Here is a 72,089-nt window from a genome sequence, read left to right as displayed (position 1 = left end):
CCATATTCTATGGTCATAGCATCCTTCCATAGTTAATGCTTGATGACATCTGAGAATGATGAAGGTTCATTTTGTATGATCGTGCTCATGATGGTCAGGTATCCCTGATACCTGTTAAGTTTCTTACTTTGATGGAAGGTTCCTCAGGGTGCAGCATGTCCTTCAGCATCATCAAGTATCCCCCTAAGCCATGAAGGCCTCTTCCTAGAAGAGGAAGGCTCATGTGGATGAGGATCAATCGGATCCATGGGTTCTTCTACATCAGGCATTGATTCATCATCCTTTTCTTTCGGTTCCCTGGTGTCGGCTTCTTGAGAGCTACTCAAAGTCAGCAGATTGTCCACCTTGCTGAGGGCCATATCTTTGTCAAAGGTGACATCATGACTAATCATGACTTCCCTTTGACAGATGGTGAACATTTCTTCAGGAGTTTAGAAACCCAATGCTTGATGAGGGCATCAATTTTGTACATATACAACGGTGATTGTAGTTTCAGCCCATAGAAACTTCGAAAGTCTTTGATCATGTAGCATGGCCCGGACAGCTTCCATCATCGTGCGGTTCTTCCTTCTCACCAGACCATTCTGCTCAGGAGTATGTGGTGTAGTAGTCTCCCTCTTAATGCCAACCTCAGGTATGCCCGAGTGAACCAATTGTAATATATCGGAGGTCTTGTTTTGGCTTGAGGGGAATGGTCCCCTTTTGAGCTTTCCTTCGGCACATCCTGGACATACACCTTCTTTCTCTACTTGGAATTCGGGCATCCCTGTTACCATCTGTCTTACATCGGGTAGAGCTTTGTAATGAAGGTGGGAAAACCTCCGATGCCAAAGTTCGGACTAAAGAGTTGTGTCACAAGACATGACACCTAGCGGACTTCCATCGACCTGATATAATGAATCAACACTAAACCCAAGAGTAAAGGCATCTTTAACATTATATACATACCTTGCCATTGCTGAAGGTTACCTTGTAGCCTTTGTCTTCCATTGCCAAGATGGACACCAGGTTCCTTTTGAGGTCAGGTGCATTTAATACATCCTGGACTTTCTAGCCTTCTTGAATGGTTGTCCTCTTCCTCGATCTCTAGCTCTCCTCTTACCTTTGTTGTTGAATTTGTCATTCCTTTAATTTGCCATCAGAGGGATTTTGATCATCGTCCCGGTGTGAGTCCTTTCTTCTTTTTGCATGAGAAGAAAAGGCAGCAGAAGGACCTTTAGGCATGGGCATTTCTTGCACTTCTTCCCTTGTTTCTTCTTGAATGCATCTAGCCATTAATTCCTCGAAACTAGGAATTACATTATTATTCAGAAGAGTAGTCCTGAACACATACCATTCAGATGGTAATCCTCCGAGAGTTGTGAGTGCCATTTCTCTGTCAGTAATGGTTTCCCCAATAGATAGGAGATCGTTCTTGATCTCGGTGATTCTTAAGAAGTATGCTTGCATACTTTCATCTTTACCCTTCTTGATTTTCCTCAACTTATTTCTAAGAAACAAAACTTGATTTGCATCATTAACTTTAAATAAACTCACCAGTCTGTCGTAGATTTCCTTGGAGGTGTCTAGATCAGAGATGTAGGCCACCAAGCGCTTGTCGATAGAGTCCCGGATGATCTTCTTTGTTTTGACTTCTCCATTTTTCCATTTGTTCCAGGCAGCAGCAGATGCATTTGATGAAGGCTCAACAATATTGCCTCTTACATGGTCCAACATTCCTTGATCTTCAAGGGTTAGATCGATAGACATCTTCCATCCGTGATAGTCAGCTTTCTCACAGAGCTTGTCTTTGGCAGGAAAGAGTGTTGAGGACCCCATAGTTCTTTTAGGATAGCCTTGCCAATCTTCTCTTCAATGATTGCTCTTGCTCTTGCTCGGGCTTTGTCTTCACCTCAGCTCCAATACCATGTTAAGTTATGGTATGTTCTATGCTTATAACAGTTTACTTCTTTTTCTTATTATATTCCACCGATTAGCAATCACATGTACATAAAGTAAAGTACAGATAGAACATTAAACGATCGACAGAAAACAAGCCAAGACAAGAGACACAAGATGTGGCGGCTAGCCAGGGACAAACCCCATAATGTGTGGGGAAACCCTTTGATCAAATCTTCTTTTATCTTCAATAATTCAGCAGAGAGAAATAGTACAATAAATCTGATTCATATCAGCAGTAGCAAACCCTAGATCAGTAGCATCAACATTAGCGGCTTCATTATCAAACTAGGGCAGACCATATCTCACAAACCGACAGTCGGATTGACTTCATTCCACCACCAAAAGTTTCAGCTTCCAGAGGAGGTTCAGATGAACCTACAGTGCAGTTCAGATGAGGAGATCTTCTAGGCCACGCAAGCCAATCTTTACTTCTGCAGTTGCAGCTTCAGTTTCAGCAGTTTCCGGCTTCAAACAAGGGCAGTCGATATCTTGCAAACCGTTCGTCGAATTGACTTCATTCCACCACCAAAAGTTGTGGCTTTCAAAGGAGGTTCAGATGAACCTACAGCGTAGTTCCAAAGAGGAGATCTTCTAGGCCACGCAAGTCAATCTTTACTTCTGCAGTTGCAGCTTCAGTTTCAGCAGTTTCCGGCTTCAAACTAGGGCAGTCGATATCTTGCAAACCATTCGTCGGATTGACTTCATTCCACCACCAAAAGTTGCGGCTTTCAAAGGAGGTTCAGATGAACCTACAGCGCAGTTCCAAAGAGGAGATCTTCTAGGCCACGCAAGTCAATCTTTACTTCTGCAGTTGCAGCTTCAAATTCAACAGCTTCCGGCTTCACATGTGTGAGAGAGAGAGACCCATTTCAGCGCAGTAGAGAAGAGACTCATATCTGCGCAGTAGAGAGAGAGAGATGTGATGAGATGAGTGAGTCCAAATGAGGAAAAGTCCTCTTATATTTATACACAACGTTGGTGGGTGAATAGATGCGACTGTTGGCCTTCTGAGCTTACATGAGTTGTAGGTCGGCTTGATAATAATTCCATAATCAAAATAAATTCATATCTCCATGAATACTTATCGGAATCGGATGATCTTTATATTAATCCTACACCTCTCGACGAGAGGAATCTAATAAAAATATTATCAGCCATGAATAAGATGACCCACATGAAGTTTTGCCCTGGTTTCCAATTTTAACACTCTAGGCATCAACTCAATAGAGAAATCTACTTCTCAATGAGGAGGTAATCCAGGAACATATGTTGGAAAAGCATCTTCATACTACTGCAAAACAAGATATCTTTTCAGCACCTCACTCTCCTCTTTCTCGACATTGTTGTTGGCTTTTTCATTGTTGGAAATTTGCACGGAAAATAGAAGGCATACTTTTCGGTGACTGTGTTTAGCTTGCATGGTTGTAATTAGCCTCACCAAAGTGCCTTCTACTTCCCTTGTAATTTAGTTTCATCCAGGAATTCAATGGCTTTCTCATGACAATCAAATGTTGTCGTATGTGCATAGCCAATCCATGCCTGGAAATAAGTTGGGTGAATACATGAAGATGGGTTACACTTTTGAGCCAAATGTGGTGATGAAATTTCAAGTTTTTCCTCTTTTATCAAATTAAGGCCGTCAAAATTCATATAAGCACTGTGAATTTTGATTCGGAGTAAAAAGACAAATTGTGGAGAATTGTGTTGTTGACCTAATGGTATTTTTTGCAAAAATATTTAGTGTCATGTAATACGTCAAATTTCCATTAAACGAAATGTTTGTCTTTGCAAATTTTCACACATAAGTTGAAAGGTATGTATGTGTTCATGTAGCATAACTTAGTCTAAAATATGTAATTTTTAAAAATATATATATGAGAACATGATCTAAACGCAGAGAGCTAAGATTTTCATATTAAAAAAATATTTTTTATGCAAAATTATATTTTGTATTATTTTTCGAAGTTGGCGAAGTAATATTTCAATTTCATTTTGTAGACACGTTCACGTAAGGTTTTTTTCCGCTATTTAAATAAATTGAAAAACTAAGAGTACCCTTTTGAAGAGGACTCGCAAACGAAGTGGTATTTTTTGAAATTTTTTTGTTGTGTATATTTTATGATATTGATTTTTTATTCAACCTCTTTAAAACTATTCAAAAAAAAAATCAAGAATTATGTTTAAAAGAAATTAGATAAAAAAAAATATCATATGAATTTGAAAATGTCAAACTCATAAGCCATTGGATAGAGGGTTCCTTAAAGACAAATTTTGCTTAAAGTCCACTAGGGTACAAAATGGTGTTGCAGAGAAATCTGCAGGAAAAAAGATCTAAAACTTTGTTTTTTAGGCCCTCAATAGCTCGATCGAGCGCTTAAAATGCTCGATCGAGTGTTTGAAATTCAAATTTCAAATAGCTCAATCGAGGGTTTAAGAAACTCTCGATCGAGCCCTTAACATGGTTAAATAGAAGCTCGATTGAGCCTATAGCCATATCGAGTTATCATAATTATCTTCGGAAAAAAAGACGAAGCCTCTCAATATTTGTCTATAAGCAAATTATAAAATTTATTTATTCCACAAAAATAATTTTTATAAATATTCAAATATATTCCAAACTCTAATTTTCCTTAATTATAAATCCAAATTTTATTTTATTTTACCAAGAAAATAATTATAATAATATATAGATAACTTTCTATAAAAGATTTTAACTTTGTTTTTCAAATTCCAACAACGTCAAATTCACATTTTTGAGTTACACTTATTCATATAAAAAATTATAATATTTATTAAATCAAATTGATAAATTTTCTTATGTTTAATCAATTTATTATTTAAATTATATTTATAATTTAAATTATAACATTGAAAATTTAAATCATATTAAAAACTAATTTTTAAGTTACCAAATTATAAATATAAGAATATTACAATTTCAATTGCAAGTGGGATAGAATCTTTTTTCAAATTTATACACCAAAACACTAGAAATGCAATGAGAAATTAATCCACACCATTGTTAATTACTTATTCAAATGTAATTAGTAATTAAATTTGTTTTTTTTTAACTATCAAATACTTACAATTTTAAAGTTTGCATATCATTATTGATATTTACATAAATTTTAAAATTTCCAGCTTTAAGGCTCAATGGAGCTTTAGGGCTCAATCGAGCCATAAAGCTTGATCGAACTTTAAAGCTCAATCAAGCTCCTAACCTGGGGTTACACAGGAGCTCAATCGAGAGTTAGTTTTAATGCTCGATCAAACTGCTTTTTTAGCGCTCGAGGAGCTCAATTGAGCTCCTAACCTGGGGTTACATAGGAGTTCGATTGAGAGTTAGTTTTAATGCTCGATCAAGTTGTTTTTTTAGCGCTCGAGGAGTTTGATCGAGCACTTAAAAAGGCTCGATCAAGCGCTTGAATGGCTCAATCGAGCCATCATTTTTTCCACCCAAATGCGCCCTCTCTCGCCAAAACATGCAACCCAACTCCATGCTTTCACCCAGTTATATGCACCCAACGTTAGTAAATTCAAGTGTGTTGTTGGAATATTGTTGAGCTCAAATGCACATGATTTCACCCAGTGATTTACTTTTATTTTTGTCCCTATTGCTAATTGGACCAACCATGGTTCTACATGTGATTCTTTGGCTACCTAGCATCTTTCCACAAGCTTGGGATAGATATAGTTGTAATTTGATCTAGGGTCAATCAAAATAGAAACAACTCGATTGTAAAGCTTAACTTTCATCTCAATTATGGACATTTGGTGGTCTACCTATCAATTGTCCACAATCGCATATATCTTGGGTATGCTCTATGTTATATCTCCCATAGTACAAGCCTCTTGTGTGTTATATATTCATGGTCGTGTGTTTTTCTGATGTGGGCAATCCTTCTTGCAATGATTCTCTCCACATGTCCAACATCGCAAGGGCTCCTTGGCCTCAAATTTGTGTTGCTTTCCCACAGGATAGTGTGCACAACCTTTGCCAATTGAGTTGAATTTTTGTTGTAATCAAACTGCATTAGTTGTGCTCATACCTTATTTCCTGTTTGCAAATTTCTTGGGCCATTTCTTTTGTCTTTAATGTTGCTCTTTGCTTTCCAATCACCCTTGAACTCTAGCCTGCATTTTGATTGTTCATAGTAGTGTTTCAAATTTTTAATGGCATCATCTAATGTTTGAGGTACATGAAATTCAATTCGGTGTCTGAATGATAGGGGTATCCCACTGATGACCCATTGAACTTTTGTTTCTCATACTTAAGGTATGGCACGTATCTCAGCAATTCCAGAAACTTGGTGATGTATTCTGCAACTGACATTTGTCCCATTCTAAGCTTATAAATTATTTTGCTTTGATGTCATAGTATCTGTTTGATAGATATTTATTTCTGAAGAGCCTTTCAAATTCACTCCAAGTCAAGTCCTCTTCAATTATGCCTTTGACATTCTTCAAATCTTCCCACCATATGTCCATTTTTCCCTTCAAAATATAGGTGGTTACCTTTGCTTTCATGTTCTCGGAATCGTTATGGATTCTGAAGTACTTCTTCATTCCAAGTGACCAAGCTTATGCATCTTTTTATTTCTTCATTTCTCCATCAAATGTGGGTGGTTTGGCCTTCTTAAATTCCTCTAACATATATTCTATTTCTCTCTTTCTCTGATGATGATGATGATGATGCCTCCTATTATTAGAACTAGAATGTTTACCAGAGTGATGCCCATAAGTGCTAGTTCTCTCTAGGGTACTCAATGGTGTATTCCCTCTCACGGTGTCTTCACTTTCGCATTTGTGCCTCTTCCTGGACCTGCTACCATTTTGCCCCATTTTTTCTCTATTTTGGTTCTAAAGAGCTCTGCCTATCTCATGACTAGCCCCCAGCTTATGTTGCCTCTATCTTTGTAGGTCCAAGAGGCTTTGCAGTATGACTGCATTTACCTTAGCTTTCCTTTCTTAATCCCTTACCAACCTTTCATTATCTATCTTAGAGCTCCTAATCTCGACCCTTAGGCTCCTCAAGGTATCCATCCAATCGGGAGAGTTTGCTCCTCCCCTATTATCCACTGAAGATTTTCCATGCCTATGTTACGACCTATTAGAATTGTATTGAACCATCCTGCTACTTATTCCTTTGCTTCTTACTGTCCTTTGTTGCTTATGATCTGTTGTCATTCACACACCATTATTAGATACACCATAACATATATATATATATATATATATATATATAACAAAATCATGACCTTGAACTTGCTTTTGTGGAGTTGTCAGCTGAAACAAACAACTCATGTTAGTACTTCAATATTAAACAAACATAAAGTCATTAGCATTACCACATATGCATGCATCGTCAACAATATATATCAATCAACACAAATCGTTAGCTCAAACAATGATCAATCACATGTATATATATACATACACACATCTCCTTTGACATTTATTGTAGTCTTCTAAGGTGTCATTAATCTCCAAAGGTTCAACATTAAACCTTTGCTCTAATACCACCTGTAAACACACCCCCTTACCCGTAGGAGTGTATTTACTATGCTAACCCAACCTACCTGGAACAATTAGAGAAATGGGGTAATTTGTTTTTACTTTCTTTGAGTTTCTAGAACTCAATTTTGATGTCATCATCATACTCGTCTTTGTGAGACTTTTCTAGTGATATAAATTTGGTCCCAAACGAACGCCTGGATTGAAAATTATACTCCTTAAAGCCTTATTAACTCAAATGTACCTCCTCATTATTCCTACCACATGGCACCCACATTATCCCCATGTGGCATGTCACTATATTTCCATATGGTCACATCGTCCACATATATATGTATATATATAGTGGCATGTTTCTATATATATATATATATATATAGTTAGTTAGTTAGTTATTGGTGTGCTTCTCCTTGACCATCAGCGTTCACATACATTCACCCAAGGCCTCCCTTTCTCGGTCCTCCATCATCCAACGACCCATGACAATAGTCGTTCAACAGCGAAGATTTAATGTGCCCCCCCTCCCTTACTAACGTCATTTGGGGGGCGACATCGCTATCACAAATCCGCTTCGAGGTTTCGAGGTTGTGATCCAATGGTCCATCGCCCATTCGATCATCCTAAGTCACCGTTTAATAGCGCCACCCCCCTCCCCTTACTGACATCACAAGGGGGGAAGCCCCACTATTTTTTTACCATCGATCTCGCCAACGAATCTTCATCATCCATTTAAGCCTAATATTCCACCCTTGGCCACGGTAGATGGTTATATGGTCCACGTCCTAGCCTTCAAGATTAAGGCCTCTGATTCTGCACCATGTCACCATGGTTCTGCTCAACATTTCCACACGATGTACCAGGCGCTTTCTTGGCCCCTCTTTTGGACCTTCTGCCAGGTCACATGCCCGCCCTGTGACTAAGGGCTATCCCCACAGGGCATTAACCATCAGAGCAAGCGCTTTACACTCCACTTCACTGTGTACAAAGGAATGCACTTCCATACCACATCACAACACGTAATACCTCGTCAATGTATATATACAGATATGCACATATCTACACATCGATTATGTTAAGGTATATGATAATTATGTGTTGTTGTAGTAACTCGACAACACGAGCATTTTAATGTATTTAAACCTGTAGAATGTATTCATGCCTATAGGTTACTCTTGCCCTATGTTTCCCCATACATCATTATAGCCATACAGCAACGTAGTAATACATCAATATTTCCATTGATTTAAGCATGTAAAATAGCTACAGGAGCATTGGGATATTTCGTAGATTTCCAACGGGATTAAAATGCACATGGTTACAATACACCATTATTGATGTTTTTCATCCTCAAATGCTCAAGAATAGTTAATTTCACAACCACACCTATATATATATATATATGCATTTACGTTCCTGCAACCCAGGTTTAGATATAGCAATTATAGTCAACCCCCTAATGACTATGGTGCATCCCTATGAAACATACAGCTCATGTGAGTTCATGGTTATAAGCACTATTTTTTCAACATTATAAACACAACATACATGTTACACACACACACGTGTGTGTGTGTGCGTGCAATAGAAATCCAAGTTTATGAGTTTATACTCTTCCTTTCTATGGCACAAAGATCAATGATGCAAGTATCAAACAGCTATGATTTCCATTCTTCATTTGGAAACCAACCAACATTATAATGATTTATTCACGTAGAGTGTTATACATCACATATTTAGAGACATATCATTAGCTTAGTAACCATGACATGGAATCCATTGCACTTTTGTCCACAATCTGAGATCTATCAAGCATCAATAAAAATAGCCACATAAGAACCCATTCTACATTCATTCAGATGATAGAACTAATAAGCATAATCTGAAATCCATTATAGAAAACAAACATGAGGGATATTATCTCAATTAAGACTAAGAAATTGAGTCTGGGACAGTGGCTCTCCACCCAACCATAGACAAGTTGCATCCAGTCCTCACTTGCAATTGTAACCCCCGAGCTAGATTACAGAGGCTGAGGTGGTTTTTGCTCAAGGGATTAAACCCCAACTCCTAGTTGAAACAGGGATTCTAGAGGTTCTCCCACCTCCACCCATCAACTATTTAAGCAGTCAACAATAGCACATGGAATCCAAAGGCTTGTTACCTCCACCCTTCATTTGTTCAATAATCAACTTAAACTAGGGAATCCAAAGATATATATCTCCACCCTTTAAGCTACAACACAGTGGTTTCACCCATCTTGGGGACTTCGGAACCCATTGTAAAAACAACCACAGTAAGAACGGCCTTCAAAAATCCTCGTTTCAGGAATATAAGGAACATTCCTCCACCCCATCCATCAAGGGACTCCAGAAAAAACTATCCCAGCCCTCTAGCTAACAAGGAATCAAAAGGCCATTGTTCCTCACCTAAGAGCAATTTCGTCATCTCATCTTTCCAATGGAGATTGGTATCCCAACTGTTTATCCTTTGATGTAAGACTCCATAATGCTTTCTCTATTGTCAACCCTTCAAGGATTCTCTTTCTTTTGTTCTGGAAAAAACACAGAGACCCCCCCTCACTTGTCGATTCCCAGCCATAGAAATCTTCTCCTCTGTCTCCCCCATACCAAGTTGTTCGAATGCACTTACTAGTTTTTCCAAGGTCATTGTTTGTCATCCCCTTTTGTCCATTTTCCTTTTGATTGACCTCTATCCACCCCCAGTTGCTCACGCAGCCCACCCTTCATAAATTTCTGTCCTTTTTTCCTTGTGATTTTTTCCAAAGAAAGCATGGTTCCTTGTCCTTCTTCTTTAGCTAGATTAATGGCATAACCAGACCATTTGATCACACACCTACCAACCTTGGATGGTTGTCATGAAACAATTCAAATTTCCTATTGTAAGGAAACCTTCAAGCAACCCCCTTAACTATGGAATCTATGTCCCTTGAATCAACCCATTTTTTATCAATATGTATATTGCATACATAAGTGGAAAATAAGCAGGGTTATCACAGAAGCTCTGATGGGGAAATAACTAGAAGGGTATGTTCACAATCAAAGAAGCATATCAACTAGCTACGGATCTCAGCAATCTTCCTCATCAACCGATCTGGAAACATTAATGGGCTCAGAACTTAGGGCCCAAAGTTTTCCATTTTCTTTGGTTGTTAGTACATAAATGAGCCCTTTCATGGGAAAAAACGATTCGCATAGGATCTGAAGGCACTTCCCCTTGTTTTCTATGTAGATGGGATGTAGAGGACATGGATCACTTTCTCAATACATGTGTTTTTTCTAAAACTATGTGCTCTCGACTCTTCAGCTTATTTGGATAGGAAGACAGGAATAGGAATGGCATCACAGAAACAATTAAAGGTTGGCGATCCTCTATGAGAAAGAATCATATTGTAAATCAAGCTTAGGCCATGATTCTAGAGTCATTGATATGGAACATATGAAAGAAGAAGAGCAATCACATCTATAATAATTGATCATCAAAAGGGGAGGTTATCAGGGGAAAAGCATTCCAAAGTGTCTAAGATATAGTACTACTCCATCCTTGGTCACTGTCAAACTAGGAAGTTGAAGGTTTAGATGCCACGGGTTTGCATAATCTCCAATTATTTCCATCTTCTATTGATTTGTTGCCTCCAAGAAGCCCATATTCTAGTCCTCCATACTCTAGAGCCCTCATCCCCCTGAATTCCTTAAACTTAATTTTGACAAGGCATATAATTGCAATCCAAGTTCTATTGGTCTTGGAGGATTCTTTCATGACAACCATGGGAAACCAATGTTTGTATTTACAAATAGTATGGGAAATTCAAGGAACAACGGAGTAGAATTTGGAGCTCTATACATTGGCCTTGTTATCGCATCATCACAAGACTTCTTCAGGTTTTATGTTGAGGGTGATTCCTAACTAGTCATCTCTAGAATAAAGAAATTGATCAATGGAGCTTCTTCAGAAGAAGAAGAAAAAAATTCCATGTCTAGAGATTGGAAAAATATATCACGCATAGTAACCATCTGACCTATGATTCTAGTCATTATTCCCTCTCATTTCAAGAGAACAAGAAATAAGGTAGCAAACCATCTAGCCAACTTGGGATGCAATGACATTCACCTTCATTTTTCAGCAAGTCGGAATAGTCACTTATGGGAGGACTGGAGACTAGGACTTATCAAGATGATAAACAAAGATTAAGAAACCCCATTGGGGGTGGAAGAACTGAAGCAATAGCTAGCATTGAAGAGTAGCTTTGCAACAAACCAAATCTTGTACCAAATCTTATATCGTCTATCCAAGATCCCGTGAATAAGATTTAACATTATTTAAATTAAAAAGTAAATTTAAAATTCAAATTAAACTTAACTTAAACTTAAATTACCCAAATTTAAATTTAAAAAGTAATTTAAATTAGTTATGTGTCATTATATATATATATATTAACACGAGATTTTATAAAAAATAGATTAAAAAGTAAATTTAAATTACCCAAATAAATGCACTTTTATCAAAATAACCGTATATATTTATTTTATATTTAAATTAATTTATATGCACAAGATTTAATAAAATTTAAATTAAAAAGTCCATGAGGTCTTGGGTAGATGGTGATCAGGTGCTCTGTTAAGATACTCCTTGATGTGAAGTCACTAGTTCAATTCTCAACCTCGATCGAGTTGATATGTTGGACATGATGAAGATGTAGTCTTTGCAAGCTTACAAAAAAAAAAGTAAATATAAAATTTAAATTAGTTATGCGTCATTAAAAACACACTCAACCCATGATTTACCCTTCATTAAAATTATTCTCGATATTATAACTTTTATAAAATAAAATATTAATTTTATTTTTAATATTTAATGTAGTTCTTGGTCACTTGGGCACCATTCACGTTTAAGGTAGGTAAGTTATATTATTGAAAAAATTGTCGATGCCTAGTCACACCTGGTATCTCTTTTGAATTTTAAAGAATTTTGATTGGCTTACACATTATGCAATGGAAATTCAATGTTAACTTTTTGAAATCAAATTTTCTATAATGAAATTCTCTTGTTGTAAAGTATTTTACTGCAAATCCGTTGAATAAAAGGCATGTTGGAATTTTAACAGATAAATAAAGATAAACATTGGAAGCAAACATAACACCAATCTAATGCACATGCACACATAAAACTTCTACCCTTCAAATATGTTGCTTCATGAATAAATTATCTTCATCATACAAGGGCTCCCTTACGCGCAAAACAACCCTCTCAAGAAAAATATGAACAGGAAAACCTAGAATATTTACAGCTAATAAAACCCTCTAGAAATCATGTCCTTTGATCTTATTGGTTGTTGGATATTTCTCCCATCTTGCCCCTTCTTCTTCTTCCTCAGACTTTGCACACTCGGATGAATGTCTTTCTCCACCCAATCATTGAGATCTCACTATCTCACAGTTTTATGCTCACTTGATGTGTCATCTCACTTAGCATAGGCTTTCTTTTATAAGTTTAAGTTATTAACTCAATCCACAACCTTAGAGATTAGATCTCAACATCATTTAAGATCAACGATTGATATTCATCTAAGTCACTAAGGAAAATAACCTTTGCATTTCATTAGATTAACTCTCTTTTTCTTATACAAGGAAATTAATTTAATAGTTCCTTTAATTAAAGTAAATGTTAAGTTTAAAGGACATTTGGACAACTTCCACACCTCTAGACACTTAGACTTGATCCTTGCCTCCTTGCATAAATCCTTGAAGTCATTAGAGGTGTACTCACCCCCACATCCAACCTCAAAACCTTGATCCCCCTCTCTGTCTAGTTCTCCACCTAGGCCTTGAACTCTCGAAACCAACCGAAGACCTCATCCTTGGTCTTCATGAAGAAGATATAGGTTTACCTGCAATAGTTATCAATGAACATGACATAATATAGTGCTCCCTACACCAATGTCAATGACATCATTCCGCATACATCTGAATGAATGAGATCCAAGATCCCCTTGGACCTACTCTCCTTTCTAAAAAAAACAACCTAACATTCTTACCAAGTGCACATGCCATGTTTCTCAATGCTGAAATCTAGAAGACTAGTTACAATATCCCTTAAGATTAACAACACCCTGTAGCGCAGGTGTCCCAACCTCTTGTGCCACAACTCGCACAATTTATCATTCTCATGTGCCAAAGATTGAACATGTTTTCCCTTCAACCTATATAAGTTGCTCTCCCTAACCCCGATGGCCATTGTCATTTCTAAGCTAGTATCCTCTAGACAAATGAACACTTGCCCATCCCTAAACATGACCTCACATCCTTTTTCCTCCATCACTAAGACTGATAGCAAGTTCTTCAGTCTTGGTACAGACAACACATCATTGGCTTCCAATGATCCCCTTGACTCGAGCTAGAACTTAATGGTTCACTCTCCTTTCACTGCATACTTGGCATCATCACTAAGCTCAACTTCAACCCATGTGTCCTTATGTGTTAGATTGTTAAATAACTCCCGTGTTTTTGTCATATGGCATGATGCACCATTGTCCAAGTACCAAGCATTCCTAGTGATGGTGTTGGTCCTTCTCGAACTTCGTTGTAAACTCATCAAGATGCGTCTCTGTTGATGTTGTTGTCCATTGCAATGTCCCCTTCTTATCTACACACTATGATGCATAGTTCCCATTATTTGTGGCAAATAAAGCACTTGATCTGTTCCCATTATTTGTGGCAAATAAAGCACTTGATCTTACTCAAGTCCTTCTTCTTCCCTAGTTATTTACCCTTGGAACCCTTCATTTTGCCCTTCTTGGCAAAACTGACAAGGGTCAAATTCTCCTCTCCATCTCCTTGACTATTGGTCTTAGACTCCCAAGCCTCTTCTTAGATGCAATCATTCGAAAGCCCTTCCTAGTTGGTAAGTTTTCATGAGCATAGACACTCTTAAGAAATGGTTCCCATGGCTTGGTGAACACATTCAATGCCACATTGACGAGTTTTGTCTCATCAACGTTTTCCTTAATGGTTGCAAGTTGACCCTGTATTTGGTGATCTTTATGGAGTAGCTAGTAACCTTATCATACCTTCACATCTAGATGGATCTGAGCTTGTTCCTCAAAATCATCTTCCTATTCACGTCATCTTTCTATAACAAGTCCATTAGAGCGTTAAACATATCTCTCACCGATTGCTTCTCTTCCAAGTGCAAGATTAGATGATCCCTTACGACATGCATGATCACCTTTTGGGCCCTAATGCCCTTCTTCTCATGAGTTGCCTTGAGTATTGCATCTATCAATAGGGGAACAATTTTCTTTGTAATCTCTCGCGGGTCATGTTCCTTTAAAAGCAAGGTCACCCTTGTCTTCCACAACAAGAAGTTAGTTGCTCCATCCAACCAATTTGCAAAATCTAAGACTAGTTGTACTCATTCCTAGGTCTAATAATTTTCAACTTGTGCTAAATCCTTATAACACCACAAAATTTAAAAATAGCGTTGGTTTATGGATACGTTAAGATCTCCTTATGTATCTCTGTTTGGGTCCTTTAAAAACCCCACAAAAAAATAGTTTTCTTACAAACCCTTGACTGGCACGGCCTCCCTCTTTCCCTCTAAAATATGACCTCCTCCAATCTATTGGTTGAAGTAGTAAATTTACATTGTATGGCCATGTTTTGTGCTCTGTACAGTTTTCCATGTCACTTCCCTACACGTGTATGACAGCTTCGTCTAATGTCTTTTTCTCTACATGTAACCTACAACCGCTTTTTGGCCATTTACTCCATGCGTTACTTCACCAACTGAATATGATTTTCGCATGCTTGTGTTGGCTCCCTTACATACGACTCCTCTATCGTCTCACATCCCTTTGTACAATTGCGCCTTTTTTCTATTTCTTGCTACATATAATTGACCCTTCCCACACATGTGGACTTCTTTTTTTGGGATACACTGGGACTCCTGTATGGATTTTTTAGCTTATAAAACAATTTAGAGATTTGCCTCCCTTAGGGACAGTTGATACCATGTTAATGTCTAACCCCAACTACTAAAGATTCACTCTCCTGTAAATTCTTTTGTTGTAAATGAATTTACTACATATCTACTTAATAAAAAGAATTGTTGGAATTTTAATAGATAAATAAAGATAAACAATAGAAGTGAAAAATAACACCAATCTCATGCACATGCACACACAAACCTTTTGCACTTCAAATCTGCTATTTCAATAATAAATTATTTTCAAGATACAAAGGCGTACTAGGAAAATGGCCCTTTCAGGAAAAGTATAAATAGCAAAAACTTGGAATATTTCCAACTAATAAAACCCTCTACAAACTCGTCCTTCGATTTTGTTGGTTGACGAATTCTTCTCTCGTGTTTCCCCTTCTTCTTCTTCCTTGAACTCTGCACACTTGGATGAATGTCCTCCACCCAATCATTGAGATCTCACTATGTCACTCTCTTGTGCTCACTTGATGTGACTTCTCCCTTATCCTAGCATTCATTTCATAAGTTTGAGTTATTCACTGAATTCATAACCATAATCTCTTTTTATAAGTTTGAGTTATTAACTGAATCCACAACCATAATCTCCTTTAATAAGTTTAAGTTATTGACAATTGAAATTAGATCTCAACTTCACTTGATATCAACAGATGAGATTATCTAGTTCACTAATGCAAATAACCTTTCCATTTTATTAGATTAACTCACGTTTTCTTATAAAAGAAATTACTTTAACAATTCCTTTAATTAAGGTAATTGTTAAGGTTAAAGGACCTTTGGACTACTTCCACACGTCTAAACACTTAGACCTGTCCAGAAGTACCTGTGCAATGATACTATCATCAACAGATTGGACTCTTGGTGAATTTGCATGTGACTTACAAATTATTTGACTTCTTCCATTTTACACATCTCCTCGTGCATTATTGGTCCACACGTGCCACCTTGGAGGTTGGCTTTGCACATACGTTGAGGCATATTGTTGGATTAAAAGAGGTTCATCCCTTCTTTTCATGGATATGATTGAGTTTTATTAACATACCATATGTTGAGGCCTTGTATCATGGATCCAGTTTCCTGATTTGAGGATGACATCCACTTTGGGGGTTACTTTGCAAACTTTATCATGCTTGTTGACATGGCATCTCACCTTGGGAGATGCCACAAGTCCCTTAAGGAGGCTCTTTATGGTTTCACGCCCTATTTTGACGAAACATCCATCTTGAAGAAGGTTACCTACACTCATAATTGACGAAATCCCACATTGCAAAAGATCTAGGAGGTTCCAAACTTTAGATCTAGGGTTCATTGTATATTTTGAAGGTGGCCTAGTTTCAAGATTGGTTATCTTTTGACAGAGTACCAAAATCTCTGCCAAATCAATGCCATTAGATGCAAAATGGTTAGCAGATTTCCAAAATGTAGTCACAATAGAAATTCTGACAATAATCAACACAGTTACATTGCTTTCAAAATCTCTCATAAGCAAATTCTCATTGCCTACTTTGACCACTTGTTTGAGGAACTCCCCACCTCTTTTGCTTGAGCATTTTGGTTTTGGGGGGACATTATTATTGATGTATGCCCATGGTGAAAAGCACCCTAGGTCTTGAGGACACGTGGCCCATATTTTTATGCATTAATTAGAGGCCATCCACTCTTGGCAGCTTCTATCCATTGCTTGTTGGAACATTTCACTTTGGAGAGCTACACATCCACCTTGAAGGAGATCTAGGAGCTTTTCCTTTGGAGGCTAGTCATTGCACCATTGACTCATCTCAATGCTACCTTGACGGGGACATCCCACTTTCTTGGGCATACGTTTGTTTAGTTACAAAATAAATAATAAAAATTTAATTAAAAATAATTAAAAAGAAAAATAATAAAAAAATAAACATTAAAAAGAAAATAAATGAATGTTTTACGTTGTTGTGGGGGAGGGTGATATTGCAGGTTGTCTAGTGGTTATCAAGTCAACTGCATAGGCAAAGGGGCAATGTCGAGCATCACCCTCCCCCACACATCATAAAGACATTCATTCTTTTTAAATCATTTTTATGTTTTATTTATTTATTTATTTATTGTGAATTTAAATTGTATTACCTCAAAGTTTCTTCATACAACAAAAGATATCATTGTTCATGTTATGTCTAATCATAGTGTACCTCAAGGGAAGTTAGAGTTGTTGACCATGGACAAGAGTTCAAATAAAAGACAACCATTGAATGGCTAAACATAACATCAAGACAACCGTTGAGTGGCTAAACATAACATCGAGAGTCAGATGAAGTAACCAAGGTCGGATCTCAAGCACTAGTTCCATTTGTTGCTAGAAGATTTGGATCACATTAGAGATGTCTTTCTACGTGAGCAAGTCGTGCATCCAAACTAGCAAGACGACCATTATTGACATTTTACACGTTTGATTTCATTCAGGGAAGAGATGATGGCATTGTGATCTTTGTGTTTCTCCTTCAAGACCCTACCTAAGAGTGTCTTCATCTACCACTGTAGGATAATGGAGTTCAAGTATTAGCTCCATCTTCCCCTAGTGTTTCCAGGGTTAGGAACCCAATTGGCTACCTCAGCTTAAATTGTTTAGTTTGAGTAAGCTTGTCGATCACTAGTGGTCAAGGCCTCAAGTTGACAAATTTCATCTTGAATTTCTAGAGGAGTGGCAGAGTGAAAAAAGGTTGCGACCTCTTGAGCTTAGGCTTGGGATCGTAGTCGACCCTGAGGGCCTCTACCACCAAAGCCCCGACAATAGCACATTAACTATCGGGGCATGTTGCATCGGATTACTCAAGGCCGGGATAGAATTTTCGCCCAAAGCACCCAAAAACTAGAGGGATTGAAGATGAAAAAATAAATAAAACTAAAAGCCAAGTAAGAACGAATTTCTAAGGAGGTCTATGACGACCCCTGTTGAAATACCTCTGTGGAGAGGCAAATAAAATACTCTAGGCAAGGTCCAACAACCACCAAGAAACAACAACATCAAAAACGTTGTTCACCCCCATTGTGCTATGACCACTACATGCCAACACCCACCAAATAGATCCAAAACCAATGAAGTTGGCAAAACCAAAGGAATTGGGCATAAAGCAAACTACCCAATAATGATCAACACATCAGGCTTGAACCTACATTGTCATAAGAGCTAGTTGAAAGTTGTCGTCTCCCGCTCCTGCAATGGTTGTCGCCATGGTTGTCATTAGCGCCCTAAGTGGTACCTCCATTGTGTTCCTCTGCCTCTTCCCCTCGTTGTTGCTCAACGTCTAATGTATGAGATGGAGAACCACAGACCTAGAAGCTAAGCCTCCCAAAATTTTGGTGCATGTTAAGCCATGGGCATGGAAAAAGGTCATCCACCACACCACAGAGGAAACCCATGGTTTGCCACAACTTTTTAAAATTTTAATTTATATTACAATTTTTTTTAAATATATTAATATTTTTTAAAACTTATTTTAATTTCTTTTATTTTTGTTTTTAATTTTTATAAAAAAATTTAATGTTTTATTAGTTTAATTTTTTATATTTATTGTTGTTATTTTTCATTTCCAAATTTAAAAGGCAGTTTTTTTACCATTTGTTTTCAATTTTGTATTTTAATGTTTTTCTCCCCTAAAAACAAATTTGCTTTTTCCCCTAATTGCCTTTTTTTAAATTGGTTTTTTCAATATTTTTTAAAATAAAAAGGTGATTTTTTTAGATTGATTTTTCCAAAAGAAAAAATATTTACAATTCTTTCTCAATTTTTTTAATGTAAATTATTGAAAAATAAACAATTAATAATTAAACAAATATTATGAAATGTTATTTAGTAGATTTTATGTTTTTTGTTTAGACTTATAGTCGACATTATTTTTTTATTTTTTTATTTTCAATGGGTACCAATGGTCAATGCCCTAATGTCAACTAATTGGTAATTTTAACCCCTAAAATAAAATAAAAGTTAAAAAAATTTCAAAAAAAAAATGAGAAGCACTTTAAAACAAGATTTTAACCCAAAAAACAAAAAGATATGGTTAAAAAATATTTGAATTTTAACCCAACAAAAAAGATAATGCTGCATCATCACTTTTGTATTTCAATGTTTTTTTCAAGTCTCTCATAATCATGATATAAAAAAATGATGTTACCACTTCTACATTTCAGCATGGTTTTTCATGTCTTTCTTAATCATGATATTTGATTTTTAATGTCAGGTTAAAAATTGTTGGAATATTAACCCTAAAATGAAAAAAGGGCAAATAAGGGAAAAATGTTTGAATTTTAAAACTGAAATAAAAATTAAAAAAAGTGATGTTGGATCACCACTTTTGCATTTCAGCGTGGTTTTTCATGTCTTTCGTAATCATGATCATTGATTTTTAATCTCATGTTGAAAATTGTTGGAATCTTAACCCTACAATGGAAAAATAGAAATGTTACATCACCATTTTTCAAAATCAGCATGAAAATCACGATTTGATGCAACCTCCAAAAAAATGATAACTCACTAAAGTTCTCGTTAAATTGGTAATATTGTTTATAGTTGAGTTTCATAGTTGAAGATTGATCGTTTTGGGACCCTTGTAGAATTTTTGCATTAAATTCCAGCAAGCCTAGTGTGGAGGTGTTGAGTCCCTTGTCCCTACTACCATTGTTGACATATAAGAGCATAAGCCCCTATAGATATCCCTCGACTCCATTGCCCTCGTTGGATTAGCACTAATCTCCTCTTCCTTATATCAACCTTTTATTTCCTAAAAATACCAAAACATTGTTTTGCTGAAGCTACTCTTATATCACCTTGTGTATCATTGCTTATAGCTTTAGCAATCTTATTAGAAATACCACATCAACCTTTTATTTCCTAAAAATACCAAAACATTGTTTTGCTGAAGCTACTCTTATATCACCTTGTGTATCATTGCTTAGCTTTAGCAAACTTATTAGAAATACCACATCAACCTTTTATTTCCTAAAAATACCAAAACATTGTTTTGCTGAAGCTACTCTTATATCACCTTGTGTATCATTGCTTAGCTCTAGCAATCTTATTAGAAATACCACCTTGAACCAAAGAGAGAATCTAAAGTGAAAATGATAAGTTACTTAGGTGACAATGGTGACCATCCCAGTGGTTTCCTCCTGGGTTGTACCTTGTGGGTTAGGGACTTTGTCATCAAGTACAAGCTGGGAGGTAACAAGCCCTATCAATATGCATTCAACTGTTTCACATGGACATCACCAAGCTTGATGCAAATACTCCCAAATTAGCAAAGACCAAAGAGTCCACCACATCCATAGGGGGTAATATGGTGTACCTATACAGGTACCCAATGAATTAATAATAGATATGTGTTTATATATTGTCATGTATGGAGGCCATTTTCAGTAAATAAGGCCCATATAATAATGTGAACACAATGAATGTAAGAAGACTTGCTAGAAAGTCCCTAGGTACCCAATATCAACCCCTTAGGCATACTACAATCCAAGTCTAAAGATTTGCACAATTGAAAACTCTTAGTCATGTGCAATTCCCTCACCAGTTGTACTTACCATCACCCAGATTGCCTTCAACCAGCAGTATACACAGAATGGTTTGAACACAAGAATTCCTGAGGCTATTCCCATCATAAGAAACACCCTTGGCGTAAATGTGGATATCCATTCAAAAGAAAGATAACCAACCACTCAGATGCATTAATAATGAAGCAAATACTACGCTTTGGAGACTGGATTTGCAAGCACTGCACTTTAAAACCAAAGTCAACGCTCACCTCTATTTGTAATTTCCCACAAGTCGTTTGTTGGGAGAAAAGTTGGGCTCAAACAGTTGAACATTCACGTTAGTAGTACTATCAAAAATTCTATCTGACCAAATGTCATTGCAGTCCATCATCCATTAGGGTCTTCAAAAGGAAAGGCAACGAAGCAAAAACTATAAGAGGGATCTCCCGACAAGACCACTACATATTTTGTACCAAAGCTCTTGCACATGATTGCCCATAAGGGGAATAATTAGGAAACTGTTTTAGCATAAGGAAGAAGAGACCTGCCAACCCACTATGTAAGAAAATACCTGTCCTAACACAATACAATCTCAACTGCTAAGACAGTTACTGGATATTATGATGGCACCCAAGACTATAATCTATAATGTTTCTTTGGTGTTGTTATAAGCCTTCAGGGTTGTGGTGGTATGCCCGTGAGACATCCAACCTCTCCTAGTGTATAGAAAAATTTATGTTGGTCTTTTGTAGCTGGCACATTCATTCATATGAATGAGATATACAGTCAAATTTACTTATGAGTTGTTTCTAGTTTGCTTTAGCAGCCTAGATTATGTAGAGTTTTCATTGTTCAATGTTCATCAATGCTGGCCACTATGCCATGTGAATGGGCCAAGTCAAAATCTGTATGAAATATTTTTGGATCTAACTATTGATGCAGTTCAAGTCATTAAATGTGGCACTAAGAATAGCCTGATTCATTTTCCCATGTGATTAGATGTCCTATTACTGTTTTAGATTGATTACTCTTGCTTTAGTATTCAAGGTACCAGAGCCACTTCCTTAAAAAAGCACAACAATGTTTAATCCTGAATCCCTGAACTTCAATGTCCACTGATAAGAGTGTTATATTTTCCACTACTTGAGAAAGAACAAATCAAACTCACTATGCATTTCCAGCCACTTGGAGAAACAAGATTGTCTAGACTGAACTCCACTGTATTCTCCACCTCTTACAAAACTTCATTCTAGAAACCACACTTAAGGCATTTTCCACCAGTTTTCCACCAGTTATAAACAACATCATAGAGACCAAAATCTTGTCTAGAAACATAGCCACTACAATCTTGAACGTGTAAACCTTGTTTCTTAATCCACCAACTTGCACCTCTCTTTAGAACCTGCAGATGACAAGCTCGATTTCATGAAGTTCATAGCCTACCACATCACATCATGCTCCACTGTTCCACCTAGTAGCTTATGACAGTAACTCCAATTTCAAGCTTTCTTATAGGCCATCATCAAAAAAATCCTCTAGTCTCACAGTGCACAAAAAACAGATTTCCATGGATGCTTTCCAGATAGAAACAGCTGACATAGCCATCCACAAATCCAGTATTAGAGATTTTTCATCCATCACAAACACATTAATAGCCTCTGCACAAACAAATGTTTTGGCCAAGAATTACGAAGTCAACCAACCATCCAGAAGTATATTTACCACAGAGATTGGAATCTTTTTCTATGGAACTTTAAGGACTGCATTTTCAGCCTCTGCCACCAGCTAAACCCTCTTGTAGCGGAGTCCTCATCTCACCATTGGTAAGATTGCAACAATAGCAAAATAAGCCAGATACTCATTATAATGACAACATGATCTCTGTCACTAGCAGATGTAGCAGCATTAGCTTTTCCTACCAACAAGCCAGATAATTTTCTTGCATACCTCTTATTTGAAACCAAACCCTCTAGAAGACATCTGTAACACCAATACAAATTTAAGCTTTTACATAATAATGAAGGTATTCTGATCAAACAAGATATAGCTGACCCATAACTATGTCATCCAAAGATAAAGGAGACCGCCAGATAATTGGTATCACCTGTAATTGAAGGAATCATGACCATAAATAACTGCACAAGTTTCACAATATGTCTCATTTCTTTCCTAAAATTGTGCGATGTAATTTTTTTGCGTAAAACCTAATACTACTATTCTCTCAAGATGATAATGACTAACAGGTTTGGTTGTTCCTATTAAACTTAGCAACGGGCTACAGACATTTATGTATTTGTGGGCAGTAAAAATGCATCCATGACACTCTATTAGAAATTTACATATGACGTATAATAAAGAGTTTGTGTACTTCATGTCAAAAAACCTGATCATGATTACAATCTAATATTCTAATCAGCCATCAAAACTTATAACAAAGAATTTGATCTCCTTGATGGCCAATTGAGCTAAAGTTTTGACAGGATGACAAGACCCAATATTAACATGCAAAAACAGTCATGCCAGCTGTCTACAGTTGATTCCAAAGCAAGCGAAATCATGTTTCATAACAGCAAACATGTTTGAACCACTTGGATATCTGATGCATCATGTAACATACATTTCATTCAACAATAGAGGTTTCACTTCAGCACTGAACTGGAATACAATGTGTTACAACCTTAAAAATTTGATTTCAGGCATGGGAAGTTGATGCTCAAACAAACTGATCAACTTATCCTGTATAACTGTTCATCCTTCACATTGGCTTTAGCTTCATAGTAACCAGCTCAATTCATAAGGTAACAGAAACACAATTTTCCCAAAGAACGTACCTGGTGAACGGGCAGCTTACCAAGCTGATCCAGCCCATGATGATCTAGTCTATATTTTTTTTCCTTTGCCTGATTTGCATCTGAGGTTAGCTTTTCTACATTGGCACTTAGGTTGCAATCTAGCCCAAGCATTCTCCAACTTCTCTCATTGCACCTCAGGATTGAGTTTAATTGACAAGATAATTATTGACTTGCAAAAGGGTCGAGCATTAATGCTCATTAAACAGCTCTTCTGGAAGATCATTTACTTGTATATCAGGGAACAATTCTTCAAAATCCTGTTTAACTTTGTTTCTCAATAAAGGATAAGGTAGAAGACCCTTCAGTATCACTCTATAAGGTAACACCAACGGTAGATCAGGAGATTGCCTCATTTCTTCATATAGATTTATAGCCTCCAGAGGTGACCCATGATCTAAGAATACCCGTATAATATCGGCATATGTATGCTGATCTACATGTATATTCTCAGCCTTCATATCTTTCCAGACCTGCATTGCCTCTTCCCCCTTCTTATTTCTGGCCAATGTAATAAGCATATCCTTGTACAAGAACATGTCTGGCTTGTACCAAATCTCTTTGCGAACAGCATCAAAGATCTGCCAAAACAAACTTTCACATCAATATCTAAAGCAACTAAGTCACAGTAGAAACCAATACATACCCATACCAAAACCATGCAGCATAAGTCTGTTATGCTATCATGCTATGCCCCAGTGGTTACTAATGAGACCGTGCCATAAAATGGGCTGAAATACTAAGGGCACATTCACATCAAGAATTCCAATGATCTAGACCAATAAAAATCATACCAATATGGGTTGGGTGAATAGTCCCATCATCCCTCACCCTTATAGCATTGTCTATCTGATTGACAAAATTTGGTCTCAAGATCTGAGGTTGGCAAGTGTGTATTATTTTTAACAGTAAATAGAAAATAAAAGCATTCCTATATATATTCTGTAAACAGTATGGGGTCAGTTTGTGTCAGATATTGCATGGGATTCTATAGGTTTGAGGTGTACCAAATACAGTTCCACATGCATTCCTTCCGCAAAAATGCATCATCAATGCCTGCCTATGAGCCTATATAAGCAGAGGCAGAAAGACACAACACCTCAAGTTGCATATTAGACATTTATCAATGATTATTTTTGAATTTTTAAACTTCAAACATTAATATTTCTTTGATTTTTAATATTTAGCGCAAGGTTGCTTATGCTGTAAGCCCATGTAAATTTTCCACCCTAGGTGACTGCTGTCCTTATGTTCTCAATTAAATAAATCAATTATAGAATTTTATTAGCATAAAAATATAAATTCTCAACACAACAACAATCACACAATAGCTGGAAAACAGTAAATAGAAGAAGCATAAATTAATACACACATGCATAGATGATTTATCCTTCCAAATCAGCCTTTCTTTCCTTAATCCAAGCTTACAAGGAAACCTCCACACACTACTTAACCTAGCAGCTGTATGGTCTAATGTACAGTACTGTACAGATCTGTATGGACCTGCTGTACGGCCACTGCTGTATGACCTTTATTCAACCTACTTGACTGCAGATCGATTCTCTTCTTCCTATTGCTGTTTTCTGTCCTCTCGTTGCTTATCTGCCCAACTGTTCAACTATCAACAATACCTCTCTATCCTGTCTTATTAATGATTTTTTGAAACCCTAATTTTATTTTGAGATGTATCATTGAGATTAAGTCTAGTCTGTTATTAATGCATTAAATGCACTTTATTAGACTCAACTGAAAAACATAAAATATTTCACTTTATACAAAGTGAACTCCAAAATAGAATTGGTGACCACTTTTTTGAAGTGGTCACCAATGAAATATCTCAAACCACTTCCTACACATTCATACCGAAACCTATGCAAGGAGTTCCTACCCAAGCTACATTTCTTACCACTCGCTCTTAGCGAGGAAGGAATTCTGCACCAATCCAAGTCTATCTTTGAATGCTTCAAACTCTCCTTTGTTGAGGCCTTGGTCACAATATCAACTACATGCTGATCTATGGGGATATACTAGAGCTTCACTACTCCCTTCTAAATCATGTCTTGTATGAAGTGATAAATGATCTCTGTGTTTGGACCTCCATGAAATATTGGATTCTCATAGAGTTTGATACAACTTTTGTTGTCACAATAAATACCATGGGATCCAACTCTTAATCAAATAGTCCTGCAAGCAACTTGCGAATACCAATGGTCTCACAATAGCAGTATTGTTTGCCTCTACTAAGCTAAGTGCCACAAAAGTCTACTTCCTACTAAACCAGAATATCTTTATTGATACCAACTCCAAGCTAAAACAACACCCTGAGGTGCCCTTTCTATCTATTGCACTACATGCCCAATCGTATAACCTTACAAATTGAATTCACCATCTCGAAAATATCCTTAGACAATACTCCATTGTGCCCCTATAGTATCAAAGCACATGTTTTCCCCCTACCCAATTCGCTCGTCTTGGCTCCATCATGAACTAGCTCAAGGTGTTTACTACAAAACATATATATATCCTTGTGTTGACCAAATACATCAAAGAATCTATTAGTGACCTATACAATATAGGGTTCACCAACTCTGAATCTGAGGTTTTCATCTTCAAGGTTGTAGGGGAGCGTCCCCCCTCTCCCCCCCGAATCTGCTCCCAAAGCGCACTACGCTTGGGAGCAAATCCAGAGCAACCTCGGGAGCACATTCCCTTAAAAAAAAATGCTCCCTGCCTTTCTGGGAGCAAAAGCAGGAGCGGTCAAGGAGCAACTACTCCCATACCGTTCTCGTTCACTCCCAGAGAGAATCTTCAAATCGGGGAGCTGTACGAGAGCAATCACTCCCCACGGAAAGAGAGGCATGCGCGATTTTTTTTGGTGGAGGGAGGGGAGGGGCCAAAAGAAATAAAAGGCCTCCTCCCCTCCCACAATGCATCATTTGCATGATTGAGAGAGCAAGAGGGCTTTTGGAGCTTGAGTTGAGGAGGTGAGTGAGAGGAAGATTGAGAGGGTTGCTCGAGTAGCTTGAGGAGCTTGCAAGGGAGATTGGAGCTTGGGATTGAAGGCACCATTGGAGAGCCAAAGAGGTAGGGTCTAATCCCATTCTTTTATTTTTCCATGTAGCATTTGTGTTTTTTATATGTTCATTGTTGAATGAAAGATGTTCTCTTCTCTCTTTCCCATTCCCATTCCTCCTCCATTTTATTGCAGGCAAGAAACTATAACTCCACCAAACATGATGGGTATATGGCTTGGCATTCTCTTGTTGGTTCCTTTTTTGTTATGATGGTGTTGGGGAGCAGAAGAAGGAGGAATGATGAAGATGATGAAGAAGTGGGTAGTGGTGGATTAGGAAACCCTAGATAGGAGGAGTACCAAGAGGAAGAGGAGGAGGTTATGAGAGTGGATATGATGATGGCAAGAAAACCAAAGTTGACCAAACCCCTTTGTGGAAATATGTTACTAGGCTTTCAGGAGGGAAAGGGGGTGGAACCACTAAATTTACATGCCCCCATTGAAAAATCACTTTCGCAGGTTCATACACCTGTGCCAAGAAGCATCTCTATGGGAAAATGGCATGGGATGGAAACAAGCAAATAGGCATCAAAACTTGTGAAAGTGTGTCAGCACAATAAAGCGTCGAAAACATAAGGGAAGAATAGGAAGCCCAATACAGATCTAAAAGATCAAAGGCTGACTTTGAACATGACACCACTAGCCCACAATCACATAAACTAAAAACTCCATTAACATCCACCCATGGTAGTGGATATGGCCCAAGCACAGATATCCCTTTAAGGTGTAGAACCATATCAAATTTCCTTGATCAAGGGTGTAGGGATGATGTGGATGCAAAAAAATAATGGTTTCTCTATGCTTGTGGGATACCATTCAATGTTCTTCGCTCACCTTATTGACATGAAATGGTTGGCGCCATCAATGATGCCCCTAAAGGATACAAGAGCCCTGGGTATGACAAAGCTAGAATCATGGGACTTGATCATGAAAAGCCAAAATAACACATGCTTTGGGTAAATTGACAAATTCTTGGAATGACTATGGGGTATCAATTGTATCTAATGGTTGGACAAATGTAAAAGGCAAGCCATTGATAAGTGTTCTTGGTGTGTCTGCTACTGGTGCAGTCTTCCTTTCAGCACATGATTACCCAGAAAAGTTCAAGACTGCCATCAACATTGCATAACCATTACTTCAAACAATTGGAAGTATTGGGCCATATAATGTCATCCAAGTCATCATTAATAATGCTTCTAATTGTAAGACAATGGGAGCAATCATTGAAGATAAATACCCCAACATATTTTGGTCTAGGTGTTTGGTTCACACAATGAACCTTTTGATGCATGATATTATTAAAATCAAGGAACCTCAATACAGATGGATTGGTGATTTGTACAAGAGAGGCAAGAGAATGATAAAATTTATTACCAATCATAGCAATACACATGGGCTTTTCTGTAGTCACTCAAGGTTGGAGATATTGAAGTTTGGGAAGAGTAGATTTGCTAGCTATCACCTCACCTTCAAGTGCCTTTTGAAGGTAAGAGAGTCATTGGCTAGCATGGTATCAAGTAAACATTGGCAAGTATTAAAGGAGAGGGCTCCAACCGCACCTGATAGGGAAGGTTTTGAAGAGGTGGAGGAGACCGCTCTTGATGGTGTGTTTTGGGTATGTGAGAGGGATGCTTTGCAATACACCAAGCCCATTTATAACATGATTCATTTTCCAGATATATATGCACCAGTGATAGGGGAGGTGTATGAGCAGATGAATAACTTGTTGGGGCAAGTAAAAGATATTGTTCAGCCAAACGATCCCAACTTGTATGATCATATTTACAATTTTGTGTGTGCACAGTCGGATAAATTTAATGTTCCAATACATGCCTTGGCATTTATATCCTTGTGCCAAAATAATACTCTCCATCTTGGTTGGGAAAACTTGCACTTGGGGGTGGTGTTAGGACCAAACCCCATATAGACCGAGAGGTACAAGTTGGGTATATGACAGAATTAGACAAGTTGGTCCCTAACAGGGAGGAGTGTGCTAGATTGCATGGAGAATTAGGCAAATACTTCAGTAGCATTGGAGGATTTGGTTCTTTGCATGCAATGGAAGACAGGGACAAAATGGATGTTGTCACATGGTGGGAAATGTATGGCAACGGGGGACTTTTGGCAAAATTGGCAATAAAAGTGTTTTCACAGGTTGTTAATACTTCTTCTGCAGAGAGGTGTTGGAACACCTATAGCTTCATCCATAATGTGAGAAGATATTGCCTCAATGAAAACCCGTAAAAAGCTTGGTTTTTGTGCACTACAACTTGAGGTTGTTGACACATTATTGTGAGCAGGCTCGTGCTGATACATCATATATGACTTGGGACAACAACCCAGAGGAAGATAATTTGGAGGATGGAGCTATACATTTAGAAGAATTGGAAGCAGAACTTTTGAAAGATGATGATGAAGTAGTAGCAGCAACAACAACAACCATGCCACCCCCATCATCCAGTAGCAGTGCTCGAGTTCCACAAGCTTTGTTGTCACACCTCCATCTACATCCTCACGTGGAGGTCATGTGCCTTCTGGTTCTACTTTTGGTTTTGGACATGGTCGTCCAACTATGCAGGAGGAGACTCCCAATAGACCACAAGCTTCTCAGAAATTAGACATTTCTCGTGGCAAGAGGCCCGAGCAGTAGATAATAGATTTACTTGTCTTTTCTAGTTTCTATTAGTTTTTATAATTGTTGACTCTTCCGTATTTATTATGATATTTTTTGTAAACAATATATGACAATTTAAGTTTGAAGTTGGCAATTATAACTCATTGGTAATGAATTATGAATACGAAGCTTAGTGAAAGTTGAAACATTTCATTTCATGTTAGATATTCTTTGTTATAGTTTGGTAACTTGGTAATTGTAATGGTTACAACTTTAGTGATCAATGATGACAAATGTTTTATATTGAATTTTAAAAGCTTGAATCATGAGACTTGATATGTTGTATGTTACTAACTTGTGGACATGTGGTTAATGAAGATTATAACTTCTAGATGATTGATGTTTAATGTTAAATGGTTTAATCCATGTGTTTTTTATATCTAATTCATCATTCTACATGCTTTTTTTGACATATATGCCTTAAAATATATATTATATAAAAAATTGCTCTCGATTTGCTCCCATCGCGGGAGCTTTCAAAAATGTCGTTCCCCGCTCCAACTTCCGCTCCCGCTCCCAAGCAGAGTTGGTCATCTTCTTCAAAATAGTGATCATGGGCATGATCAAAGGTTTGCAATCCTCTATTTGAAACCTCTTCAAAATCTCCACTGCTACTTACCATACTCAGGGAAAATCTCCCCTAGTCTCTGCCAAACCTCCAAACCCAATAAGTAATGCACCATGCCAATGTCCTTCATCTCGAACTCAACAACCATATCTACTTTACACCTTGCAGTGAGCATCTGTGCACTTCTAAGAAACAAGTCATATACATACAACACAAAAATGTGTAGATCAGTCTCAACAAATATATCATATAAGTTAGGATATGCATCACTTTTGGTGAAGTCCATATACTTAAAATAACCATATATCCTAGAATACTATGCTCTCGCAACTTGCTTGAGTCCATAAAAGGCTTCCTTAAGCTTCCAAACATGGGATTGTTTCCCATTCACCTCAAAGCCCTAAGGTCACTCTATGCACACTTCTTCATCAATAATCCCATTAGATAAGATAATTTTATTAATGTCCGACAAATGACCACCTAGGTCATTGGATTCGATAAACTTCATTCTTTAAGTTCGAAATTTGTCGAATTTGATCTGATCCTGACTTCGTTTGATTGAGTTCACTAAACCTCAAGGAAAACTTGAATTTGTGAGCAAACCTGAAAAAATTGTCCAAATTCATTGGATTTCGGGTTTCGACTCGTGAATTTTTTAAAAAATGGCCAAGAAAAGGAAAAACCTTAAAATACAACCCAAAACTCAATTTTAAGTGCCACCAAGGTTCCTTCCACATTCAAGTTACGATTGTCGCCTCCACACTCTTAGCATTTGTGACTTGAATCCTCAAGTGGGTTGCTAGTCTCAATTGCATCTCACAGGCGGCCTCAATGCTCCCGAAATTTGTGCCTTGTGCCCTCAACGAAGTCTAGCACACTACCAAAACTCTGAGACCCTATAGGATGGTTTCATTGTAGCCAGTGTCTTCGCAACTCCATGATTGGTGTCACTATGCAACCACAGCGTTGACTCGGTCGTCAAACAGTGCTGAGTTTATTCACTGAACTAGACCTGAGACCCTACAGGCTGGTGTTATTGCGTGGTTGATGATGACCACAACGTTGACTCAACTATCAAACAGTGTTGAGTGAAGTTGTGAATTGGATCAATGGATGGTACTAAGTAGACAAAGGTAGAGATGAATAACCATTGAAGATCAATTGCAAGAGTAAAAAAATCATTGTTGCAGAAACCCATTTACTTTTGTTGAAGTAGAGTATTAATATTAAGAAAATGCCTCTAACATAAAATAATCAATAGCTTGGAACTTGGGGTTTCAAAACATTAGAATTGTGATTTGCTCCTTCGCTATGGTTTGAGACCAGAATATTCCAAAGCTATGTTAGAGGGGAGACTAGGGTTTACTGTTCATTTGATGAGTATTGAATTTTTATTATATATCTTTTTCGATTTTCAATTTGTAGTATGTCGAACTTTATTCCCAAAATTTTTACAGATGAACATCAAGGTCACCGAATTCATACAAGAACACGAACCAAGTGACTTAGATGACCACAAAAGTAGGTCAATGGGACTGAAGATTACAACTAGTATGAATACAATATGGGAGTACCAGTGCAACACCTAGACAATGCCGAAAATAATACAAAGAAAGAAACCTACATAGTTATGACAACAAAACATATGAAAAAAATTGTGACAAAGGTACAGTGACAAAATATTAGGTGAGTTTGTCTGAGACTAAAAAGGTGAACAACCTAACCCAAGAACCTGTAAATAGAGAGAGAGAGATAGAGCGATGAGGTTGACGATGTCTAGGTCTCCTGAATTTGATGGTTGAGGGCAATAGTGAGGAATTGGGCATTGGCTTGTTGTCGAAATATTTTGGGACCAATTAGGGAGGTCTACTGCACAATCCAAGGAGGGATCTACAAACAAGGGATACTCATAACATCTGAGGTTGAAATAAAAAAACTTTGAATGGATATTTGGTTGCTCCACTGGATCTATGAGGTAGTCTAACGAGCGAAAGGTATTCTACCATCTCGATATGATCTCTCTAATGCTCTGAGAAGGTATGCCCTATGTTGATTTTTATGGTGCCTTCTATACCGATAATTACTTCCAATGATTTAGTTTTGTTACACTTTCTTATTCATAATTTCATCATTAAGTAATTACATAGAAGGCATCAACATTATTATATTTATGACAGTAGGATCATAAAGAGAGCCAAAACAAAGAACACATAACTTTACCCTGTGAAAACCCACTTGGGGAAAACCCCAACAACCTTCTTCTTAGAGAAATATTTAGTTCATCAAGCGATACATCAAAGTCAAGACAAACTGACCAACATAGTAGCAAGATGACCATCCACAAAATGCCAAGTCAACCCTCCATAAATACCACGACAAGTGTCCTCAAATTTGTCCACAAAGAGAACTGCAATAAGGTCTGTCACAGGTCTGCAAGCAGGCCGAAATTCAACCTGCAACTCCGCCACAAAATTTGGATTATACCACTGAACATGTACCGCAAAACTTCACAAAGATCGCAACCTTCCTTTATCACTTAAGTGAGGTATATAAGATGATCTTTATTCTTCTGTTTTTCGACCTTCAAATACTCCTTGTCTTCTTTGCTTGAACAGAGATAGATGAGATCATTCGATGATTCTTCTTGGAGGAATATGAATAGGCTACTTATAGCCTTCCAATGATGCGAATGGGTGTCTCTCATAGGTAGGCTACCATGACTCCTTGGAGGGTCGACTTGGTCATCTTGGGGACACAAAAATACTCTTTAAAATTCAATTTTCTTCTTTTGCAAAGGCCGTGAAGAACATGCCTTTTACATTTTTCTTTTGACAAAACAATAAAAAAAAATCTTTTATCACAAGCATGAAGAACATGATAAATATAATTTATATTTTACAAGTACAAATTGTTCAAACTGAAGACCAACCATAGCTATGTTGGAATTTCTAAGTCTAACTGTTAGAAACCCTTCATGTACTTTTCTGATTTATTTCTGCTTACTTGTTCTGATTAATTAACAAGTTATTTACCCTGTAAATGCTAAAAATAAATACAAGTACATGCTCAACACATTACAGATCATCAACTGACGGAAACAAAACAAGCACACAAGTGACACCATTGTTTTTGGACCAATGTCCCTAGAAAAACCCAATGCGGGAAACCGGTGCAGCTATCTGAGGGTTTTAATTATTAAGCAGTTTCTTAATACAATCTGGGTGCCAAAACCGGCTCACCCAACACAGAATAATCTCGGCAATAGTACCTCTCAGTCGGAGACAGATATTCTGGTTGAAACTCAGAATAAACACTCCGACAGCTCCCAACTCCAACTGCCCCACGAAAGCCCCATCGTTTGCCTCTAGGGACTGCGTCAGCCCTTCTTGGCCCAGCGTCAGCCCAATAACCCCTGTGTCAACCTCTAAAGCACTGCATCAGCCTCTAGAGCCTCTGTGTCACCCACGTTGGCTCTCTAAGGCATTGCGCAACTCCTGGCTACCTCTGCATGGGCCCTAGCTGGCTCTGCATGGCCTCTGGCTGGCTCTGCGTCCCTCTCTCCCGGCTTCTACGTTGATTCTCCCAATACCCTCTCTACCTCTCTGCTTCTGTATTCACTGCCCCTCAGCTACAACTTTGATCACTCTTTCAACTTCCTCAACAAACCCTGCCCCAAAAAATCGAAATCTTGATCAACTCGGTGTGTTCTCCAAGTGACCCTCAAGCCTCCTTTTATACTTTTCTCGTTGACAATTCAACGGCTGAGATTAAGTCCCTAATCAACGGCTAAGATTAATTCTGGCTTGATCCATGACTTTTGGACCATTCTAACATAGTTTTATATTAATACACATTAATATTTTATTTTCCCTAAGTTTAGACTTAGGGACTCCATTAAAAATATTAATTATTTTAATATCTCTCAAACTGTTTAGAATCTGCCCAAACCATTTATGGGTATTGGAGATCTCATGTGCCTTAGCCTCTCCACCAAGTTTCGAGGCTAGAGCACATCCGATGCTACCCCAAATCAACACTCCCTCTTAGCGAGGACTGTGCTCTAGTAATACTCCTCACTGAGCATCACTCTGATCATCCGGCATCGGTCCTTGTGCTGATGCTAGGCCTGTTGCCCAACATCCTCTGCACTGTTGCATCATGTACTGCTACCCATGGCCCTGCCACTGCCACTATTGCATCTGTACGGCAGCTCCCTCTGCATCCGTGCTGCTGCCCATGGCCCTGCCACTACCACTGTTGCATTTGCACTGCAACCCCTCTCATCATGATGCATCGTGCTACCCATAGCACTGTCATTGCTAACTGTTGCACTGCAACTCAGTTACTGAGAAGTAAGTAACTAATCTCCCAACTTTGGCATCTCCGTCAGGCTAGAAACTCTCCCGATGCTGAAGCTCCCTCTGTCACTAACAAGTGCTCCCTCTCTGACCTCTGCGTTGCTTCCACAACTCTGTGCATCTCGCACTGTTGCCTCAGGTTGTCCTGGGACTCCTGCACTGTAACTCCCTCTCTCGCTTCATCTGCATCCGTCTCTACCGACATCCGCCAGTCCTGCCACTCCTCTTCGAGGCTCTCGTAAGCAAGGTATAATCCAAGAGGTTGGGTATCTCGAGGATCCTGCCCCTCATCACCTGTAGTCTGTCTGACTATAGCTCAATGTCTCCCCACTTCCGCTCAAGTGGCGTGTGAGCACTCATGGCACAGTCATCATTTGTCTCCAATTCCTTCTCCTCCCTTGCTGGCACAGCCTTGGTCTCGGAAGCCTCTCCCTTGCTCTTCTTCCTCGAACACTGGCTCACATAATGACCCAGTTCCCCACAGTTGAAGCATTTGACCTTGGAGAGGTCCTTCTTCTTCCGTTTCTCATGCTTTCCCTCAGATGCTAGGGCAGCATCCTCCTCTTCCTCCTTGATTTTGATCCCCTTCCCGCTGCTTCCCGCCTTAATTAGCCACCTAATCTCTTCTTGGCGAAGAGCCGCCCACATTTCCTCCCAATCTGGAAGGGTCGCCCTGCCCAGTATGCTCTGGACAAACACCTCCCAGTCTTCTGAGACTACGTTCAGGGTTGTTCTCACCATCAATTCTTGATCCGGCGTGGCTCCTATGGAAGTCAGTTGATCTCGGATCTCCTTCAATCGATCGAGGAAGGGGTCGATCTGTTCTCCCTTCTGCATCTGGTATGACCGCAGCTGATTTTCTAGTAGCATCTTCCTCTACACAGAAGTATGCTGATACAACTTCTTTAGGGCCTCCCACATCTCATTTGTTGTATTCTTCTCGACAATGTGTGGTACTACATGGTCCTTGACCCCATCAAGGATGATGCTCTTGGCCCTCACCATTGCATCCTCGTACTTATCGTTATCAGTCGAGTCAACTGGGACCGCTATTGTCCTCAAGGCGAATTGCTTGAGACGGTTCTTGTCTAGAACGGATAAGATTCTGGCCTTCCAGACTACAAAGTTTGAGGCTCTATCCAATCTGTCCTGGTCTCTTACCCCGTTCACTACCATCTCGCTGCTCCTCTACTTCCCTTCTGGAAGTTCTCAGTGTGACTCCCTCTGAGCCTCGATTTCCCTCCTGGAAACCCCTCTGCCAATGTCAAGATGCCCCCACTCCGATCCTTAGTGCAACTGCACCACTGATCCGGATTTCTTGGCTAGAAATCCTCAGTAGCAACTCCCTCCTCCTTGGTCTTGCCCTATTAGGTATTGTTCTGACTACAATACCCCACCAGCTTCACTCTGCAACTTACCCACAGCCTCCTAAGCCCCAGCAAACTGAAGGTTAGAGCTTCTAGGCTCTGCGCAATCCCGACACCAACAAAATTCGCACCTCCTGGCCACGGGCGTCAATCCTTCCTGACTGAGAAAGATGACCGGGCACTACGTAGGTCGAGTCTGCTCCCCTTTGCCACTGCGTTGATCCTCTTCCCGGCTCAAACTTGATGACGCAGGCACTGCGTCACCCCTTCCTTGCTGCTTCTCTGCTAGGAACAGCTTCTGTCACTCGGGACAGCTGTTTTCTGCTACTGCTACTCTGCTTGACTGATGTCCTCAGTTCTCCTCTGATCTGCAACCACCCTCTGATACCATGTTGGAATTTTTAAGTCTAATTGTTAGAAACCCTTCATGTACTTTTCTGATTTATTTCTGCCTACTTGTTCTGATTAATTAACAAGTTATTTACCATATAAATACTGAAAATAAATACAAGTACATGCTCAACACATTACAAATCATCAACTGACGGAAACAAAACAAGCACACAAGTGACACCGTTGTTTTTGGACCAATGTCCCCAGAAAACCCAATGTGGGAAAACTGGTGCAGCTATCTGAGGGTTTTAATTATTAAGCAGTTTCTTAATACAATATGGGTGCCAAAACCGGCTCACCCAACAGAGAATAATCTCAGCAGTAGTACCTCTCAGTCAGAGACAAATATTCCGGCTGAAACCCCGGATAAACACTCCGACAGCTCCCAGCTCCAATCTGCCCCACGAAAACCCTAGCGTCTGCCTCTAGGGACTGCGTCAGCCCTTCTTGGCCTAGCATCAGCCCAGCGTCAACCCAATAACCCCTGTGTCAACCTCTGGAGGCACTGCGTCAGCCTCTAGAGCCTCTGTATCACCCACGCTAGCTCTCTGAGGCACTGCGCAGCTCCTGGCTGCCTCTGCGTGGGCCCTAGCTGGCTCTGCGTGGCCTCTGGCTGGCTCTGCGTCCCTCTCTCCTGGCTTCTATGCTGATTCTCCCAGTACCCTCTCTGCTTCTGTATTCACTGCCCCTCAGCTGCAACTCTGATCACTCTTTCGACTTCCTCAGCAAACCCTGCCCCAGAAAATCGAAATCTTGATCAACTCGGTGTGTTCTCCAAGTGACCCTCAAGCCTCCTTTTATACTTTTCTCGTTGACAATTCAACGGCCGAGATTAAGTCCCTAATCAACTGCTAAGATTAATTCTGCCTTGATCCATGACTTTTGGACCATTCTAACACAATTTTATATTAATACACAAAAATATTTTATTTTCCCTAAGTTTAGACTTAGGGACTCCATTAGAAAATATTAATTATTTTAATATCTCTCAAACTGTTTAGAATCTGCCCAAACCGTTTCTGGGTATTGGAGATCTCATGTGCCTTAGCCTCTCCACCAAGTTTCGAGGCTAGAGCACATCCGAGCTACCCCAAATCAACAAGCTACATACTTCAACACTCCCTCTTAGTTAGGGAGATATTCATAATGATTATCCAGATGTTCTATGTTCAAATATTTCTTTAAGAATAAGGTTTCACAACTCACAGTATCAGCATTAATGATCCAGGTCAATACACTTGACTTATAGAATCCACTCAGTACCACTATTTAGGTTAGCAGACCTAACCTATGGTACTAGGTACCATCATCTAGGTTAGTGCACCTAACCTATGGTACATAATCAATATGCAATAGGTACCATCATCCAAGCTAACACCTAGCATATGGTACACATCAGTATGCACTAGGTACCATCATCTAGGGTAGCACACATAGCCTATGGTACAACAACTAGTCACCATGATTTTATTGATGCCTCAAGCTCATGGTATATGGACTAGTACAGGCTTTCCATCACGACAGTCAAACCTTAGGGAACATCCATATTCCAATTTCACAGGGTTGGACAAACCCTAGAGGACATCCACATCCTTACACTATAGGGTTGCCATCACCACGGTCAAACCCTAAAGGACATTCACGTCCATACACCACAAGCCTCATTCCAGGCCATGATGGTATATGGGCTCACTCAATGAGTAACCGAGCCTGATACTGAAAAGGCACCAACCCTTGTAGAGTGGTCGGGCCAAAACATTGATTAGCAACCACTATTTAGAGTAGCCTCTACCAGACCATTCTCCCTAATTCTGGTTACAGTATTTGACATAGGTATAATATCCCTAATGTTGAAAATGTAGTGAGCAAGGTCTTCTAGCTTGTGCCTTAGCCAGTGAAGACCTCAAATCGTCCTCATGAGTTAGACTTCAATGATGCTGAGATTATTTCCAGTTTACAAGAATAATCATCAAGATTTCATGAGTAGTGTTGGAGGTCCAGATAAGTGGAAGTCTTCATCAGTTTGTCTACAAGATCAAGTGGTGGTTATGAGTTCAGATAGAACAAGTTGGGACTTCAGTAATTGAATGAACGAAGCACAAATTATGACTCTAGTGATGATTGGAGAGAAAACCAATTTGATTCAGTTAACTTGTCAATCACAACTCGAGTTCTAAATTTGTACTTGCCTAATTTAGCATGGATCGAATCTATAAATGGATGAAGGCGCAAGGATTAGACAATTGTTTTGTGCACGAGGTTGTGAGACAAAGCAAACTCACGAGATTGTCAAAGAGAGAGCCTTGATTGTGGAACGTAGGAATTGTGTCGTATCGAATAGGAGCACAAGCGCACTAGAATTTACGGGCATTGATTGTGCACAGATGTGTGGAGTTGGGGTCCAAAATAATAGGAGTTGAAGTGCGCATAGAAATAGGGGTCAAGTGCGCTACAAAACAGGAGATTTTGTACACAAGGAGATAGGCAGAAGATCGCTACAAAATAGGGCCTGAAGTGCACTAGGAAATAGGAGATCAACGCAAGGAATAAGGAGGCCAAATGCGCAAGGAAGGAGGACCATAATTGAAGCAAGACAACAAGGTTTGCAGAGCAAGTCAAAGAGGCGACAGAGGATCAATTGTGTGCAAGAACTGAGATCGAGTTGTGATCAAGGCAGGCCAAGATCAATTGTATTAGATGAGATTTGGAGAAGAAAAATGCTTTCTCAAGAGAGACAGATTGCTTTGTAATAGATTCAATTGCTCCAGGGACAATCAATAAAATAGCCACATCAAGCAAGCAGGTTTTACCTATTAGGTTTCCTGAGAAAACAAGTGTGTCAATTGTGTGATGTGTTTTTATCTCTATGTTTTCATTCCACTACTTGTGAATTCTTAAGAAACTTTGTATCTTGGTGAAGTAAACTAGGTTTCAATTTTTAGTTATTCATCTAAGTAGTTGCAAAGTTTCCTGGAAATTTAACACCTAATTCCAATCACAGTACTTGACACGGGGAGAATGTTTGCCCACCAAGCCATTCTTCCTAATTTTGGTCAATGTACTTGATACAGGGATAACATCCCTAATTCCAATCAAAGTACATGACACAAGAAGAATGACTATCCATGATACTATCAAATTTATCGACCCATTCTCCCTAATACTAGTCAATGTACTTGACACAAGGATAACCTCCCTAATTTCGATCAAAGTACATGACACAGGGAGAATCCATATCCATGATGCAATATCATCCTCGCTCCCTCTCAACCAGGGATGTAATCTCCACAAATCCAAGCTTGTCCCGGAAGTGCACAAACTTCCTTCTAGAAAGAGGCTTTGACAAAATATCGATTATCTTCTTATCAGTGGAAATGCACACGCGCTTCACTGCTCCTTCTAGATGTACTCTTCTTGTCTTTCAACATTCCTTACCGAATCAAAATAATCCTGCAACATCTCAAACCATAGTATCATGCAGATAACTCAATACACATTGCAAAGAAAAAGTCCAGCCTATCAGGGATCCATTCGACTACTCAGACTCAAAATCTCTCAAATTATTCACCATGGGAGTAGACATGGACTTACAATCCATCATTCCAAACTTCCAGTCCCAAGTAGCACATCAAAAAATCCTTCATATCAAACTCAGCAACCAACTCCCTCTTAATCTATAACAAAGTCAAATCTTTATGCCATGGTTGTTCCTTTTGACAAATAAGTCCTTCTGACAAGATGTTAGAGACAAATCATATATGATCAACTTTGATCAAAGATACCAAGCCCATGTCCTCTTCAATCGTACAAAGTCTTCTTTAATCATAAATCTTCTTCCCATGTACCTCAAGGCCCTGAGGTATCCCTTATGCACACTCCTTTCGTCAAGAAGGACAGTCTCTACATCCATATGGTATGCTTTTTAACAGAAATCATAAAAAGATTTTTTCATGTAAGTGTACCTCACAAGATGTTACCTCAAGACATACATCAACCTTGATGATCAGACTGCTCCCTCTAAATCAAGATCTTGCTCCCTCTAAATCTAGATATTGTCACCAGCTTTGCTTTTTTTCTTTCAATCTTATCATTTGTTGCCAAAACCTAGACAACCTTCACCATGTACATATAATCCTCACTAAGAGGTCATGGAAAAATACTAACAACTAGGGATAGAATGCAAAGACAAGAGACTAACTACTAGAGATATCAACAATAATAATGATTAAAGAAGTGAGATAGAATACTTATCTTTTGAAAAGAATATCAACTCCCTCTTGATCTTAAACTTCTTACATTCTCCTTGCAACTTCCTTGTCTTCAACATTAGCATGATGACATACCTTCCTTGCATGAACTAGGGTTTCTGCTTCCATTCTTATTCAAGCCCTTGCTAGGGTTTACAAACCCTAGATATTCCAATATCCAAAACCCTAGAATCTAGCCAAGACTTTCAGTCTTCCAAACCTTAGATTTTCTTGCAAGTCCAACAATCAAATGCCATCAAGTCTCAATCCTTCAGCAAGATATTAGATTGTGTTGAGATCAAAAATGTCTTCCTCAATCATTCTGCTAGACATGATCTGATCAAGTTGTGTACTTTAGTCTTCAGTCTTTGAAGAGGAACTCGGCCCCTTGTCATGTCTACCTAACTCAATACTCCCTTTTGTTCCAATTATTAACTGCATACTTCTAACTTCGCAGATATTGGAAGGTTTGTATTTCAAGCTTCATACTCTTCGAACTGTGATATGCTTTTAACTTCAACCTCGTCACCAGTCATGTACAGTTCCTTCAAATATGGCGTTGTTGGTATAGCAAACAAAGATGTTTCTAAACTCCTTGCGTTGCTTCTTACAAGCACGACTTCACAACAAGACTTCTTAAAACATGAACTTAAACATGAAGATTCCACTTCTCAACCTTAGCATATTTATGATTTTATCAGAACAAGGCATCACAAGGTATGCTCCATGGTCTATGAAACTTTGATCCAAACATATAATAGATACATCAAAATTTTTGAGATTATTATAGATCCTCGGCCTATCTCAGATCAACCTTCTTGAGGTAATTCCTTCTTAAATTTGGGCTTCGATCCATGATTAGTCTCTGAGATTTTCAATCCCTTGCAACTAGATTTTGTCCTCCTAAGAATTCCAGACTTAATTAGGGCTTCTTCCTATAGGTCAGACTTTGGTTTTGAATTGACTTGGCTGAGTGTAGGATTTCTTCCAACTGGAGGGCAAGGGACATAACAGGAATAACTTCTTCCTTAGGGTTGCTCTTTTAAGATAGCTTTGATCTCATGTTGATTTTTATGGTGTCTTCTATACTGATAATTACTTCCAATGATTTAGTTATGTTACACTTTCTTATTCATAGTTTCATCATTAAGTAATTACACAAAAGACATCAACATTATAACATTTATGACAGTAGGATCATAAAGAGATAGCCAGAGCAAAGAACACAAAACTTTAACCTAGGAAAACCCACTTGGGGGGTTAAAACCCAGCAACCTTCTTCTTAGAGAAATATTTAGTTTAACAAGAGATGCATCAAATTCAAGACGAATTGACCAGCATAGTAGCAAGATGACCATCCACCAAGTGCCAAGCCAACACTCCACAAATACCAAGACAAGTGTCCTCAAATTTGTCCACAAAGAGGTCTACAATAAGGTCAGTCACAGGACTCCGAGAGGGCCGAAATTCGGCCTGCACCTCTGCCACTGAATTCGGATTATGCCACAAAACATGTACCACAGAACTTCACACAGATCTTGCCCTTCCTTTGTCACTTAAGTGAGGTATATAGGATAATTTTTATTCTTCTGTTTTTCGGCCTTCAAATACTCCTTGTCTTCTTCGCTTGAAGAGAGATAGATCAAATCATTCGATAATTCTTCTTGGAGGAATATGAATAGGCTACTTATAGCCTTCCAATGATGCGAATGGGTGTCTCTCATGGGAAAGCCAACATGACTCCTTGGAGGGTCCAATTGGTCATCTTGGGAACACAAAAATACTCTTTAAAATTCAAATTTCTTCTTTTGCAATGACCATGAAGAACATGCCTTTCACATTTTTCTTTTGACAAAACAAAGAATAAATTTTCTTTTATCACAGGCATGAATAACATGCTAAATATAATTTATATTTTACAAGTACAAATTGTTCAATATGAAGATCGACCATAGTTATATACCTCAACACCCTAAAGTATGGATCGGCCCCTTCTAGTCAATCACAGGTATATCAAGTGGTATCTCAAGCGAAGGCTGAGGAGAGACTTGGGTCTCACCATCCTACTGTCTGGTGCACTCTAGAGCTCTACATGGCATTTGTTGATTCGATCTAACATAACAACAATGAAGTATGAGGTAATCAGCTTGGTCATCCTAGGGTGTGGCATGGCATGCAAGAGTTGAGATCTATGGCTAAAAAGCGTAATGGTGAAGAGGGCTAAACATCTTTGGTCTCGGTACTAGAAGAAAGTAGAGAGGGAACCTATCAAGTCCCTATAGAGGCAGTGATAGCGACCTCTAATCTCATAATATATTAGACACTGAAAGTTGTCTTCATATCCATTAAATGTATCCTCCATTCCATAAATGAAAAGGCATGACAAATCTAATGGAAGTGTACTTAGTAACTATAGCAGAGGTCTCCTCGTAGTCCACACCCTCTCTCTAGGAGAAACATCTCACCACAAACCTCACTTGTTAACACTACCATCTATTGCATGCTTAATCTTGTAGAGCCACTTAGAACTAAAAGAACGTTGAAGTAATTGTGTTATGCATAGAACATATCATTGTTAACTAAAATTAACATGGGATCAGAGCCCAGGTGAAGACAAAGCCCAAACAAGAGAGAGAAAAGCAATCAGAAAGAGAGATTTGTTGAACAAGGACAAGCCCCAATGGCTTCTACATCTTACTTCAAGATTGAGGATAAGCTCAAAGACAAATTTGACTATCATGCATGGAAGATGACTTTGGACTTGACTTTGGAAGAACATGATGCAATGGATTATGTGCAAGGAAAAGTGGTGGAGCCTCCTTCAAATGCACCTATTGCTGCGAAGACGAAGTATAAGAAAGGTGAGGTCAAAGCTAAGAAAATTATCATAGACTCCATTCAAAAGCATTTGATTGCCTATATTTCTAATTTGGGAACATCTAAGGAGATGTATGATAAGTTGGTTGGGATGTTCAAAGTGAACAATGCAAATCAAATCCTCTTTCTCAAGAACATGTTGAAGGACATCAAGATGGATAAAAGGGATTTTATCCAATCCTACTTCATGAGAATAACACAAATCAATAACTCCTTTCTATCTATTGGAGAAGTTATTGCTGATAGGGAGCTCACTCTCATTGCACTTGGAGGTCTTCCAAGATCATGGGATGTGTTTAACACCACCATTCTCAACAATGAAAGGATACATGGTTTCGATGAATTATTGGCTCGATGCACTCAAGAGGAGACAAAGATGATGGAGAGAGACAAGCCCTCAAATGGAAATGAACCTACTATTTTCTCCGCTCATGCAAAGAGGAAATATAATGTTGGTCCAAGGAGACAGGGTCAAGGATTCAACAAGGGATTCAAAGACGAAAGAAAAGGAAGGTGCTAAAATTGCAACAGGTTCAGCCATTATGCTAGAGAGTGTCCTCACAAGAAGAATCATCCAAGGAATGATGATGACAACAACAACAATTTCAAAAGCAATGGTAATCAAAGGAACAACAAGGTTCAACAGCAAAGGAAAGAGGAATGCTCCCATTGCTTGAAATGGAAATGGTCGACCTCCCAAAAGGACGAGAAATACCAGGTATGATGAAAGTAATGTTGTAGAAAAACAAGATGAGTTTTATCTTATTTCCGCTCTATCTACTGCCTCTCCTCCAGATACGTTGGATCATTGGTTGATTGATAGTGGAGCCTCAAGGCACTTCACTGGATACAAGGAGGCCCTCTCAAATTTGGTTGAAAAGAAGACTAATTTAGAGATCATACTTGGAGATAATGCCACCTACCCCATGAAAGGGATAGGTATTGTCACTCTTCACTTGAATCAAGGTCAAACCATTCATCTACAAGAAGTATTGTATGTGCTCGATTTGAAGAAGAACCTGGTGTCTATTTCTGCAATGGAAAATAAAGGCTTCAAGGTAGCATTTGTTGATGGAAAGGTACATATTTGGAAAAGAAATCCTAAAGATGCATGTACTCTTAGATTTAGGGTTGATGGTCTCTATCAAGTTGGCGAAAGTCCTTTAGGAGCTTTGACAAGCAATACTTCACTTCGATCTGAGCTATGGCACTAGATATTTGCCCACTTACATTATGAAGCCTTACCTGGGGTAAGGAAGATGGTCACAGGTATGCCTGAGTTCAACATGAATCGTGAAGGTGTTTGTCAGGGTTGTGCAACTAGGAAACTTACAAAGGGACCATTCCCTTCTAGTGAAAGCAAGACAACCGATATTCTTCAACTGGTCCATTCTGACATGTCTAGTATGTTGCTTGTAACATGGTTGGGACGATACTTATATTATGCAATCTTTGTAGATGACTACTCACGCAAAACATAGATTTATTTCTTAAGAAGGATGAAGTGTTCAAATGGTTTCGTTCTTTCAAAGCCTTGGTGGAAAATCAAATAGGGAAGAAGATCAAAATATTGAGGACCAACAATCGAACCGAATATGAATCAAATGAATTCAATGACTTTTGCAGACAGTTGGCATTAAGAGGGAGACAATTGTTCCATTGACTCCTGAGTAGAATGGCGTTAATGAAAGAAAGAATCGAACAATCATGGAAACCACCTATGCCATGCTCCATGATTAAGGCCTACCAAATTTCTTATGGGGAGAAGTTGCTAACACTGTCGTGTATGTTCAAAATAGGAGCCTGCATCAAGCATTGGATTTCAAGGCACCTGAGGAGATCTTCACTGGTAAGAAACTCAAAGTTTCTCATTTTAGAATATTTTGTTGTATCATCTATTTTCATGTGCCTAAAGAGAAAAGGAACAAGTTGGAAGCATCCAAGAAGAAAGGTATATTTGTTGGCTACAGTGAAAATTCAAAGGCATATAGAATCTATGTGCCTAGTCAAAGAGATGTGGAAGTAAGCCATGATGTCACCTTCGATGAAGATATTGCCCTTGGGAAAGCTAGAGATCTCCCTATCCCAAGGAAGGATGATGATGTTGCGTAAAAACAAGATGAACCTCCAATGGATGAGCCTATGCCCGATGTTGAAGGCCCGATGGATCCCATTGATCCACCTCCTGGTGATCCCTCTACCTCAAGGAAAAGACCTTTGTGGCTCAAAGATACTCTCAAAGATGCTGAAAAACATACTGCTCCAAGAGGGACATTTCGTAAAAGTAAGAAGCCCAATAGGTATCAAGGGTACTTGGCTGCCATGAGTATTATCGTTCAAGCTGAACCATGCACGTTCAAAGAAGCTGTGAAATACCAAGTATTGAAGGATGCGATGAATGAGGAATATGAATCTATCATGAAGAATGATGTCTGGGACGTGGTTCCTAGACCCAAGGACAAGTTTGTGGTCACTTCTAAATGGTTTTACAAAATTAAACATGGAGTTGATGTGAGTGCTAAAAAATATAAGGCCAGGTTTGTTGCTCGAGGCTTCTCTCAAAAGGAAGGAGTGGACTATGACAAGATATTTGCGCTGGTTGCCTGATATACCATTATCTGAACTATTATTTCTCTTGTTGCCACTCAAGGATGGAGCCTACATCAAATGGACGTTAAGATTGCTTTCTTGCATGGCTCACTTAAGGAGGAAGTCTACTTGGAACAACCTTAGGGGTTCAAAGTACAAGATCGAAGGACACATGTATGCAAATTGAAGAAAGCCCTCCATGGGTTGAGGCAAGCCCCTAGGGCTTAGTATGAGAGGGTTGATAGCTATCTTATGAAGTTGGGATTTACAAGGAACTATGTTGACCCAAACCTATACTTCAAGGTTGAAAAGGACATGCCTCTCATTTTGGTCCTTTATGTTGACAAATCCCTTTCTGACCAGTGCGGACCCTCTCATTTATTAATGCAAGAGTGAGTTGACTTTCAAGTTCGAGATGAAGGGTCTAGGTCTGATGCACTACTTCCTAGGCCTAAACATCTGGCAAAAGCCAGGTGAGATTTTCCTTTCTCAAGGAAAACACATTATGAAGCTACTAGAGAGATGTGGGTTGTGGATTGCAAGTCCGTGTCTACTCCAATGGAACTCAACTTCATAAAGCTATGTGGAAGTGTTACTGAGCCCAAATTGGCATACCCCTCTGAATATAGATAACTTGTGGGGGCCCTGATGTTCTTGGTAAAATTCTCGACCGGACATATGCTTCGTTGTGAATACGTTGAGTCAATTTATGGTTGAGCCTCATCACATACATTGGATAGCTGTTAAGAATTTCTTAAGATATCTCTGTGGCACAATCAACTATGGGCTAAGATACACTGCCAGGAATTTGAGGCTACATGGATATATTGATGTTGACTGGGTTGGCAGCGTGGTGGATAGAAAGAGCACGTCAAGATGTTGCTTCTCATTGGGATCTGCTTCGATTTCTTGGATGAACAGGAAGTAAAAACCAGTTGCTCTAAGCACCGTCGAAGTCGAATACATTGCAGCTAGTATGTCCTGTTGTGAAGTTGTCTAGTTGAGAAAGCTCTTCAGTGAGTTATTTGAGCACGCATTAGATACCACTGTGATCTATTGCAACAACCAAAGTGGGATTCGCCTTTCAGAGAATCTCGTGTTACACGACCGCTCCAAGCGCATTGATATTAGGTACCACTTTATCCAAGGTATGGTACAACGGGGAGTAATAAGGTTCCAACACATCGGGACTAATGAGCAGATTGCAGACATCCTCACAAAACCCTTAAGGAAGGTCAAATTCTTAGCCTTCCGAGAGAGACTTGGAGTCGTGGAAGGACCCTCCCATGAGGGTCCCGCTTGAGTTGGACATTGAGCTCTGGGAGCTCCTGGGGGCTTGGGGTACTTCTTGGAGCTATGAGCGACCATAGGGTGAGTGGTTCACCTTCCCCTATAGGTATGTTGTATACAGGGTGAGTGGTTCACCTTCCCCTATGATACCCCATGATGGTTGACATGTGTGTAGGGTGAGTGGTTCACCTTCCCCTACGATTAATGATATATGCATAGGATGAGCGGTTCACCTTCTCCAATGGCATATGAGCAGGGTGAGTGGTTCACCTTCTCTTGCTGATGCCCCAGCATACATCCTACCCATACAGTCTGGGACTCATGGGAAGTACCTCTCATATGGCCAATGACTTGGGAAAAGAGGCTAGGGACCATAGCACTACAGATGGACAAATCATTTACTGTCGTACTCCCTATGTCTCGGATGCATGGTGTTCAACAACTTGATCATTTAGGATCAAATCTAATTGGGGTTCTACCCTTGGACTGACTTTTGTCAGTGGAGAGTGGTAAGGTCTTGTGACTCACTCTCGATCAATTCTTCTTCATTATCTATATCAGTGTTTAGCAGAGTAGAGACAAGATGCAAAGATGGTACATGATCACAAGATGGCATGATGATGGATGGATTGGCGGGTGGAATTCTCCTAGTAGAGAGGGAGTGTTAAAATTGGCAACTAAGGCCAAATTCCACTTTGGAAAGCTTGTTTTATAGAGACAATTATTGCATTGAATTCCTCTTTTCAAGAGGACCAAAATTGACCTAAAGATCATCAAATTTGGATAGGCAGAAATGTGTTTTTGAATTTACGCTCACACATGTACAAATTGTCAAGGTCAGCCACATCATCATGTAAGCTCATAAAGCCCAAGAGACATGTCACTTCACCCTCAACGACTCGTATAAATAAGAGAGACCTCCAACCTCATTTGGCATCTCACTCACACAATTATCTCTCTCCTTCTCTAATTGGTTCGTACATCTTATTGGGCATACCTTTTCCTCACACGTGTGGCAGCAAAAGGACAAATTGCAGGACGAATTACAGGGCCAAAATTTCAAAGATTGTTGCCAGTTTGACCAGCGTTGACTAGGGGTGATTTGACCTCCTTTGACTACGGTTTTTGTGCCATAATTTCGTTTTTGGCAAGCCACATCTATTGGCACAGGAACCGAGGCATTTTGTTGACTATGGCTATAGACCAATTGCAAGGTTGACTGCAGGTTGACTGCAGGCTGACCGCAGAGTTTGACCAAGTTTGACCGTTGTTTTCATGGTTGTTTTGCGCTGACTTTAACCACTTCTGAAGGCCGAGTTTGATTGCCTTTGACCAAGCTCCAAAGAGGACTATTTGTTGTTGTGTTGACCATTGTTGACTTTCTAGGTGGGGGCAAAATTTGAATGTTGTTGACTACAGATTTGACAGGGTTGTTTTGACTTTGATTTGGCAAGCCAATTTTGACTTTTGTACTCTACTTATCTTTGTTGAACATTTGATATAATAATAAGAAGAATTGATCAAAGGGTTTTCCCCATCTTGGGGTTTTTCCCTGGCATCCGCCAAATCTGGTGTCCTCTTGTCTTGGCTTGTCTTCTGCATTTTTGTTATTCATGTTCTATCTACGATTATTGTCAATGTGATTTATGGTTGATGTGATTGTTCTTGGGATACTAAATTGGAAATTGTCATTGGGCTGCTAAAAGAACATTGAAGTAATTGTGCTAAGCATAGAACATACCATTATTAACTAAAATTAACAAACTCATTTTTAATCTCCCCTCTAATCTTGACACTATCTCTTGCACATAATTCTACATGATGAAGATGGCCTCTTCCACCATGGCATCTTGCCAAACCTATGAGCCTAATGCCTCCCTAAAGTTAGAAGGCTATGAATCCATGATGTTTTCATCAATACCATGTAGTTTGGAAACTTCTTCAAAGGTCTACTCTCTCTAAATATGCTCCTAGGAGCCTCAATAAACTCCTACACATCCCTTAATTTATGAGTGAATGATTGAGGTCTCTTGATAGAGCTAAAAAGCATTATTCTCTCGTCCTCTTCACTTGAAGTCTATTTTGTTGCTCTCGAAGTCAATGGTGACCCTAACTAAGCCTTCAAAACTTCCTTCTCCTTATCTTCTATCATTGGAATATGCTCATGAGACTTCTTGTATGCAAGGTCTTCCTTAAGCTACACATCCCTAATCATTGTTATCTTTCTCTACTCTAGAATACAGAATCTATAGGCCTTTAAAGTCTCATTGTAACCCACTAGTACATGGATATAATTATAAACTAGACATCCAAAGATGCGAAAATGACTCACCTTTGGCTTCAAACCAATGAATGCCCCCTCTAATGTCATGTCCTCCAATATCCTATGAGGATATCTATTCTACATGTAGATTGTTGTGTTATATGACTTTGCACAAAGAAACACCAAGTCCTAGTCATAAATTATGGCCTTAGAAACCCCTATAATGGATCAATTATTCCGCCCTACAACATCATTCTAATATGGCTTGTACGGAGCAATTAGATCCCTCTCAATTCTGGCCTCTTTGCAAAAACCATCTAATTCCTTGGAGGTATACTCACCCCCAATGCCATTTTCAAGACTTTGATCTTCTTCCTTAACCGGTTTTCAACTAGAGTTACAAACTCCTAAAACTTGCTAAAGAACTCATCCTTCGCCTTTAAGAAGTAGATCCAAGTCTTGCAAGAGAATTCATCAACAAATGAAACATAATGCATGCTTCCTAAAATTGAAGCTAGTGACATTAGTCCAAAAACATCTGAATGCACTAGGTCTAAAATTCCCCTAGACCTGTGCTCACTACTTACTAAACATACACCCTTTGTGTACTCCCTACAACTTAGTGCTAAAATCTAGAAGACCTGTGACTATCTTCCTCGACATAGGCAATGTCTCATGATGCAAGTGCCCCATCCTCTTGTGCCAAAAATTACAAAAGTTGAACTAGGTAACGAATACGTTTAACGTACAAACTATAAAGATTACCTTCTCTAACCCCTATTATCTGAGTTGCTTTTAGGCTAGATTTCTTCAGCTTAATAAAGAACTTTCAGTTCTTAAATTTCCAAGCATAACCCTTATCCTACATAACTAAAACTAAAAGCAAATTCTTCTTGAGACCTAGAACAAACAAAACACCATCAAATTCTAAAGAGTTACTTAACTGGAGATGGAAGGAAATGGTACCAACCATTGCTATTGGGTAGTTGGCATCATCACCAAGCTCAACATGAACCCCTAAGTGCTGCTAATTTAGACTAGAAAACAACTACAGGCTGATGTCATATGTCGAGATGCCCCATTGTCCACATACCAAGCATTCCTTGGAACCATGCTAGTCAAAAGATAAGATACCATTTAGAAATCCTTCTCAGACTTAGCAGTAAACTTGTTCCTCTGAGTTTCTGCAGAAGTTGTTACTTGATTTTGTTGTTAATACCCTTCACTCTTCTTCTTATCTAGACACTGTGATGCATAATGCCCATTCTAACGACGAATAAAACACTTGATCTTATTCAAGTTTTTGTTCCCTAAATGTGAGGTTGACTCCTAATTCTTTCCCTTGCCTTTCTTGGGTCCTTTACCTTTTCCCCTTTTTGTCTATCCAAATAGGGCTACATTATTGTCACCACCCTTCTTGGTAGCCTTTGATTCCATCTAAGTGTCCACCTAAATATGGCCATCCCATAGTATTTCAAAAGAAGCAAGATTCTCATGAACAAAAAAGCCTTTGACAAGTGGTTCCCCAATGCCATGTTCGCTCACTCTACATCTGTAATCTTTTCCCCAACTGCTGCAAGTTGATCACACAGTTACGTGACCTTCATTAAGTCAGTGCTGACCAAGTCTAATCTGGATATTTTTCTCTATATCTAGGTTTGCTTTAAAAAATCATCTGTCTATTTCCGTTCTCACTCTGGTAGAGACTGGGCATCTAGCATCTCCTTTGCAATCTTCTTATCAAATATATGCGGATTCAAATGATCCTTATAGTATCCATAATTATCTGTTTGGCCTTCACTTCTTCTTGTGAGCTACCAACTGCTATGGATCTATAGGCAAAGGCATAACATCCTTGACAATATCCCATAGATCATTTTCTTCCAATAAGAGTATAACCCTAACCTTTTAAGACAACAAATTTGAGGCACCAGCCATTCTATCCCCAAATCTAAGGTTAGCTGATGCCATCTCTCAAACAGATATACACAAAAATCAAGGAAAAAAACAACCTACACAAAAGTTAAGACAGGCTGCAATTCTTTGGTGCGGCCCTCTTCCGGTTCTTTAAATTTGATGAGCACAACTTATGAAACCCTTTAACAGGGAATAACATGTAGATTTTCCACCCTAAATACTATCCTTATATTCTCAATTAAATAAATTTATTTCAGAATTTAATTAAAATAGAAATATAAATTATGAACACAGTAGCTAGAAAACAGTAAATGGCAAAAGCATAAATCAATACACACATGCACAAATGATTTCTCCTTCTAAATCTGCCTTTCATTCCTTAATCCAAGCTTACAAGAAAACCTCCACAGACCGTTTATCTAGCAGCTGTACAGCCTAGTCAAATCACCCAAGAACTTAGCTGTACAGCTTTCACATAGAGTATAGCTTGCACAGAAAACAAGGTATGACAACTTTGAACCATATGCACAATGTTGCATTGATCTGTATAGACCTATTGTACGACTACTACTCTATGAGCCTTCTTCAACCTACTTGACTACAGACTGATCCTCTTCTTCCTATTGCTGCTTTCTCTCCAACGATGGCTTATCTGCTCAATTGTTCAACTGTCAACAATACCTCTCCGCCATCTTGTCTTATTTGTGTTTTTCTGAAACCTTGATCTAATTTAGAGATCTGTGACAGAGATTAAATGTAGTCATTAATGCATTAAACACAATTTATTACAGATTTCAGTTTATCCTAAGTGAATTACAAAATAGAATTGGTGGCACTTTTCCAAAGTGGTCACTAATGAAATGTCTCGAACCACTTCCTGCACATTCATACTGAAACCTGTGTAAGAAGTTCTTGCTCAAGCTACATTTCTCAACACCCCAAAGTACGCTATTATCTTCTAAAATTGTGGGAGGAATCTCTAGAGGTATTGGGGTACGTGGGGACCCCCAAAACTTGGTGTAACAAAAAGTTCAAATCCCATAAGCATGCACACACAGCTACAACCAAAAGAAACCAAGGAGAAAGGAAAACATAATGCCCAGAAGATTTATCACTGTCAATTAGGCAAGGCAAATACATGCCCTTGTCCTATGACAATAAAGACACAGGTTGGAATCCCAAAAGCACACATACACCCAACCCACAGTGCGAAAAAAGGAAGAGAAAAAGAGAAAACTGTTACTCTTATCTTGCCATCCTTTTTCCTTGGTCTTACTGACTAGGACAACGAAAGAGCACAGAAACCACAAAACAGAAGTAAGTGATCCCATGAATTCCCCTTTCTCTCAACTAAAGTATTGAAAGAGGATTGAAAAGTTAGCGCGAGTGCTGGAGTGTAAAATTTGATGCAGCATATCGAATAAGAAAAACCAACGTCAAGCTACTAAGGTGTAGGCTCTTCAGCTAGCCCTGTTATCAAACTCGGGGCTGGGAAAAGAGCACTCTAAGCTGTATGAGTTGATGCATTTCCGTTATTCGGGGATGGGAAAAGGCCTAAACAGTAGGGGCTCATCATTTTACAAAAAAAAATTATCTTTCCACTTCACCAGCTTCGCTTCTTCAACGCGGTAATTTGGAGAGGAGCCCCGGCCATCAGGACCGCTATGAATGAACTCTAAACTGATAGACCATAATGACAAAAAGTTCATTAGTGTCCTGCGCAGACCTCTCAAAACATAATGAGAACATGGGTGCCAGCACAAAATCAAAACAAAAAACCTTTCATGGTACCACCTGCCCTGACGGGCTCCATGATACCCATGGTACACTGCTAGGCCTAGTTGTGACAACGGGACCGCAGGGTAAAGGTTGTTAAATTGAGCAGCAAAGACAGATTCTCGGCCCTCCAACATAAATAAATTATCACTGTCCCCTGCTTTCACAATTTCCCAGGTGCTCTCTATGTAAATTTCAAGCAGTAACATAGCAAAATCCATTCTTTTGACAAAATTGGAAATGACATTGATTAAACATTACTAAAGCAATAACAATAACACAGGATTCTAGACTGAAAGAAGAGTACAAATATATTTAACCAAAACAACGTTTAAAAACTACCCCTATCGAGATCGAAACCTTGACCTTTAGGGCTAAAAAGATCTCGTCCTGTCTCTGAAACTCTGCGAGCACCGCAAGAAGATCGGACTTCAAGAGTCTGGCCACATGCGTTTTCATAAACTTTTGAACCCGTTCATTGTCCTTCTTTAACCTCTTCAATTCCTTCACCACGAGCAACCCTTCTCTGCCCATTATTTTATTTTTGCCTCTCCATAGGGAAAGAGCCGAAATGCCAGAAGGTGATGATGAGTATGGTCTGCATCTTTGAGGATTTAACCCAATTCCTCCCAAAACATCTGTCAAAAATGGAGATTTTCCCCGATTATATTCACTGAATTTTTGCTCAGGATTGATACCCACGTACAAAATACGTGCAAGGCTCCTTCCAGATAAAAATTTTAACAAAACAGACTGGGAGCTCGACCTGAAAATTGTACGGGAAGCCATCCCAACAAATTCATTTAAGTTAGACAGGTGTGCATTGCCTTAAACCCCTTGCTCAATATGTTGGCACTAATAGCGAGATTGATCCGGCTCACATTCTTCTCGTATACTTTTTTCCATAAGATGTGTATGCGCAAGGGTGTTCGTTAAGTTCAAGGGGACCCCTTGCTTTCTTGGCTTGTGGATGGGTGTCAAAATTTAATTCAAAAGAAAATATGTGACGAAAGTGCTTACATGAGGATAAAACAAAGTACATGTGTGAGAAGCCAAAATTTTCTTCATAACACGGAATACTTTTCAAAAGAAGTAATATATTTTTTTAAAAGTGGAGTTTTAATTTTTTTTTAACTTTTTTATAGGGTTATGGTTTAAAGATTTAGATGAAATAGCATTATAATGATGATTTATAAATGGCATTTTCATAGATAGATAGGGTTCTTAGACATGATTGTTTCCGTAATGATCACATAGGGAGGGTTTATGCATGACATCTCATAGGGTTTCATTTAGGGTTTGCTTTATCTTTATGATGGTGGCATGGTGTTAGCTTGTAGGGTGGGTTTTACGATTATATATGAGGATATATAACCGATCAATCACTCAAATGATACTCTGTCCGAGAGTCAATTTTTTGTTCAAATGCTCCATGGGAACCCTTGTGCCAAAAATACCTAAGGGACTAATCATTGGAGGGGTGGCAGCCAAAAACTCTAAGGGATTAATCATTGGATAAGGGTTAAGGGAATTCACTCGAGAGACGATAACCAAAAACTCTAAGGGACTAATGATGGGACAAGTTACAAACCACAGATCAAGTGGGCCTATATAGTATCGTTGTGTCTCACTCTAGTAGGTTCGGCATCGAATGTCAAATTAAACATGTTGGAAGTTATTAGTCAAGTTATCACAATTGGGTCGACCATGCGCATATATTTTCAATACAAGCTGCAAGGAATGCCATAACTTTGGTAAGGTAATTTGTTTTCCCTCTCTGATAATTTGGCTAGCTATGTCGTAGGTAAATTTGGTAAGAGAGAATGCATTTACAAAAATTTTATACCAATAATGAAGAACTTTGGGTGCTTCACCAACAATTAGTTAGTTAGGATAGAGTCTTTAAACCCAAAAGCTATGTTGCACGAAACTTCAAAAAACCCAACGTTTCGAGTCGTACCTGTACCCGAAACTCTGAAACTTGGTCGAAACTTGACCGAAACTCGACCATCATGTAATCATATATTAAAGTTAATATAGACTTGTTTTTCCTTTTAAATTGTTAGCTATGGATCTTATTCCCTTTTTTCTTACAAGATAGTGAGTTATTCACTTATATATATATATATATATATATATATATATATATATATATATATATATATATATATATATATATATATATATATATATATATAGATATATAGATACACATGACGTTTTGGGCGACGTTTCCATTTTTGGGAGGTGACGTTTCTAAATGTATCCATTTCGGAAACTCCGAAACATTTCGGCATTTTGTGCAACTTAGCCCCAAAGAAATGTTTTGTAATTGGCTCATTAATTTGAAAAATGCCACTCATAGATGGAAAGTCCCACAACATATGTGTCGAGACTTAGTAAGAAATCCTCATATCTAGCTAAGTTTATATATGATTAGAATCTGGTACATTGACTCCAATGATGTCCTACATGTTGAAGAAATAGGGAGGCTACACAATTAATGTAATTTCTTCTTTCTTTGATAACTGCTTGTGGAATTTGTTGGCTTCTTATTAATTTATTTATGTTCATCTTCATCAAACAATTATCAAATATAAAACATGAATATCACAATACACAAGATATAGGCTCCAAGCCAGGGCAAAACCCCTTCAAGGGGAAAACTCAGAAAATTATCTTCTTATAAAATCAGATAAAATTGAGACATCCAAGACCCATAACCACAAAAAAACTTCGCCCTCTACATGTCAAGTCGAACCTTCCTTTAGCACAACAAATCCATCATCAAGAGACTAGCAATAAAAGATGCATCAAGGCATAACTTTCACAAAATTTAAGCTTCAAGAAGAAACTCCCTCACTCATACTTTAGCCCTCTTTATCATCTTTGTCCTTTATGTGATATTTTAGGCCAAAATCATCCAAGTGCGTATGTCCAAAATGAGCTCCATCTTCCCCTATTTATGCAGTCTAGGGGGTTGTGAATGGACATGTCCATTGGGACAAGTCGACTTGATAAGCGACCGACTTAACACCTAGAGGGGTTTTGACCCAAAATTACATATTTTAAATTATTTTTCCTTTTTCTTTGCGATAGGTCCAAATAGGACTTTGAATCTTTGACCCAAAAACCTAGAAGCATGAAGAACATGCATGTCTAGAAATATAATCATAATTTTTCTTTTTCTTTTATTTTTCTTTTTACATAAAATACATAATGGTACAAATTATGAAGACCAAAACTAGTTACATTTTCCAATAGTCCCTCTTAATTAGGGCGATATTCATAATTGTATGAAAGGTACAAGGATATTCTTAAATTGAAATATTCTCGTAAGAAGAGTTGGATTGATAACCCATCTTTAAGCATCAACATCATAACTAGCATTGTCAACATAGTAAGGTCTTGACTAACAAGCTCTATCTCTCCACAAGATCATAGCACAATGTTGGGAGGCTTTACGTGAGACACCACACTACCTCTCAAGGCACATACCCCATCTGAATGTTCATCGAGTATCTCCTTCCAGGACTATTCGTATCTTAGATTCCTAATCCTAAGAATATCGGTCCTCTTCGACCACTCCTGTCTTGGATACCCTGTCCAATCCTTAAAGAGTGTGGATCCACATGACTACTTCCTATCTTGGATTCCTAATCCTTAAGGAGTACCAATCTCATATACTTATCCAATCCTCCAGACCCCATTCTCCCTCCATGGCCTTCACTAGACATACAGTTGTTAGTCCTAGCCTAGTGCATGACACATGAAGAAGAGAATATAATGTCCATCATCACTCCCTCTTAACCAGGGAGGAGATCCTCATTCCCTCTTAACCAGGGAATAGATTCTAAATCCCTCTCAACTAGGGAGACATCATCGAAATCCTTAATTGTTATCATTATATACTTGTTCTTACATGGAGATATTGTTGTAGTTGTAGGGTTTATTTACACCAAGCCTAGGTTTCGTCCTTTCAATCATTTTATGAAGCCAAAGTATTTGACACTCTATCTTCATGACAGGGCTTCATGACTCCTCATAGCACCATGACATATCAGACTTCAATTTTTTCTAGATCTTAGTCAATCATCAATCAACTTTATCATCAACAATTTCATCAGTCTTCTTCAAGGAGCCAAAAATTCCTCACAGCTACCAACACATGCCTTTTTCAGAGTTTTACCTCATATGAGTTCCTCATGCTTATTCAAGTCATCAACAATGCAATCCACACAAACCATGTGTTCCATGATCAAATCACGCAGTTGTAGGTACAACATCATCAAGTAAACTCTCCTTCCAACTTCTTCACATGATTTTGCAATATGTCATCCCAAGGAGCCAAGTCATATCCCAAGCAAATCATCGATATCAAAGTTACCAGATCATAATAGCCTCTTAGTTATGGAATCATGTCAAATTATGTTACTTGCTCCCTGTAAAGTCAACATTCCTTTGCATGTTATGTCTCCATATTGAAACAAGGTTATGCTTCATCTTTCAATCATCAATGTGTTCCTAGAATGAACTCATTAGCTGGAAGCTTCAACATCAAGTCCATCAGGGTCCTTATAGTTCCCTCCTTTAATCATGCTCATCATCATCACGGGATCATTATCAAGCATGAGTTGTGCGTTGCTTTGCTCTTCATCCTTCTCATCTTGCTTTTCATAATTTTGACAACCTCCATTATTTGCCTGCAATTCTCATTAGCAAGTACAACCAAGCAAGACATAGATAGATAAGAGCATGATGCCAATTCGGTCAATCTAGGGTTTCCACGATTTCTCAAAAGTGTACTTCTAAGGTTCTAGTCATAAGCCCTAGACATTCCTTGATCCATCCCTTATAACAGTTTTTACTTTTAGCAAGAATACCTATTTAATTTTTACTACAAGTTTTAACACATACCCTAGAGTCTTCCTCTCAAAAAAAAATTATGCTAGGGTCTTGAGATATCAAAGAATACTCAGCCGACAAACCCTAGATACCATTTCCCAAAATTTAGGGATTCCTTAAAGGGAACAATTAATTATGGTTTTACTAGGGTTTTCAAATTCAAGTCTCATTTAGGGTCTCCAAACCCTAGATACCAAAAGCTATAAGATCTTACAAACCCCATATTCTTTTCAGTTATCAAGGTATACCATGCAAAACTTTTACAAGTATGCTACAAAATCTCAATGCATTTCATTTCTAGATCTTAGGATATAATATTCATATTCAACTAAATGCTTGGACCATTTTTCATCATACCAAGTCTTCACATCAACATGAAGTAGTACCTGTCATGCTTAAGAACTAGGTCCTTTTTCCATTTATAGTAGAAACAATTAGTTAGGGTTTCCATCTCTAGGGTTTCTCTTTTTATTCCACACTTTGCTAGGGTTTGCAACCCTATATGCCAAGACTTGTTACTTACAAATTGTAAAGTTATACAACCACACACAAAAGTTAGTTGCAAAACCCTTGATTTCAAGATATTCAAGATTTTCCATGTAAATTCTATACACACCCTAGATCCTTGATATCTTCACAAACCCTAGAAAATTCATCATCATTAAGACTTGTTATCTAAGCAATGCAAAACCCTAACACCTTTTATCTAAGACCTAGACTTTACATGACACTATCTCTATTTTATATGCAGACCATCTAGAGATATTTATACATATCATGAAATGCATGCAACATTCATACATACCTTTGTGATATTAACATACATTCTTCTCTTCTCTGTAGAGATCCAATTCTTTTTCAAGTCCAATTAACCTTGTCCATTCTAGTAGAGATACTTTGTCATGACTTACTATGACTTACTTTCATCAGGGATACCTTGAACCCTAGAGAGAAAGTCCTTTGTCTTTCATTTCTCCAGAGTTGAGCAAATCGACTTTGTGGTAAGTTTCGTCTCACAGTACTGTCTCACTATTTTCACTTTGTCAACAGAGTCAGTACAATGGTTTCTACCATCATGGTTATGTAAATTTCCATCATTCATCCAAGTCCAAGTCAAATTTGAACTTCAAGAATATTGTACGAGCCTTTATGTTATTTTACAAGTCGATTTTTTACATAGCATCTATATATGTCAATTATATACAAATGTCACTACCAAGTCACAATGATATTTCGTGTGAGACAGAGAATTTTACCAATCGTTGTCATTGTACAGAGTAGTCATTGCCACTGTATAACAGAGTAATCGTTGCCATAATTTACTTCCATATTAACACCATCCCTCTCGATTACTATCACTAGATCACTGTCTCATTATCATTGCTTTTACACATATGTCTTAGAGCATGGAGTGAAACCCTACAATGATGCCATCATTTTGATACCATAGATTTCACTGACACAATGATACTTTAATGTTGCGTAGCTCATATAATTTGGTACACAACACTCATCTGAGCCATTGCAAGACTGCAAATCACAGAATCATCGATAATGTAAGAAGGATTATTAGGTAATAATGTCTTTGTGCCATAGCATGCCAATGATAATTTAGTTATGGTGTGTGATCCCAAGTCACTGTAATTATACATATGAAATTTTCCAAACATTTGTGATATCCCTACCACGGTGTACAATGTGAATAACTGTGAACCACTGTTAAATATGATACATCAATGCAAGGGGATTATAATGTGCAAGTCACCTAGTAATTAAGTCAGGATGTTTCATGGTGTATTGAAACTTAATCACAAAACATACACATCGAGCCTCTGACAATTATGTGAACATAGAAACAATGGGCCATTATAATGAGTAATCCTCAGAGTCTCATGCTAAGGCAGAATCACGATGTTATATTAGGACCATGAACCACGAGTCAGGATCTGTGAGCTAAGAACTATGGGTAAGAATCCACATTAATGTTGGGTATGTGTTATATTATTTCCATGACTAGCTCCATGCATTGTACTTTGTGTCGAGCACAACAGAGGGTCACAAGGGGTAGCAAACCCCCTGCACAAGGTCCACGGCAACACCCTAAGAATTTCTTTTATGTGGACCCAAAGTTGGTGGGCCGACCTACCCATGGTTTTTCATTTTGCGCATGGTTTTGGGCATGATGGTTTTCTACGCATGGTATTTTATAGATCCGGTCAAGGGAACTACAGTTATGTTCTAATCTAGGGTTTATGGATTGTGGTTTATAAATACTTCGGCATATATATATATATATATATATATATATATATATATATATATATATATATATATAATGAAAAATCAATATGGTTTTCCTGATTTGGGTTCCAGGGGAAAATCTTTGTGTATATTTTCTCGCCATTGTTTATTTTTTTGTCTTAAGAATTCATTTCCAAGTAATTAATGTACAGGGTTAAAATCTACAAGTAGTGAGTTATATACAAGAGCGAGACCATACATAGTCAATGTGAACTTCAAGTAATGAGCCACATTGAATTTTCAAAGCATCAATGTAGTGTGCCACTATGTGAGATATATGTCGAGCTACCACAAAGTGCGAGCTAATAGTTGCCTTAGAATCAAGTCTTCTCGGGTTTCCACAATGACATTTTGAGGAATTCCATCAATAATGCAATATTAAAGCCTCCTTCTATCAACCTTAACTCTGATACCATGTTGGAGAAATAGGGAGGCTACACAATTAATGTAATTTCTCCTTTCTTTGATAACTGCTTATGAAATTTGTTGGCTTCTTATTAATTTATTTAGGTTATTCTTCATCAAACAATTATCAAATGTAAGACATGAAGATCACAACACATAAGAAACACAAGATATAGGCTCCAAGCCAGGGCAAAAACCCTCCAAGGGGAAAACCCAAAAAAATATCTTCTTATAGAATCATATCAAATTGAGATATCTAAGACCCATGACCACAAAAAAACTTCACCCTCTAGATGTTAAATCAAACCTTCCTTTAGCATAGCAAATGTATCATCAAGAGACCAACAACAAGAGATGCATTAAGGTAAAACTTTCACAAACTTTAAGATTCAAGAAGAAACTCCTTTTCTCATACTTCAGCCCTTTTCATCATCTTTGTCCTTTCTATGATATTTCATACCAAAATCATCTAAGTGTGTATGTCCAAAATGAGCTCCATCTTCACTCTATTTATACAGTCTATAGGGGTGCAAATGGATATGTCCATTGGGGCGTGGCCAACTTAGGTAGGCCGACTTGGCACCTAAAGGGGTTTTTGACCCAAAATTACGTATTTTTTTCGTTTTTCTTTATAGTAGGTCCAAATAGTACATTGACTCTTTGACTCAAAAACCTAGAAGCATGAAGAACGTGCTTGTCTAAAAGAATAATAATATATATATTTTTTCTTTTTATATAAAATACATAATGGTACAAATTATGAAGGCTGAAACTAGTTACATTTTCCAACACTACCTAAGGACCTCTCCTACTAGTCGTTTTCCCTATAAATATTTAATGAACTTAGTCAACAAACAAACACGACCTTCCAATCCCAAAGGCATTCATTCAAGCCCCAAATTGTACAATCCTTCCAATGAATGATGAGGAATAGGAAGAAGAAAGAGAGGTCAAACTATGTACATTACCATTTAAGGTTGACTTATCAACTCCTGTACACTCGACCAATAAGAAGCAAATAGGGGAGGTGATAGAACATACAATTTAACAATTACAGTCACTAGGAATGAATTAGCAAGAGGTATTGCAAGATATTACACTGGATTACCCCAAATCACAGATAAAATTAGTCATTACAATTAAACAAGTGCTCAAAGAAACAACAACAAAACGAAAATCAAGCAAACAACAAACTAGAGCAAAATATTTCATGGGCTCATCTATTGGGCTGTAAATTTTCGAATCACTTGGTCAGGTCAGAGAAATCGTCATAGAAACAGTAAAGCAGATGATGATGGTCAAACAATAAAAAGAAAGGCAACCAATGCAACAGGAGCAGGGCATGAGTTAATCAACAGAGTTGATAGCAATAGTGCTAATAACTACTATTATGGGGTAGTCAAGCGCTAATAACTACTATGGTAGTCAAGCCAAAAAAGAAACAAAAAAACAAAAAAAAACAAAAAAAAACAAAAAAAAAAACAAAACAAAACAAAACAAAACAAACAAACAAACAAAAACAAACAAACAAAAAAACAAAACAAAAAAACAAAAAACAAAACAAAAACAAAAAACAAAAAACAAACAAAAAAAACAAACAAACAAACAAACAAACAAACAAACAAACAAAAAAACAAAACAAAAACAAAAACAAAGAAAAACAAACAAACAAAAAACATACAAAGATATTATTCACCAATAATGAAACATACAAAGATACTATTCAACTTGACAATGGACTCTCGACCCATCGAACCAACCACAATAGAGGAAGAAGCCACTCAACTTCAAATCCTACCTAAAGAAACAAAGGTGCAAGCCCCAACTATGTCACATGAGCACACAAAGTCAGTAAATTTGGGCATCAACTTCGAGATCAAGGAGGATCCCTTTGACTTGGATGTACCTAAGGGCCTACCCCAACAGGAACAACAAGACAAAACACATATAGTTGACTAGCATATCACAATAATCAAAACAACTAGTCTAGTCGACCTAACTAGTGACTTAGACCCTTATGTTGACATCATCAAAGAGGCACCATGACAAGACTCATAAAGATAAATCGAAGAAACCAAAACGTGCTAAACTTGAGCTAACTACAATAGCACAAGATGTAGGAAAGTCTTCGAGCAATTAGATATTCTGGATGCTTCTGGAATTTTCAACAAAGCAAATGTTAGATGGAAGAGATTAAGGAAGGAAGTTGTTGGAATAAAACAAAAAAAGGAGAAGGAAGAAGTAATATGGACTGAGTGCATGATCTAAGCTATGTAGAAATTACAGTTTGCTTTTCCATGCCAACTAGATGACTGATTGGATGCTATGAAACAATTGGTTGACCAACTTATTAATGACAACCTGTAGATAAGAAAGCAGGTCATGCAACTCCAACAATAAAGCTAAACATAGAAGATGAAAGAGTTATTTTCCATATTGGAACATGAGTTTACTTCACTTAAAGTAGTAAAGAATAAATTAGGGGAGACTGTGGGTAGGGAAGCCACTCTTTATGTTGTCCTTAATATTTGGATGACCTATTTATTGACTACATGCAATAGACTAAGGATCCAACAATCTCATTAAGGACTTGTCGGATAGGAAACAATGCATTTGTGAACCTTGGGCAATATTAGCCCTGAAAACTAAAATATTATAGGAGAAGAAGGCAAAGACAAAGCCGATACAAGAAGAATGATAACTGCTAATGGAAGGAAATAAAGCTTAGCTAGAAGCTGCTAATGTTGATGACTATCTGCACAATATTAATATCAATATACAAAGGCTAGAGCGATAAGGAACCCTCAACTTACTAGCCTTCAAAGAAAGTTCATTGTTTGACAAATTGAAATATTTAGTAGAAATTAAGGCTTTGGAAGTGCAAGCACAATACCTAGTTTGGGACTAGTCAACATTTGATCAACATCTTCAGAGGTTAGCCCTAGTTATATATCAAATAACATTTGGAGATATCCCTCCACTAGCACCTTCACCTCAACCACCTCCTCTGAGACCAAACTACCATTTTTTTGCTCCTACAATGTCAAGATGCAACCCTTCCTTGCATCCAACACTATTGGCCACTCCATAAATAAAAGTTGAAGGGTCAAATTGGTCGATTAGAGAGAGAAAAAAATGAGGAATCAACATTTTTCATTCAGAGATACTGTTGGAGAAGGGGGACGGAGCTCAGAAAACAAATTTAGTTGACCAACTAGCACTAACTGCTTCACTAGCTCAAGCCATAATAACACTAGCGCAGTCTCGCTAAATTCACCAACACCTGATAAAATCTTATATTTCTTCTATTCTTTCCTCCTCTCATTTCTAATATTATTTTTGTAAACGCAACAAGTTCAAAGCTCCCCTTCTTTGAGACAAAGAAGGCATTGAAGGTGGGGGAGATGTTGGAGGGGCTAGTTGACTTAGTTGACTAGCCTCATCGAGTTGCATATCCAATTAAGTTTTGGTTTATATTGTAAGTTGGTTGACTCCCTGCCAATTTGGCTGAATGAGTTGGTTGGTTAGCATAACTATTTTACTATTTAGTGGTAGCATAAATATGTATGTAGTTAACACTATGAGGTTGTTGATATATATAATATAAGGGTGATTTTGTTGGATCTCCACTACTTCCATTATCTCTTTTCCCTTTTGCTCATTATGTATATTATTATATAAGATTTTTTAATGTATAAGGAGTCGATAACTAATGAATGTTATTCCCTAGATTACAAAAACTAGTCTCAAAAGCTAAATCATATCCAAGGCTTAATTAAAGGAGCAAAAATTCTATGTTCCAATGCTTCAATAAATTTAGTGGATATTATCATTGACTTCGACATGCCCAATGTCAATTTATTGGGAAAGGAAGTGCCCAATGAGTCCTATATAACTAACATCCAACAACAAAGAAACACCAACATCTCAACACTTGGACGTGGCTAGACATCAATCAATTCATGATTAATCCTTCAACCTTTGTTAGATAAATCAACAATGTCCTTCCAAAAATGGAAAATGGTATCATTACCATCATTGAAAAACTTTATTCTTGCGAGCTTAATTTGGACACAACAACTCCAATCAAAATTACTCACCTTCAATAGTCACAAGCCTAGTGGAAAGCATATATTAATGAGGTCGAGAAGAAGAGATCAACAAATCAAGAAGGAACCTTAAATCCTTAAGATCCACAACTATTTTCTTTCGTCGTTTTCTTAGTAAATAAGATTTATTTCTTTATTTATTTATTATTATTATTATTATTATTTTATTATTTTTTTTTTTTTTTTTTTTTTTTTTGCGGCCGGAAAAATCGTAATCTTTCATTATATGGTGAAAAATTACATATAGTATATGATGTTTAGCATATGCGGATTTCATCCATGACTATAATATCTACAAACCATTCCTGTACATGTCTGTGTCAAAAAACAAAAAATCATCACACAGGATGATGTTGTATCAAGAAATCAAAAAATCATCGCGCAGGATGATGTTGTGATTGGTATTCTATATAAAAACATAATTGCACCTCGCAGGATGTTGTTCATAAATAAAACTAGATTATCTACACCATCATATATACTCGACAGTTCTTCAAAAAATCAGTGGTCATCCACCCGAGGGTAGATTTGGTCTATATAAGGCCTGTGGTAGTACTGGTACTGAGAGATGCCCCTCTGTTCATGGATTATCCACTGTCCTCCTGGTAGGTGCGTGGCTTCCTTGGATAATCCATCAGCACTGTGATTATGCTCCCTGTAGATATGACGAACAATGATGTTATTAAACTGTGATTTGAGATGCATAACTTCATCCAGAATATTTAAGAGTGTGTGTGCGTGACATCTAGATTTCAGATTGATCCAATTTATGATAATATTTGAGTCCCCATATATCTGTAAGTCTCTGCAATCATGATTTAAAGCAAAATGCATAAGATGGCGAAGAGTTATGAGTTCAGCAAAATTGTTCGTTCCTATGCCTAAGCCCATCTTGACTTTGTAATGATGTTGATCTGATAGATATAGTATAAAGCCCCCCCCCCCCCCCACATCCATGTTGTTGAGCAGCTCCATCGAAAAATGCCCATGGTATGGAGTGATCTATGGGGTCAGGGGCAGATGGTCTGTGAGAACGAGGAGGAGTATATTCAGGCAATTCGTGATATGCTGCAACGATTTTGGCAATAACAGATTGCCATCGAATCGAGCCATTTTCGAAGATCATTTTGTTCCTAGCCAGCCAAATTGCCCAGCAAATGATGAGAGGAAGACATGTGCGGTTTGTTCCAGAGTGTGCTTGATTCCAGGCATCCCAAGCTACTGTGATGTTTTCACCCTCCCATGCTCCCGCGAACTTGATCTCCTCAGCCACATCCTTCCATATCTGTTTTGTGGTTTCGCAAGTAAGAAAAAGATGAGTGGTCAATTCGGATTGTTGTTTGTAGAGTATGCACCAGGTGGGACCATGCACAAACCTGTGCATAAGCGATTCCCAGTAGGGACCTTATTTCGTAGAATGCACCAGAAAAAGAGTTTTGTCCAGGGTGGAGTCTTTAATTGCCAGATGAGCTTCCACCAGTTCTAAGTTATTTCTGGTCGTTTGTAATTAATCAGACACAGGTAACCTTCCTTGGGGGAGTAGTATCCAGATTCAGCCTTGTTCCACATGAGTTCATCTGGGCCTTCCTTAATGTGAATATGGGATTCACTCAGAGCACTCGTGTAATCCTCCCAATTTTGATGCCAGACAGGAGGCAAATTTAACTGTGCTGCCGATTTCCATGCTTGTGTGAATATGGATGAATTCTCCTGGTCTGCAATGTGAGCTATTACTCTAATATTCTGTTGATCGAGTAATCGAATAAGCTCACGAGGGAGATAACATCTCCCTCCTCCTCTTGTCCATGGATCCATACCGATGTGAGCCCTGGTTCCATCATTGATTCTCCATGTAAGATGACTACGAATGAGGGGGAGCGAGTACAATAAGGCTTTCCACACCGATGAAATACCTGTTCTGTTCCAGCCAGGCAGTCGGATCCAATCCATGACTTGTAAGGGCCAGATGTATTTATGGTATGAGATAGATGACCAGAGATTTTGCTTGGTAAGCAAAGTCCATCCCATTTTCGCAGCCAAGGCATGTGCAAAGTATGATAGATCTTTTAGGCCCCAGCCTCCCCACTTCTTAGGCATGGCAATATTATCCCAACTAATCCATGCAAAGACTCGCTTATCCTGTCCTCCATTCTAGAGGTATCTGCAACATATTTGCTTGAGACGGGCAAGTATTCCTCTAGGTATCCATGCTAAAGCCATCCAGAATACAGGTGTGGCCTCCAATACTGATTTAATGAGCACCAGCCTTCCTGCTCTGGATAGAAAGCGATGGCTCCAGTGTGAGATCCTTTTCTCAAATTTGGAGATCAGCCAAGTCCAGTCCGCTATCTTGTGTCCCAAAGGCTTGATCCAGTAACCCAAATATTTGAAACCCTGATCCAGAGGTCGAGGGTTATAAGGGAAACGATGCAAGGCTAGATTGGATTCTTGAGCAGAAGTGAAAGCCTGGGAAATAGTTGATTTTGAGTGGTTTGCCGACATACCAGTCGCTTTGTAGAAAGAGGCAAGGATCTTATCAAGAGTGATCGAATCTCGTATACTTCTGTCCAAAAAAATGATGACATCATCTACAAACAGGAGATGTGTTAGGTAACACTGATCAGTAATCTTCAAGCCTGATAATCTGCCATTCTGCTTTTCATGATAGATGAGTTTGCTCAGACATTCCATAACAAGCAGAAAGAGGAGCGGTGAGAGCGGGCAACCCTGCCTGAGACCCCTTTCAGCATGGAAAAAAGGAGAGGCAGATCCATTAATGAGCAGACTATAGGAGGGGGTTGATATGCAAGCCATTATCCAATTGGTAAATGAGAGGGGGAAGCCCAGGTGAATAAGCAGCATTTTGATATAAGTCCAGTCCACCTGATCAAAGGCCTTGGCCAGGTCAATTTTGAGAATGATACCTTTTAGTCGGCGGGCTCGGATGGAATGAATGGCTTCTTGAGCAGTGCCAATTGCTTCATGAATCTGGCGATCTTCAAGAAAAGCAAATTGTTCTGGGAGGATATGCTGAGAAAGGATAGGTCTGATACGATTGGCAATGATTTTGGAGATAATCTTATAGAGGCAATTGCAGAGGGAAATGGGTCGGAAATCATCAAAGGAGGCAGGGGAATCAGTTTTAGGGATGAGGGCTATGAAGGTGGAGTTGATAGCATTGAACAACCTACTAGATGATCGGCATTCCTCCACAACCTGAAGAAGATCCAAAGCCAATAGATCATAAAAAGCCAAATAGAATTCTATAGACCACCCATCAGGTCCCAGGCTTTTATCCTTTTTGAACCACTTTAATACCCCCTCAAGTTCCTCCAGAGTGATAGGTGAAGTCAATTCAATTGCTTCTTCCTCACCTACATAGTGAGGGAAGAATCCAGCCACATGAATGATATCTGCTAGGTTGGCCTCATGGGGAGATCTGAACAGATTCTGAAAGTGTGAGGTGCCCAATCTGGAGAGTTTTTGGAAATTGTCTGCTTGCTCTCCATCAGGAAGGGGCATTTTCCAGATCGTATTAGTAGTCTTCCTTCCCTTGGCAAAATTTTGGTAAAATTTGGTGTTGTCATCTCCTGCCTTTAACCAAATGGCCCTGCTCTTCAATCTCCATGATTCTTCCCTTTCCTTAAGGATCTTGTCTTTCTGCTTCTCAAGCTCAATCAGCTTGATCTTCTCTTCTGCTGAGGTAAAGCCAAGATTCCTTTCATCCATTAGTAATTCCAACTCAGCTTCAATGGCCAAAATCTTTTGATCATCCTTAGCCTTCTTCTCCTTTGCCCAAGCCATGGTTAGATGTTTAAGCTGAGAGAGATTTTGGCAAAAACCCTCCGCCGCTGATCTGTGATTAGATATAGGGTGGGAGACCCAAAAGTCCTTGACCATTCTAGTATACTCCTCATCTTGGAGCCAGACATGATTGAATTTGAAGGGTGCCTTTGGCTTGGCATCAGGTCCCAGAATCTCCAGATAAATAGGAGAATGGTCAGATTTTCCCCCTGCCCCCACCCATTGTCTGTATCTGGTCAATCTCTGAAGCAGGGGGATTTTGATCATGAATCTGTCGAGTCTCCTAGCCAGGGCAGCATCCCCTACCCTCCAGTTCCTCTAGGTAGGCATAGGCTTGTTCATGGGGATATCAGCAAGATGGTGTTGTTCCAGAATGTCTTTAAAGAAATCAGACAAGGGGTCAACTTGGGCTTGTGATCCCCAGGATTCCCCATATCCCATGGAGAAGTTAAGATCACCCCCTATGATAATCTGATCCATAGATGTCATGCTTAATCCGAGAAAATGCTGCCAGAATTCCTCTCTCCTCTGGCAGGGGCCATAAACATTGATAATCCTCAAGGTCTCCCCTAGCTCAGCCGAGAAGAAATCCATGCCTATGAAGCCCACTCCTCCCCAAGTGGCAGATACATTTATGGTCCGAGGATTGTAACCGATGGCTAAGCCTCCAGCCCTACCTATGGCATCCAGTGCATGGAAGTGCCATCCAGGTCGAAGGGTAGAAAGGGTATGCTCAATAGAATCTGCATTGCCCAAGGTCTCTTGCAGCAAAATGATATCAATGGGATCATTCTCAATCAGCCTCCGCATGGCTAGTTTTTTGGAGGTACTAGCCAAACCTTTGCAATTAAAGGAGAGGCATTTCATGGTGGAATCCCCTTTGGGGTTTGCAATGCTCTAAGGACCCCTTCCATGGTGGATTTCTTGCCCAATGCTACCTCAGCACCGGCTTTCTGAATGGCCTTGGACAGGTAGGATTTACGCCCCCGAGAAGATTGGGCAGGGGGTCCAGGGTAGGCCAACCCAGCCTTGTATGCTGGTCAGAACCAGATATGAGCCTAGATCGAAGGTTGTAGGAGTGAGACAATACCGGGAGGGACAAGGCCGAAACCCCTGATGAGGATGGAGTCGAATGGATAGTAGGGGAGGAGGGGGCAATAATGGGCGGGGGGATGGAAATTGCACAAGTAACCAAAGGTGCATATACATCCAAAGGTGCAACAATGGAAAGTGATAATGAAGATGAATGTGAAATTAGAGGAGAGGAAGGAGAAGTACCGGATTCCGCACCATCTCCGCAGCGGCTACAGCTCTTGCCCACATCAAAGGGGGCGAGGGCGGCCTGTTGGCTTCTTCCGCCTCCTTTGAGGATTCACCCAAGTTGAAAAGCTTTGGAACCGGAGTACTGATGCGTGATGCCGACACTGGAGCTCGGGATGCCGACACAGGAGCTTTTCCTTTTAGAGACGTTGGTGAGCCGAGGGAGTCAGCAAATTTCACGAGCAGAGGGCATTCCTTGAATACATGCCCTACCTTATGACACCTTCTACAATGGAATGGAACACCCTCGTAATCCAAGATCTGTATCTTGGTTTAATGCCTCCATTTCAGGGTAATCTTCTCTTCCAAGCCCTCCCTTGTGTCCAAGTGAACCAGGATTCTTTCTAGCGCCCGGTTTTTTGTCTGAACATAGGTCTTATCATATTCCAAATACGTCCCAAGGGCATTTCCAATCCTAATAAACACCGCTTCAGACCAGAATTGTAAAGGAAGACCTGGTAATCGTACCCAGATAGGTCCTGCTCCAATTTGTTCCCGTTCCGGATCGAATAGCGGTGACCAACGCTTGAGGAGGACCGGTGCCATCTCTATGTGCCAGTATTTGGCAAGGATCAGATCAGTATATTCAGCCTTTGAAAAGTGTAGGGCAAACCAACCCCGAGCCAGGCTCTGTACCTCTGGGAGCTCCTGAAGAATGCCGCCCCATATCTCTTTTACCCAATTTGTGAGCCTGGTTGCTGAGTAAGCCCTTCCTCGCACATGTCCAACAAGTACTCTGTTGGCCTTGTCCACGACCTCGCCCATTGGAATATCTTCACCGAATGTGATGGTAAGGTCCTTTGCGGACGACTTCACGCACTTTACCTTTCTCTTCCCTGTTCTCGGCGCTGATGGGTGTTCCATCAATGGATCTAACCGACATCCTTCAGGGGAGTCGTCGCTTTAGATTTTATGACCGGAGAGTCGAAGCATCCCGATGGGAGGGAGTTAGGGTTTGCAGAAACTGGATGGGGCGAGCTCCGGGGAGGCACCGGGTTATGGATGGGGAGCAGATCGAAATCAGGTGAGGGAGGCGTAATGGCAGTGAGGAGATCGAGCGTGCCAGGGGAAAGCGGGGGGTAATCGAGACCCAAGGTTTCCAGGGAGAGAGATCCTATGCGCAGCGACGAGGCTGTGGATCCCGGAAGTGCAACAATCGGCGAAATGTCCGGGAGAGGAGGAGCAGATCTGTCAATGCTAGGGTTAGGGCTTCGACTGCCAAAGATGGTTTGTCCTTCGAACGGATCCTGGGAATAATCAAGGGCCTCCTCTTCAATATCCATCGCTTCCATTAACGGAAACTGCCACCAAAACTGCTAGGAAGATAGTTGACCGTGCACAGAAAACGGATGTCGACAGGTCGTTGAGGTAGGGTAACAGCTATCACATATACCCAAATAACTATGATTAATTTATGTTCTGTCTCTGTGCAGGTGCAGGGATGCGCGCTCGCCACCTGCCCGCTTGAGGCCACGTCAGAGTCCAGAACATTTTCCCCTAATCCACAGGATTCCATCAAGTCAGACGCGCTACCATTGCACAATCTGTATAACCTTGTGCACAATCAACAATGTTGTCTTCTTATTTTAGTGTTTTGTTTCATATGTTGAAGCTCTACATTATGTTACAATAGATTTATTTTTAGGGCCCAAGTTTATTCTTACCTAATTAGTAAGAGCTCCTCCCCTACTTCTTAGTAAATAAGATTAAATCAAGATAAGTTTTGTTTCTTGGCTAAGACTTTCATGTATAAATACAAATTTTCCATTTGATAAAAGGGTTGGAAGTCCTAGATAACATGTTATGAAGAATTCAAGACTAGGACATTGGTGACCTATTTTCGAGTTGAAGTGTTTAATATTATTATTAAATTTTGAATACAAAAAGGAAATCATTATATTTTTCATTATTTTCATTTAGTGGAACAATTTAATAGCACATACTCTATTTTTCTATGCATTATTGTCTCAGAAATTGGGTTGTATCAACTAATGTTCCATTTTGACTGAACATAAATGTGAATAATATATCCTT

At 38.8% G+C, this 72,089-nt stretch overlaps 2 protein-coding genes across 2 annotated transcripts; both read right to left on the bottom strand.

Moving 5' to 3' along the window:
- Window positions 1-23,312: 23,312 nt before the first annotated feature.
- LOC149161855 (pentatricopeptide repeat-containing protein At1g62350-like) lies at window positions 23,313-54,150 on the bottom strand. Its single transcript, XM_089437060.1, has 2 exons — window positions 53,578-54,150; window positions 23,313-24,400 (listed from the first exon to the last, which is right to left on the bottom strand). Exons 1-2 carry the CDS (start codon window positions 53,998-54,000, stop codon window positions 24,011-24,013), a joined length of 813 nt encoding a protein of 270 aa, XP_089293186.1. The 5' UTR covers window positions 54,001-54,150; the 3' UTR covers window positions 23,313-24,010.
- A 16,178-nt stretch (window positions 54,151-70,328) lies between these two features.
- LOC149161854 (uncharacterized) lies at window positions 70,329-70,820 on the bottom strand. The gene has a single exon (XM_089435025.1). It carries the CDS (start codon window positions 70,818-70,820, stop codon window positions 70,329-70,331), a length of 492 nt encoding a protein of 163 aa, XP_089291151.1.
- Between the last annotated feature and the right edge of the window lie 1,269 nt (window positions 70,821-72,089).

The sequence above is a fragment of the Pinus tabuliformis genome, chromosome 5_2 (genome assembly GCF_031772625.1).
Source record: "Pinus tabuliformis cultivar Carrire ecotype Pingquan chromosome 5_2, CPIR1, whole genome shotgun sequence".
In the NCBI taxonomy this organism is placed as follows: Eukaryota; Viridiplantae; Streptophyta; class Pinopsida; order Pinales; family Pinaceae; genus Pinus; species Pinus tabuliformis.
The sequence above is the reverse complement of the archived record's forward strand: the minus strand, read 5'-3'. Positions and strand labels throughout refer to the sequence as shown.

Bases quoted from the DNA above. Each gene is read 5' to 3' on its own strand.
- LOC149161854 (XM_089435025.1), bottom strand. From the start codon at position 70,820: ATGGGCGAGGTCGTGGACAAGGCCAACAGAGTACTTGTTGGACATGTG.
- LOC149161855 (XM_089437060.1), bottom strand. From the start codon at position 54,000: ATGGCTTCCCGTACAATTTTCAGGTCGAGCTCCCAGTCTGTTTTGTTA. The intron at 24,401-53,577 runs GTCAAGGTTTCG...TTGTTTTGGCAG, and splicing joins AGATCTTTTTAGCCCTAAAG to ATCTTTGATGCTGTTCGCAA.